We start from the raw sequence: 62,798 nt of genomic DNA, 5'->3' as shown, positions 1-62,798 counted from the left end.
CGTATATGCATATTTGATAATTTTTAAAAGTTTTTGAAAATGAAAATCTAAAAACTTGTAAAGTCATATGAAAACATATTTTAGAAAGTCACATTTTCAAGTTAAAAAATTAACATGGATTTTCAATTCCATTCAATCACAAAAAAATTAAAAAATATATCTTATATTTGAAATGATTATTTGAAACCACTAATCTCTTTTTAAACTTGAGATTGTTGTTATTGATTTAGCTAAGAATTGAATGAGGAAAGAAAATTAGTTTCAGGTTGAATCAATTTAGGGTTTGGAAATAAGGATAAAAAAGGAATTGTAAATTTAGGGGTGAAAGTTATGAAAAATAAAAATAATTTTGTTTAGTTGAAATTTTGAATGTTAAAAAAATTATTTGATATACTGGTAATGAAATTTTTAACTTTACAAACGATATTAAAATGATAACACATATTTTATTTTTTTAAAATTAGTTTTTTTTGTATTTTTTAAATATATACTAAGGGATATATGTTATTATATTAATTTCGTTCATGAAATTAAAAATATTTCAATATCAATATATCTTATAATTTTTCTAAAAGAAATGAAATATATTTTTGGGTGCAAATAGAACCCATTTCCCTATCAAAAGTCCCACAACTGTTAACCACCTAGTCGTAGTTGCTTTCACATTGGGCTCTTTTACCCCAGACGTGAGCCTAAGTCCAAGAATATATGGGCTACAAATGCTATCCATCACTCAATTTTTAGCAACCCAAAACTCTTAGGCCTACATATTTTGGATTGAATTTTGTTTCAAAGCCCGTATTACTTAACTCTTAAATTTCTTTTTATTATCTTATTGAATTAAATTAACACTCTTTATAAGAATAATTAGGACAAAATATTTGTAAAAAGATTTTATACAAGAATTTTTTTTATTTAGATAAACCTTTTTTTTTCACCAAAATAAATTCTTAATCTTTAATTTATATTTAAATAACCATTAATTTTTAATTTTTACCAAGATAAGTCTTTAATGTAACTCAATCTTTTATTTGAAATAAAAATTTATTTAAATAAAATAAAATAAATTATTTAAATACTATAAAAGCTTATTTTAAAAAATAATTCAAAAGTTTTTTTAATAATTTAGCACAAAAATATATTATCATATATACCCAAATACCTGATCAAAAGGAACCAGTTGAGTATACAAAGGGAACCATATTTGCAGACTTGACTAGTGATAGGATTGGAAAAATTAGAAGGGAATTATGAATACCGTGTTTAATGAATGTGTTTAAGGGCAAAAGACTTAACCAAATTTGTAGAATTGGCCGGTGGTAAATTGGAAAAACGAGAAGGGAATTATGAATAATGCATTTAATAAATGTGTTCAAGAGCAGAAGAATTCACCAAAATTTTAAACTTGACTAGTGGTGTTTTTGCATCAATTAAGTCCCGTCAAATTTGATCAGTTTTTTAAAGTTTGATTCGACTTGGCGTTTTGGACTTAATGGGTTAGAAATTTTCAAAAAATATACATTAAAATATTAAAAATTATAAAATATCAATACTTTAATATTTTTAAATATATATTTGAATTGAAAATAGATTCAAAAATAAAAAAATTAATCATTTAATGTCTTGAATTGGGTCAAACTCGAGCTTAAAAATTTTTGTTCAGGATTCTATCTGAATCATATTAAATTCATAGACCGAACAATTAATTTAACTTTAAAATAAGTGTAAATTAAATTTAAATATATTATTTTATTAATAAAAGTATTTTTAAATTATTAGTCCAAAAAATAATTTTTAGTATGTTAATAAATGTTATGGAAATGCGTGGTTAAGGTGGGGATCAAGCTTGAGTTTATAAAATATAAGCACAATTGTTTTGGTATATACACGAATATTAGAAATTTAACATCGTTGAATGAAAATTAATGTTGTTAATTAGAATGTGTAATTATGTATTATCATCATAAATACTTAAAAACTTTTAAATAAAATGTAATATGTTTTCAATTTTACCATTTTGCATTCCAACGAGCTTAATTTTGTTTGAATTTTATTTTAGTATAATGATTGACTTGCTCTCCGTTATATAGACATACCTAACCAATGATGAAATTTCATAAAATTTGTGAATAGTTAATTTTCTTTGAAATTTTTAAATGAGAGAATTTAAAAAAAAAAATTTTTTGCCAAGGATTGAATAATTTAAGAAAATTGCATAATATAAGGATTTTTCATTTACTTTTAATAATAAATAAAAAGTATAAAAATTGTGGTTATTAAAAAATATTTCAAAGATATTTTATGTAATTTTAAAATGCCAATTTTCTTAAATAGTTGTAAGTAAAGTAATTTATGAGGCCTTGCCACAGTATATATACACACCTAATTTTGTTTGAGCATGTTTAAGTTAATCATGATGCTTAAAAATTTGTCCAAGATTTTTTAGGTTTTACAAATATTTCAAAATGTTTTAGTAAATTGATTTTTAAGTTGATACAAGAAAATTAACAAAAATTAAAAAAAAATAAAAAATAAACTTAAAAGTCAATTTAATCAAATTTATTCAAATTTGATTGATTTTAGTAAAAAATGAGTCAAATTAGGTCATTTTGGGAGAATCAAACCAAATTATTAGATTTTTGAAGATTTTAAATCAAATTTTGAATTTTGAACAAAAATTGACATTTTAACCAAAATATTCCTAATGTGGGTCCGAGTTAAAGTTAGTAAAAATAGATCAAAACTACTTAAATTAAATGTTTAAAAAGAAAATATTTTAAAAAAATTAAAATTTTAATGATTTTAGATATGATTTGTCTTATTCCTAGTTAAGTCGTCACTTACTGAAATATCTATATCAAGTGAGATTATCCGTTTAACTGTAACTTGATTTACTGATAGTTGGAATTGTGGAGCTTTTGTTTTGAAAAACTATGGACTTTGTCTAGTTAATTAATTGGATTGGATTTACATCCAAAATAAACATGCAAAGTTTTAGAATCATTGACAAATGTGATGTATATAATTATTGAGCATAGCCTCAAGGTGCTAATTTAAGCTCATTTGGATGAATCCAATCTCAAATTAACATGATAATTGTTAAAAATAGTTACTCAAATCTCATAACAAATTTATTTAAGATTGGTTAGATATTACTTAATGGATAATAAGATTTGTAAAAGAATAATTCTAAAAAGAAAATAATTCTTGATAGGCAAGTTAGTATGTTTATAAATAGATTAAATCTCTATAAGGTTAGGTATGACAAAAATATGTAAGAGAGTTGTAGAGTTTTATGGAATAAACATTTTATAAGACTATTGAATATTTACATCTTATAAGTGTATATGTTTGAATATTTGTGAGTGGACTAGAGGATATTAAGAGGTTTCATATAGGTATGATACATAGGTGCACATGTATATGTGTATATTTGAGTTGAGAATACTCCATAGGATTATAAGAGATTAAGAGGATCTATGGATATTAATTGTGAGTGCTTGATTTGATTATATGGTTGTAATCTCTACAACTAGTATATCTTCTTTTTTTTCATCTGTGGATGTAGGTTGATTGGACTGAACCATGTTAAATTGTTATCTTTTACGTGATTAATTGATTATTTGATTTTACTTCTACTGATGTGATTGGATTAGGGCTATTTGACCTAATAAGTGGTATCAGAGTTATCGTGATCATAATAAGTGATATTAGAGCTGAAAGTTAAGACATGTGAGAAGCAAGCTCAAAAAAGCTTGATTCAAGAAAAGAGTTTGAGTCCATATTTTGAGATTTGGTTTGCATGAAACTTAAAGACACAAAAGACAAAACGATTGTTATGAGACTTATTATAAGTGGATCGAAGCATATATAGCATAAAACAGATGATTTGATGGAATTTGATTTAAGGTATAGATTGCTGGAAATAGTGACTTAAATCCCATAAGAGATTTGTTTAAGATTGGCTAGATATTACTTTATGGGCAAAAAAATTTGCAGAAGAATTATAAGAGGAAATGAATTCTTGATAGGCAAATATGTATGCTTATAAATAGTTTGAGTCTTTATAGAGTTAGATATAAGAAAAATATATAAGAAAGTTATAAAGTTTTATAGGATAAACACCCACAAAGATTAATGTCTTTATGGTGTGTATGTTATAGTGAACTAGAAGAGACTGAGAGAATCTATAAAAATATGGTGCATGGGTGCACATAGGTATGTATTTGTTTAGGTTAAGAATACTCCATAGAACTAAGGAGATTGAGAAGGTCTATGGGTATTCATTGTTAGTATTTGATATGGATTGTATGTTTGTAATTCTCTATAACTAGTGGATCTTATTTCTCATCCATGGATGTAAGTAGATTGGGTCAAACCACGTTAAATTATTGTTTCATGTGTGATTGATTAATTATTTGATTTTGCTTCTGCTAGTGTGATTAGATTAAGACTATTTGACTTAACAAATGATATTAAAGCTTGGGACAGATACAAGATTTATATTTAGTAGGGAAAAAAGTACATATAATATTGAATATATATAAGTTAACTAAGATGCACAAAAAAATTATTTTAGTATACATAAAAATAACATATTATAATTGTTCTTTACGACTTTTCATATTTTGAAAGCATTGTAAAATCTGTTCATTATCAATATTACAAAATATATCTTTCTTTATATATGTAACAAAATAATCATTCATCTAAAAATCTCCCATTCGATTGCACAAATGGTTCTTCACAATCTTCATAGTAAAAAAAGTTCTTTCAATTGATGCAGTAGAAATTGATAATATCAAAGCTAATTCCACAAGTAAGTATACCAATGGATATACAAAATATTTTTTTATCTCAACAAGTTTCATGGAAAGTTTACTAATACTTTTGAAACTTGTAAACTTATCATGAGATCTTAAATCAACAATGTAAGTTCCAAGTTTATTGTTAATAACTAGTAGCTCAACAACAGAAAATTCAGTCAGATAAAATTGAACAAGACGTATCAACTTTTCCTTATCAAAAGCTACAAAAAAATCACAAAAATTTTAAAAAATCACACAAAAAAATAACTATATATTCACCTCATTAAAACAATTGTTGAGCTCTTAAAGTTGCATATTAATTATTGTATAAAACAACTCAATCCGATAATAACATAAATTTGTCACTGTTAGAGCATTGCATCAAGGTCTTCCACAAGTTACAAACATATCATCAATATTTGGGATGCCAAAATTGTTTTTTTCACAAAATAACGAACTTTTTTATGCAAAGATTCCCATCCAACATCCTCATCGTTTATTGTCATTGCTTCACTACTTTTACTAATGTCATTGCATTTACAATATCTTGCTCTCGCCTTTATAATATCAAGGACAATTCATTTGTAATCCCTAAGATATTTTTCATCAAATATAAGTTGAAAGCAAAGTCAAAAGATTGAGTCAAATCTAATAAGGCAGAAGCTTCACCTTTTTGCTCCGAGCTATTCCATCCTTTATAACAATTTTAAGCACATCAATGATGGAACTAAACAAAAAAATTAAATTTACCAAAGTTCCATAATGTGAACCCTATCGTGTATCCTCAACTCATTTAAGACTTGTTTCTTGGTTTAAACCCCTTTCTATAGAAAGTTCACTAACTCGTAATGCCTTAACAACTTTATCAAGTTGTTTTTCTTGAAAAACATCTCTTTGTTTACATGAAGCCTGACAATATTCACCACATTTGTCACAATGTTGAAAAGTAATACAATTTGAACATGATTCTTTGCCATGATTACAAGTGTCAATTGAAGTTGATGAGCAAAACAATGAACATAATAAGCAGATGCATTATCTTTCATGATCAAAGTTTTTAATCCATTGAATTTACCTTGCATGTTGTTTGCTCCCTCATAACTTTACCCACAAATCCTTGACATACTCAAACTATGCTTAGAGAATAATGCTTCAATAACTGCTTTAAATGATAAAGTAATTGTATCACTAACATGCATTATATTCAGAAAATGTTTAATAACATGCTCTTTAGAATCCATATAGTGTAAAACAATAGCAGCTTGTTTTTTGATTGAAACATCACGAGACTCATCAAGTAAAATAAAAAATAATCCATCTCTAAGATCTGTCATGATAGTATTTGTAGTCTCAATTGTTGCATTACGAACAAGATCTTTTTGAATATCATGTGCTATTATTTTGAATTTTCTAGTGCATTCTCCATGACAATACTATTGATGGTTTTATTATAATTGGTAAGAAATCTAAAAAGCTCAAGAAATATTTCTTGATTATGAGAATTTTCAGTTTTATCTTTACTACGAAATGCCAAATCTTGACATAAAAGAAAATGAATACAATCAAGTGTCGCAGTTAAGCAAACTTGATAATCTTTTTATACTTGATCGGATTATTTTGCAAAAGCAAATTAAATATGTTGCTTTTGATTTAGTAAATCTTGATAACACTTCCAAACTTTGTTATGAGCACTATTAGGATCTCCAACATGAATATCAAATTTTTCTTTCTTTTTCCAATTTGTGAATCCATTTGAAATGAAACAATCACTACCTACTTGCTCTCCAATACTGTTCTATAAAGATAACAACACAAACAAAAAGTAGCATCCTTCTCTATTCTATTTTTCAACTAATTAACATAATTTTTAAACCACGTAGGAATAAAATGACGTAATGTCTTTTCAATTTTTCTTTAGGAAAAATCATGTTCATAAGGTTAACATAGGCCTTTTTGCAAATAAACTATTCAAACCTTGTCTCTATAATTAGCATTATAGTCCAAATTTTTTTTTCATAACCTAGGATCTGAAGAAAGATAGTTTAAATTTAATTCAATATGAACTTGTTTTGTACAATGTTGTATGCCAATATTGATTCCAGATGATTCCTCAAAATTTGACTTCCTTTTAATAAGATATTTCTCCATAACTAATTAAATTAAATAGTTTAGTTTATATAATTTATAAAAAATAAGTACACATATTCAAAATATAATTATGCATATTAATAAAGATCAACTAACTCTATATTGAAATATATGAATAGAAATGCAATTCACATACCATAACTATACTACTATGCAAGAAATTGCATAGAACTTCTAATTAATTTTATAATTTTCATATAAAAATTAATTTTTATCAAACTTAAAGTTATTAGTTTAATGAATAATAATTAAAAAAATAAAGAAAAATTATAAAACATAAAAAATTCAAATATGATAAAAAAATATAACTGCTATCAATAACTTGAATATATGATCAAATTATTTCATCAATATAATAAATTTCAAATAGCAAATAAATACTATATATAAAAATATACTAAAAAAATTGATTGACTAATTATAAAAATATATAAAAAAAATAACTTACTTGAATATCTTGTTGAAAGAAGAAGGTAACTACCAACTTGTGATTTGTTTCTTTAATTTAAAGACTTTCTTTTTTCAATTTTTACTTCTTTAATTTTCTTCTTTTATTCTCCCTGTTTTTGTTTGAAAACTTGAAAGGTGCAAAGGAGAGAAAAATAGTCGAAAATGAAAAATCGATTACTTTTAATTACAATCAATTCTACTTTTTATACTAACATTAAAATATTTTTTTATTTACAAATCGTCACTTCCAATTAATGTAAATTTGACTTTTCCATATATTATATATATATTATATATTTTGAGTAGGGAATTATAAAAAAATTAAACTTTTTAAATATTTTTATAATATATTTTTGAAGAGGTAAAGATTTCAGTGGGCGTAACTGCCCTCAATGGCCCCCACCGTCCATTCATCCTTAATCAATCAGAGTTATCATGATCCTAACAATAATATGATAAAAATTTTTTCATCCATCATTCAAACAAAATATTAATTATAATTCTTTTCACTCAAGGGTAGATAAATGACCTAAGCACTTCCAAAATGCAAAATATCTTTTCAGTCAGGGATATCATTTTAATGTAGTCGTTGAGAAGAATAAATATTCGTAGATCACTAATAATCCGTTGGTAAACTCTTTGATGTATGTACCCGTAAAACTTACATTGGATTGGACGTGTTCAAATTGTTTGATCTGTCTGTCTGGATCCACCAGCTCTAATTTTCCAAATGAGGAGCTGGTGGTCAAAGCAGTAGAACCAAAAAAGAACGTACAAACACCAAAAGCAGCCACATAAACAATTCATGGTTTGGCCTAAAAAGAAATCTATTGTGAATACGTAAATCTGATGAATTGTTTAAGTGACTATGAAAGTCGCAGGCTTTCGCCCTAAAAAGAAATTAAAAAAAAAAAGGCAACAAGAAAATCAAAGCTTGAATGATTCAAGTCAAAAATGGGGGGATAACAGAAATCAAAGAAAATAAAAGCACGACAAACTGGAAATATTTCCAAGATAATAGCAAGCCATAAACTGATAATAGCCTTAAGTTAATTAGCTATTAATATTCACGATAACCCGCTTTAGGAAACTTAAATTCAAAATTTTATCAGCCACAGCAATCACTTGTCCTAAATTCTAAGCATTCCCAAGGGACAGTTCAATCAGAATTGCAATCAACTAGATGATGGCGGAATAAAACCACACCGAAATTACAGGAAGAAACCACACCCGCCTCCATATCTCAAGGAAAATAAAAACTAAAAAAGTACTCAAAAGTCTAAAATATCACCAGAAATACTACTACAAAAGAAACATATCAGGTTTGTGTTTGTTCAACCTGACCTGACCATTGCCAGAATAGAAATGCATCAAATAGCAGGCAAAGGTGATATAGTGAGCCAGTGAAGGGACTGGTGTCCAACCAAAATGTCTGTTTCTCAATTGATGGGCATTCTCAAGGATGGCATCATTATACTATGCTACAGCCAAGCAACATAGCTAGTTCGATGTATGTCATAACTCCTATTTTCTCAGACATCATCCAAAAACATAAACATCCAAGGAACCCCTTAAAAAGGTAAAAAGCTTTAACAAGAAAAATATTTTAAAATAGTAATAGCTTCTTCCTATTTTTCAGAGAAAGGCATCCCAAAAATATACATACATGTAAAGCACTCCAGTGCATTGGCAGCAATTTAAACTAGTGGATAGGAAACTAAACTTTAGTCTTTTTACAGCATCAGCCATCCACACATATAGAAAGACAAACGCGCAGAAATCCAAGTAAACATGGTGGATGAACATAGGCATACAAAGTCCAAAGATGTAAAAAGGTGGACTTAGTCTAGCAGACGAAGTTAGGTAAGATCCCAGAGAACTAAAGAGTTGCTCTCATCTGGAAAACAAAAAGTAGCTTGACATATCTCAGGAAAACACTGGTAAATACTAAAATTCGGGTAATCACAATAAAGGAGCATATGTCCAAGATATTATTTACTTTTTCTTCTTTCACAATACCATGGTTCAAGCCCATAAGAATTTTTAAAAAAAAATCTCTAAAATATAGGATTCCTTTGTATACAGTTAAATCCCACTGAATCTATATGAGTGTACTCTTCTTCTACCATCGAAAGAATATTCACCATTTCACTTCCCTCTGTAAATAAACAGAAATAGAGCATCTAGTGGTCCTTTCGATAAGCTCTAGGGTATAACATTCTCCCCTACCATTCCAAGTATTATGTTGTAGCCTGAAGCATCAAAACAACCCATAGAATGTAAAGTACTTGAGAAATCTTTTCCTCTGAACCTTAAATTTCAATGCAGCTTCACAGAGAGATGGGTTCTTTTAGTCTCCAAATTCCTAAAAGAGAGCTATTCTAATGTGAATTTGTTAAATTCAGGCTTTGGAAGAAGGTAGTTAATCATTGGCATCTCTTGGGGGCTTCTTAATCCTAGTCTCTACTTTTCGGTACCCGTATCTTGATGATATTCTCAATGAATATTTAATTGCATGGATCTTTAATTTCTCCTTTTCTTCTTTCTTGCAATGTCTTAATTTCCTACAGCTTGTATTAAACTCCCTCCCAATAATCTCGAAAGTTGAAACACTAAAGTGGCACATAATTTCCCATCAAATCCATCACCATAACTACCTAAATTCTTCTTGTTTATCAAATGATCCATAATGCAAACCAGGCTTTAGATTTCTATAAGGTAACATAATTATAAACAAACCAAGTAACATATGCTTGAGAAGTTGCCCCAAAGCACAACATCAGTTAGCAAAAACGAAAGAATGTTATGATAAAGAAGAAATACAAATCTCTAGGTATGCCAGCAATGTAAATATAAGTAACACAGAGAGAATAAAGCATAACAATGGGAACGTACTCAGTACTGCAATTCAACAGGCACAAAGTCTCTTAACTAGTCGTAACATATGCAGTGCTCAAAATATCAATCATAAGCTAAATGCTGACCAAAACAGTATGACTTAATTAAAGATGAAGGGGCTTATAATACATATGGCTAGCAAAGATTGCAAGGCAATGTTACAGGTAAAACAAAAGCCTAATAGTACAGCTAGAAGTAAAACCTCAAGTCAAACTGATTCAAAATAAAACCACATATCTTTTAAGCAATCAGAAATCCACAAGCACCGAGACCCTACAAGTGATACAACTCACAAAACGTAATTTAAAAAGGGCATAATCAATACAATTTAAAGGATAATAATAAATAAACTAATAGTAGTAAAATTAATTTCCCACAAAGTATAAATTATCCTACACAAAAATACCTGAGCTCAACTATACACATCCACTACCAGAAAAGAAAAACCTTAAAATCACTTGGAGACCAAAAGGATTTCTGGCTTCTTAGCCTTGCTAGGTGTGTTGGCATTCGATGATGCGTTAGCAGCAGCCGTAGCAGCTGCCTTTGCTGATGCTCTTGCACTGTTATCCAACCTAATCAGACTCTGCAACGCCAAGATGGCTTGCGGAGCCAAATCATGAGACGCCCTCGCGTATAAACACCTAATCGCAACAGAGGCGGCGTCCTTTACATCTTGGGAATTCGAAGGACCAAACAAACAATGCCCTAAAATTGTCACCACCGGCCTTAAAAGTTCCCAAGGTAACGGAATCCTCACTCCCTTTTTCTCCAAATTCTCCGCATCTTCTTTGCTAATCCCCAAATTGTCCGTCTCCACCACCACCTCCTTAATCACATCATCCTCGTAGTCCACGTCTTCATTGGAGCGGCTTCTCCTTCCGTTACTAAACCCCGAATCCTCCCTAAAAAAGCGGTTATGACCATTATTATTTCCATTACCATTTTCCTGGTGCTGATGATCATCGCTGTCAAATTTTGTTCTGCAAGGACAATCTTGCCCCGCCCAAGCGGCGGCGAATTTGCAAAACTCCAGCTTAGACCAAGCCGGCATTTGAGAAACTTGCTTGTAATAGCAATCAAGCGCGGTCCCAACGATGATAGCTCGCTTAGTTGACTTAACGGCTAAATGTGGCTCGAGCGGAGGTGATAAAACGCCGACGGATTGCCTAGATCTGTCATGAACGGGCTTGTTACGAGGAGTGTGGTAAAGAGAGGGTTGGGAGAGGTCGGGAATTTGGACGAGGACAGCTTTTCCGGAACGGGATTTGGCTTCGGAAGAGTAAACGGCGAGGAGAACAGCTTCGAAGCCGGCGAGGGAGGGGAAGGAAGAAGAATCCGAGGAGTGGATCCGGGAAAGATAGATGCCGGAAAGGAGAGGGAGGAAAGAGAGGACGAGGAGGCGGAGATGAGGGTCGGGGGATTGGAAAGTTTCGTACAGCCATTGGCAGAGAGGGTCAGAGCCGGAGCCAGAGGTAGGAGAGGAAAGGGCAGAGGAAATTAGGGAGTATGCCGAGAGAGATGAGAGGAGAGAGAGGGCGGGACGGTCGGAATCGGCCAAGGAGGAAAGGGTGATTCCATCGGATGGGAGGAGAGAAGAGAGGGAAAGGATGCGGGAACGTTGTTTGGAGACGGATTCCCACCAGGAGTGCATTGGATCATTGTCGGTGGCGGTGGAGGGAGGAGGTTGGTGGGCAGTGGAGGAGGAGGTGGAGGATGAGGAAGAGGGAGAGTTTGTGGAATGGTTATGGGGGAAGTCCATGGCGGAGATGGAGGAGGTTTGAGTTGAGAGAGATTTTGGGCGATTAGCTAGATGTGGGGATTTGGGAACCCGGTAAAGTCGGGTCAGTGCTGGGGTTGGCGGCTAGCCTGCAGAGTTTAGTGAAGCTTGACTTTATTTTCTACGGTTTTTTCTCCACTTACTCTTTAAACGAAAAATATCCATTTAACTAAAAATTAAATTAATAAAGCTTTGTCGATATTTCCGCACAATTTTAAAAAAGATTTTTCAAAATCTTTTCCTTAAGTTCCCTTGCTAATAAAAAGAACGTCGACAATATAACAATGGCGCAGACGAGAATAATGAACATAATAAAATAATTCATCATTTATAAAATTGGATTGCAATTTGCAAAGAAAGAATAATCATTATTTTTGTATAAGATAACATAACCTCCTGCAAGATAATCAAATGATTACTTTTCCATATAAATCCAAAACGCTACTTTTTATCTTTTACTAGAATTTCTCCACCACTATGCTGGGATTGAATGTTTCTCTTTCTCAATATTTTTATTTTAATATATTTATCATTTTAATTTTTAACATAAAAATAACCGTCAGCGAAGTAGCAGTGTTTTTTTTTTTTTTTAAAATTTTATTACTACTAACCTTACCATAAAAAATCAAACTTTTCACCAGTTTGGCAACTGATATTCAAGCAACACGGGGGCAAGCTTTGGTGAGTACTTTCTTCTCAGACTTTATTATTTTGCCGTATCTTTTTGCTTTGCTTTAAGATTCACCGGACCACGCCATGTCGGAGCTCTAATCTGCGAATATTCATTCTATCCTTAACTAAATTTACTGTATATTTTTGTTTTATTTATATATATATATATATGTGAGAGGAATGCACTTTGAATTCTTAAAATCAAAAGTAAACCAATGAAAGGACAAAATATTATCCCCTCCAGCATCTTGATGTTTCTCTTCCCTTGCTAAATTACACAAATTTTGTCAAATGGCAACTAATTGCTAACTAAACTGAGCTTCAATTGAATGCTTATCAATAAAAGCAGCAAATGCTGCACAGCGACTGTCATGACTTCATTTTAATCTGATGTACATTGATCTTTTGCTTCTTTTCTTTTTCATTTTCTTGCTTCCCTATCCCTTTCACCACCACCGTCGGCTAGCTTTCAGGCGACACCGCTCTCCAATCGAAAAGGGGTCAGATTGGAGCTCTTAGTGGCTTAGTGCCATCTAGTAGCTCCGATTCTCATGGGGCATTACTGATTATCAAGGGTAGATCCGACCCTCCTCGATTGGTGCAGAAAACAAAAAAAAAAAAAAAAAAAAACGAAAGGAAAAGAAAAAATAAGAGAGAAAATATTTATTTTTGGAAAAATATATTTAGTTATTAACCATAAAATTTTCACTAAATATGAATTATATTTAAAATAAAAAATTATAAATTTTTAAATCATATTCAATTAAAAGTGGTAATTTTGATTGATAAAAATAATTCCATCTTGTGATCAATTTTGTAGGCATCAAACCTAGTATATGATAAAAATAACAGGTAAAATAATATAAATGTTTTTAAAATTTATCACTCTATTTAGATAAATTTTTATACTTTTATTATCTTTAATTAAATCATTGATTTTTATATTACATCCAAATAAACTCTTTAAACTTTAATTTATATTCAAATAAATTCTTAGCCTTTAATTTATATCTAAATAAATTTTTAACATAAATTATTTTTATTTGAAATAAGGGCTTAATTATTTGGATACCAAAAGAAAATTTTTTAGATACAATAAAAATATAAAAATTTATTTACATAAAATGATAACATCCAAAACTTTTATGATAGATCTTGCTTTTAATCCTTACAGACACCAATTGTCCATATATAAAATAAAATGATATTATCTAATCTAATTATTATTTTATTTTATTTTATCTTATCGCATTAAATTTAAAGATGATAACTAACTAACATGCTTAAGTCAAATTGGCATCCTACTAAGATAATCCTAATTGTTTAAGCCTACACTTAAATCATATTTGGTAACTATTCATTCAAACAAATCATACCCTAAAACTGAATAAATCACTTTTCTTTTTTAATTTTTTTTATAGTTATTACTTGTGAGAATTTGTTTTGAAGTCTACTTTTCGATTTGATGTACACTGTTAAATTTTGAAGAGCTTAATTCAGTTTTAAACTAAATCTATTTTCTGATTAAAATAAATTGTTTCTATAATCTGTGCTAGTAAGGCCATAGGAACTGGTAGCTGTTGCTCACTCACTCCCTCCCCTTCCCCCTTCTGAACTGGAATGTGGAAGGGTGGCATTGTGGCGGTTCATAACTTCATATCCCTTGGTTTAACTCAAGTACCATAGGCAGAATGATGGTTTGGCTTTCAGTTTATCATGGAGAATTAAGTTGGATGAATGGATATCATTAGGAACAGAATTTAAAGTGCTTTATCTGCTTGAGTTTTTATCATCTATCTGATTCAATCGTTGCTGTGGATAAAAATTAACTATCCTGCTATTCAAGTCTTCTTGATGATTTCTTAGTGGTTCAACTGCTAGTAAAAATCTGCAAATACAATCTTGGATTTGGCATTTTCAGGAGAATTTAACCATCCTCCATTTTCCATGAATATTACCAGATGGTTTCTTCTGGTGCTTTAGTTTTTATTCAAATTTTCCTTTATTATATATTTGAGAAATTCCATGGAATGAACTACCATGCAGAATTTGAAACTCGTGGCTGCAGAAGCCATTAACTACTGAAAATACATCAGTCGAATCCGTGTATAATCAATGACTAGTAATATGTATTAGCATACACAATCCACAAGAATGAATTTTGATCTATTGGGGGAACTCATCAGCTCAACGAAAAATATAACATTTCCAGTTTTCCTGCGACTACCCTTCCTCTATAACATTAACTCAGTTATCTACATCAATCAACTTGTCACTCATTTCTTTACAAGCCAAGAGCACCGAGGGGTGTCTTTCCTTGGCCAGCCTCAAAGTAGAAAATCAACATGGCCAACATGGCAATTCTGGCATGCTTAATCTCAGCAAGCTTAAGTCTCTCGAGCTTGTCATAATCAGGGATGTAGACACCATTCTGGATGGTTCCCGAAAGGCCTAATGGGTCAAAGAACTTGCCTCCTGGATAACCCTGCTCCCCTGTTGAATTGGCGAAGTTCTCAGCCGTCCTGGACCATGGAGTGGCCCATTTCACAGATTGAGACTATCTGTTGAAGAAGTCTACCCAGCTCTTGCTTTCGACCCAACCCATAAGGATGAGTTGGGTACCCAAGAGTGAGCCGAAGGTGAATGGGGCTATTGCACCTGGGTCAGCTCCGGCCTCGAACCCTAAATAAAAGATAATATCCTATCATTTCCAGAAATAAATCCCACCACTTTTTGCAAGTGAAAATTTGTTGTTTGGCTATTTGCGTTTTAACCCCTAAAACATAGAAGTTCTCAAAGAAAAATCGATTCCCATTGCTTTATACATGTCCTAATTATGTCCAAAGTGTTATGCATGTACTAAAATAAAAGAAGCCAAATTTTTTCAATAATTTCTTTGGTATGCCGGGTCCCCTTAAACATCTGCCAGCATCAGGAATCATATCTTCTGGTTGGCTAGCAGTTGCCATGAATGCCACAGCCCATAAGGAGAAAGAGAAAGGTCTGTTTCATTATACCTTGCACCAACAAAACATATATCATTGCTACAAGTGGAAAAGAATCTGTTTAGATTGAGGTAAAGTGGAATGATTTTTTTCTTTTTTTTTTTTTTTTTGTAGTTGCATCACAATACGATCAAAACTGATAAAAATCCAGGTAACAAACGATCAAAACACTCAAAAACGAAAAAAAAAAAAATATATATATATATATATATATATATATATATAAGATTAAGAGAACACCAATAATGTACATGCCAAATAAATATCCAATTTGTTAGAGCACAAAAAAAAATCATTATAAAAATCCGAGATTACAATGATTATAACAATTCACTTACAACTAATTTTTCTAATCATTCGTCCTGGATTTTTATGTGTTTTTCACTCTTTTACGGTGGTCACGCATCCAAACCTACAACACAAGCTTTTTACACTTTAATAAATCTTAAAACTATTATTAGTTTAAACATAAAAGAGCTTAAGAATCAAGACACAAACCCAACACATTTCATTTGGTGTGAATATATAGACTCAAGTCATCTTTTTAATAGTAAATGGAAGAAGGATTTATGCTAGATCATCATTTTAGAAGTAAATCTATATATCCATATTAAACCCTATCATGCAGGATAAAAATTGCATAAAATTTTTTCAGTGAAATTTATGAAATTTTTTACTAAAAATGATTTAATAAAAAATTTAAATTGATAAATTGATAGAATTCAATGTAAAGATCAATAATATATACAAAATTATTAAAAATATTATTTATAATTTAAATTTAATCGATATTTATTTAATGATAAAAATTTTATTAGTATTTTTAGTAAAAATATCTATTTAAAATATATATAATAAAATTTATTAGTTTTTTTATAAAATTTTATACACTTGATCTCAATAACGAAAATTTTCAATCTATTATTTTTTAAATTTAATTTAATTATTTTTAATAAAAAATTTCACAAATTTCACTTAAAAATTTTCATTTAAGTCTTTTTCCTATCATGCATGTTTTCCTTTTCGGAATTAATTTGAAACTTTTGACTTAATTTTAACCGCTAAAGTTTAATTTTACAAAAATGATATTTATGGCGTTATACAAAGGGAATGAATTCGATGAAATTAAACCAATGCTTTACAAGCACATCGAACATGACGAGAAATAAAAATTATAGGAGATCACAAGGCAAACACATAGTCCTATAACAAAAATAAGAATTTATATGACCTATTTAATACTTTTTAAGAATTCAAAGTGTACCTCATTTAATATTATAAGATTGAGATTTGAATTTTAATATTTATAATATTTTTATTTTCGTGTTACATATTTATTTTAAAGTAAAAATATATTTAAAATATTATTTATAAAATATGTGTACTTAATGTATTATTTTTACTAAATTTAAGGAAAAACAATTAGTTCATTAATTATATTTTTATTAAACATCACTATGATCACTATCGTTAAATACTGATTAATAAATTTAAAAAATAAAATAATAATTAAATTTATATTTAATGAAAAAATTATTATTATTATTATGGGATCACAATGCTATAAAGTTTTGAAACATTTAATATAAAAAATGACATGGCAAGTTACTGTAATGGTGTAGGCGTAGGGCACAGCTCATTGACCTTTTAGGGTTGCAGATGACAACACTGCCCTATTTGTAGTACCAAATAGTAAATGAAAAATGTCGAAGAAAATTTTAAAATTTGGATTTGCAGATGGCAAGACTGCCCTATGCAATTAGCCACTTCTAACTCTCATGCAAACCATAGAATTCCTACAACAAATATGCAACACGCTTTTGTAGAAATCATAGTACCCAAACATTGCTGCATGTGATGTGAGTATTTTTGCTTTTATCTTCATTTTCTTTCCTTCTATATTTTCTTTTCTATTCCATGTCTAAGCAATTTAGGCTCCATCTATTTTGTAAAAAATAATTTTAAAAAATAATTTTTTTAAAATTATTTATATTTTTTTGAATTAAAAGATAGTTTTTTGTTTGAATGAATTAATGAAAATATTTTTTGAAAAAATATTTAAAAAATATTAATATAATTATTAAAATATATTGAAATTACTTGTTATTAAAATTATTGAAATTAAAAAATAATTATATTTTAATAATAATATTTAATATTAAAATATTATGTTAATACAAAAAATACTTAAAATAAAACTATTTATTATTCTTTATATTATTTATTAATATATTATAATAATATTTATTAAATAATATAATAGTATAATAATATATATTTATTAATATAATATTATTTGTAAGTAAAATTATGCTTAAAAGTATTACTAAATAGTTATATTCATAAACAGTTATTTTTTGAAAAATATCTTTTTCTTTTTAAATTCATAAGATAATTTCTAAAAAAGTGATCTTATTTTTGCGTTGATCAGTTAGTTTTCTACCAAATAAACACCTAAAAATGATAAAATCATTTTTTTGAAAGTAATTTTTCGCGAAACAAACGGAGTTTTAAAAAATTTTATTTTTTGCAAAAACTTCACAAATAAAAAATATTATTTTATTCATGAGTTTATATTTAATGCACTGTTAATGTATAAATTATATACACTATCAGCGAATCACGTGATAACAACTTATTAATTAGGTGAATCAGATTATATAATACCTTGTTAATGAATAAATTTTTTAAAAAATTTTAGTTTTTGTATATTTATTTTAAAAATTGATATTTACTTACTAATAAAATATTATTATTTGATTTATTAATAGTGTGTAAAATATATATACTAACAATATACCAAATATAAACTCTTTATTCATTAATCTAAATACATACTAAGAACAGACACTAAAATTCAAAAACTCCTATTTCCTTTTGCTATTTATTTCTTATTAACATTCCTTGACAAGTTAAGACTTTCTTTAAAAAATTTTTTTTTCTTCAACAAGACTAAAATATAATATTTAAATTTAATTTAATAATTTTACATATGATATGATGATATAATAATATGATATAAAATAATATAAAAATATAAAAATAATATAATTTAAAACTTTTTACAAAATTATATATAAATTTGATAAAAATTAAAAAATATTTTTATTTAATATATAAATATAAATGATAACATAATAATTTTTATATTTTATGTATTTGATATGAAATTTACACTATACAAATATATGAATTATTGAATCTAAATTAAATTTATTTTTTAAAATTTTCTCATAAGTATGAAATAAAAAAATTTATTTATTTTCAAATTCACCAACTTACCTTACAAAAAAAACCTAATCACTCGATATTACTATCTAGTTTTTTAACAAATACACAACTCTTATTACCATAAATAATTATAACAAATAACCAAAAAATTATTTCTATCCTTATCGCTTTAAAAATGTTACTGATAAAAAAAAAAAAGGAAAATTTCAAATTTCGTTTTTTCTGTGTTAAGAAAGAAACTTGGATGATAGGATCCTTTTTCAAAACCCAACTTTTTTCTCTTTCTCCCTCCCTCTCTCCCCAATAAATCAACCCTCCACTCCCACACCTGAATCCTACCATTTTCCTCTCCGTCCCAAAACAACCAAAATCCACTTTTTTTTTTTTTTTTTGCCTCTGCTATTTCCTCTCCCAACAATGGCAGCATCAAAATTCTCTCTTGCTTTGATCCTTGTCATTCTCTCAGTGTGGGCCGTTAATGCTGCCCATCACCAAGCGGCGGCGGCGCCATCCCCTTCTTCTGCCTCCGTGGATTGCTCGTCTCTGATCTTGAACATGGCGGATTGTTTGTCATTTGTGTCAAGTGGAAGTGAGGTGTCGAAGCCGGAAGGGACATGTTGCAATGGCTTGAAAACTGTGCTGAAGGCAGACCCCGAGTGTTTGTGTGAGGCTTTTGAGAGCAGTGCTTCTTTAGGTGTTACTCTGAATATCACCAAGGCCTTGACTTTGCCTGCTGTTTGCAAAGTCTCTGCTCCTTCTGCCACCAATTGCTCAAGTGAGTGACTTGCTTTTCTTTCTCTTTTTTCGCAGCCCATTTTGTAGTGGAAAATGTGGTTTAATTTTTGTTCAAGATTTTGTTTGAGAAGGGAGTTTTCAATTGCATGGGTGTTTAAAGGGGTGGGTTTTGCTGCTTGTTTATGACATAAATTGGGGAATCTTTACCAAAGTTGTAACCCTTTTGAGTGTCTTGATGGCAGTAAATTTCGCTCCTGCGCCAGTCATTTTTGTTGTATATTTTCCTCCGGTGCCTTTTCAATTTTCATGCATTAATTCATTAAATTAATTAACAAGGAAAAAAGAGAAAGAGAAAATGAACAGGATTTTGGGTTTAGAACTGATGACTAATAGTGTGGGTCCTTCTTTGGCAGTATCTCTCTCTCCTGCTGCAGCTCCAGGTACGTTCTGGTCTTTATCTTGACAGAGATACGCGGCTGTTGTTTCTCACTTTGTTTGACTTTCAATGCCCTTTTTCAAAAATATTCTCCAGCGAATGCCAAATCCAACTTTAATCTTAATTTTAAAATAAATCTCTTGTATAACATCATAATCCTTTCAGAACTAAAACAGTCAAACCTTTAATTGGAGTTCTCTTGCCCTTTTTTATGACCGTTCTTTCACCCTAGCATTCACAACCTTGACTTTCAATTCCCTGCCAAATTTGTAGGTGTCCAACCATCAACAACAGCAGCTGCCCCCACAGCATTATCAGGAGCAAATGAGGTAGCACCGGCACCAGCTCCCGCTATCTCAGGCTGTCCAGTGCTTTCTGTTTCAATCGGATCTCTTTTCCTAGGCCTCATTATTATGTTAGTCTCTGGGTACTAGGTTAACTGTCAGTAATATTTTGATTGGAGGGCGAGGTATTCATATGAGAGAACATTTTGATATTTAGTTTGTTCGTGGGGGTTATCCTGATTATCATCTTAATTTTAGTTTCCCTTTTGTTTCGTCGTGTGGCTCGAGTAGATAGCATTCATTTTGTGGGTCACTGGAAACTCTGTTTTGGGCTTTTTAACCATCCTTTCTGATGATATTTAGTGGTATTCTCAATTCTGTTTTTGTCTCCTCATTTTTATTTCTAATTTTCTATGCTTAGTTGAGAGAGTTGTTGATTCGGAAAGGCACTCCCCCATATGCTTCTGTTCTGTCATCAGAACATCATTTGGTGTTTAGACGGCACTGCAACATCAGGATGTCACCTTCCATATGGGATTTTCCTGTTGCTTCAGGTTTTGCCCGCTTGTCTCGTCTTTCTCTTATGGTATGCTTGAACCTTCCTTTTTGCAAAGAGATTTGTTGGTTTTGATCCGTCGTGAAAAAATTGACATATCTCAACCTTTTGGCCTAAAGTCAAAGATTGTGAGAAGTTTACAGCCTAAAAAAACCCGTTTTACATTGAGAGCGTCTATGGATTGTTCAATGTTTAGGATTTCTTTTTTCTCGTGTGAAGGTACTCTTTAGACTTTGCACTGACATTGCACAAAGCCTTCGATGGGCTGGCTGTGAATGTGATGGGGTATTAGACTATTAGTTGTGTCAAACAGAAAAGGAAAAGAGGAATATGCATTTAATTCGACGAGAAAATACTTAATTGTGCACATGGTAGAATAACCAACGTGGAAGGCCTCTCTGCCTTCGCAATTGTTTGCATCCTCGTGATCTCATCTACCTCGGACTGGTAGTTGAATTCTCATAAAGGATCTCACAGCAAAGCCATCCATTATCATAATCAAATATTCGGATAACCTGCTAAACTGCCTTTCGCTATTGGGGCAACTCTCACATTCTTTATTTATTTATTTATTTATTGACTAGAGTGAGGTTACCAACTTTCTTTCTTTGGTGTATATGGCCAGTATATGTCCAAAATCACTAAATATAAATTGCGTGCCGTTTTTCCTTATTTTGGTTTGGGTTTGGAATGCTTTTAATGGATTTTGGGTTTGCTTTGAAGCTTTTCAGTTAACGTTGTGAGATTGAGTTTTTTCTTTAAATAGTAAAATTTACAAAGAAAATTCTGATTTCTTTTCAAGGGGTTAGCATATAAGACAACTCAGTTGTACGTGTGTGATAGAAAACATCAACAAGCTTCACTACCTCGATTGACTAAAACTCAGAATGAGAATAACGTGGAAAAAGATAACACCAACGCTCCATGAAGGAAAACTGGATAATGATAAAGAAATTTACACTTCAGCAAACTTGCTGAATCACCCCACCTGTTCACTGTTCACCCCCAAGCTTATTTCCCTTTTTCATATGAGCTCTCCTTCAAACCTTGGTTCATGTAAGCTTTGTTATCGAGCCATATTGAATATCACCAACTTTGAATTAGTTTGACAAGTACATGAACACATTACTTTTATGGTTCTAATTCCATCTTTGGAGAACATGTTAGCACTGCATCTGCCACAGTGAGGAAGATCCTATCCTCCCCTATCATCTCAGGAAACTTTGAGGCATGGAGCTTGTCAACCACAACTGGCCCTGGATTTGCTAAAACAAGCTGCAGAAAGAAGAATGCAGAAAACCTGAGATAATAATCCATGATGCATAAGCATAATACTAATATATTGTTATATGCCTTTCATTAATGTCCTAAATTTCTTCAATAAATATAATTTTGCCTTTCAAAAAGAAAAAAAAAACTCACAGAATGGAAGTTAAATAAAACCAAAATTTATTCCATCCTTGAGTTCAAAGTTGAGGTGATTTTACGGTAGGTTACCTTAACATCCCTCTTCTCAAGACTTCTGAACAACTCTTCCAGCGCATGGATGCCACTAGTGTCAATGTCAGTCACAGCTGTAAGAATATAAGTCATAAGAAAGAATTCTTTTGGCAAGCTTGATGACCCCAAAAAGAAAAAAAAAATGAATGAGGAAAATTGAACATAGCTTACGTGACATTTCAACAATCAAATACTGAATTCTGGGTTGGGAATTTTCTTTCAGTTGTTCTTCTTCGTCAGCCAGCCATCTCAAAATCCTGCAAGAAATTTAGACTTGGACATTTAGAATGATTTATCTGAACTTCTTTTGGGGTTTTAGGTTCATATAACAAGCTTCTAATCCTATTGATATACTGCAATTTCACTCAGCATACGACTTATATTTCTCTGACCTTAACCCCAAATATATATATATATATATATATATATATATATGTTGATGCCTGAACCATGTTTACTTTCTTTTAGTACTTAGGATAACCAAGAGGGAGATTCTAATGTGGACAAACTGGTCATACCTTTCTTTTACATAGTTGGAGTTGGAAAAGTAAATTGCAGAATCAACTCTAACAATGAGGATGCCAGGAACTTTTGTTGCATCTGGATATTGGAGGATGTTCCTGTAAACAGTAGTCCTTGGAAGGTTTCCAAGAATTGCTGTGCGAGGTCTTGTAACTTGTAAGAGGATTTTCGCAAACGATATTGAAACCTTTTAACAACAAGAAAATAGATATTTAGTGGATATATGTGGCAAATCAAAACTTAAAAATATGTCAAGAATCTCCTTAAATTCTCACCGCAATTAGAAGGCCTATCTCAACAGAAGAGAAAACTACCCCAAAGAAGGCTCCCATACAGGCAACAAAATCAAATTTATCGATCTTCCATATTAGAGTTACTGCTTCAATGTCGATTAAGCCAATCACAGCCGATATAATAATAGAAGCAAGTATTGCATTTGGAGTGTACTTGAACAGAGGAGTGATGAGTTCCAGAGTTAGTAGCACAACACAGGACATTACTATATTAGACACAGCTGTATGGCATCCGGCCATGTAATTTACTGCTGAGCGAGAGAAAGACCCTGCATGAGCATTTAGATGATAAATATTAGAATGATTTATTTTGTATATAAATAGAAATGAGGTAATGAATCACACTGGATGCGCCTTTCAGTTTTCACACCTGTAGCCACATAACAAGATGTCATCGAACCAACAATATTCATTGTTCCTAATGCTACCATTTCTTTGTTTCCATCCAAGTGGTAGTCCTTCATGGAAGCAAATGTTCTTCCAATTGCTACAGCTTCCTAAAGAGAGAATATTTGGCTTTAGATAAAAGATATAATGACTAGAATCATTTTCTGAGAAATCAAGAAATAAGGTGCTGAATATGCATACCGTCAATGCTATAATACCCGCTACTACCCCTATCCTGAAACCTTTGGCAAGATATTCTCCAGAGAAAAATATTTCATCCACAGACGGTGGGTTGATGCCCTTTCTGATATGTTTTACCTAAATATAACATTGTGAATATGAATCTTCATTTCTTTTCCTTTATATAAGATGAAGTTTGGAAACAATCATACAGAAAAAGGAGATGCATACAATCTGAACACCATGTTTGTCAGCACGTGTGATGTACACAAAAAAGGTGGAGAGGACAACAGAGATCAATGGAGCAATTGCTGGCACCCAGAATAGTTTCTTCTTCTTTTTTCCCTGCTCCATTTTATACAGTATCATTAGATTACATGAAAAACTTTCTACATATAGGCGATGAAAGGAAAAAATTCGATCTTACAATGTATTTTGCAACCAAGAGGAAGGTCAGGAAGGACACTCCTATTAGTATAGTTTGCCAATTCCACTGTAAAACAGATTAGACCATAAGATTAGCCAAATTCAAACATGTTTCATGCCACAAAACTAAGGAATCTCAAAAGTAAGATAGCAATCACTTACATCATGATGTACTGAACTCCACACTGAGCGCATGACAGAGACAATATCAGTATTCTTTGTGAACTTTTTTATTCCAAGTAGACCTTTAAGTTGTTGAAGGGCAATGGTGATAGCAGCACCAGCCATAAAGCCAACTATGGCAGCATGGGATAGGAAGTCTATCAAGAACCCCAACCTGTAAGCAATCACACCAACCATAAGCATGATATATATACCCAGAAATTCCACTGAATGATGATAAATTCAAAGGATAGAGTAAATGAGATATTTGATAAGTCAGTTGAGATGAAAGAAGGAAATTGATTATCTTTCATAAGACGTTGGCCATATACCTGAAAAGTCCAAGTGTGACCTGAGTGATGCCAGCAAAGAATGTAGCAGTGAATGCAAGGCGTCGGTAGTCAACTGGATTATTAGATGAGTCAATCTCGTTCTGCAGGAGACTGCCAAGCAAGAGAGACACCACAGCTACTGGTCCAATAGCAATATCCCGCGAGCTTCCCATGAATGCATAAACAAGAGGTGGAACGAAGCTACTATCTGTGATGCAATTGAAATTAAGTTCCTCAAATCAGTAAGTATGATTCCCACCCACCCCACCTCTCCCCCCCACCCCCCCCCCCCCCCAAAAAAAAAAAAAAAAAAAAAAAAGGCAATCTTGATAAATGGATAGAGGCTTACATAACCCATATTGGGGTTCCAGATTGGCAAGCTTTGCATACCCAATATCCTGATTTAAAATTGAAAAATATTAGAAACACAAAGCAAAAAATGAAAATTTCAACTAAATTATCTCACAGATCACGAATACCTGTGGAATGCAAAGACTTGCAATAGTAAGTCCAGCAATCAAGTCTCCTTTGAATTTAGAAAGACTATAGTGCCTTCCCCATTCAAAAATAGGAAAAACCGCTTGGAAGCCTAGTACAAACTTTCTAGACCTTGGTTGGTCCTTAAAATGGCGTAAAGGATCATCTGCAAAGAAAGTTTCCTTCACAGTGCCTGCAATTTCTTTCAGCAGGTTTTGCTTAGGAGGTACTCCCACCTTGTGAACGTATGGCAAATTCTCTGAATTAAGATGCGATGAAGAAACGCTAACAATATCCATCTCCTTGTAGCCAAGCTCATCAGTGACACGGTGACTCATTCTGTCTAAAGAATAGTTTATAACCTACACAATTTTAAGTAGATATCATAAGAAGAAGTGTAAAGAAAAACACTAGTTGCCTGGAACAAAACAGATCAAAAGTCAGCTGAAATAGTTGAAAGATAATTATAACATGTTTCTCTTTCTGAGAAGTATCATAGTGAACTCAAAGGGACAAATGCATGTGAAATCAGAGACTAAAGAAAAGACACTACCTTAAAAGTCAGTGTTGATCAACGAAGCTAATTGATGACCATAACAGTGAAAGACAAAAGAGCCAAACGAGATCTAAAGTATGTCTGCATTGGAAAGAAAAAAGGGGACAGTTCCCATTTATATGAGTGCAAGGAGCAATATTTGTCAACTATTTCATGTCAAAAGGAGGCTTCTTATCAGTTATAAAAAATGTATCTAGCTCTCATCTATTCTACACACATAAGTCCTCACAAGTTGATTATATGAATTAGGTTAAATTCCTTAAACAAATGACACTTAAGAATTGTTTTTGTATTGTTTGAACTTTGAAATTAATGATACATGTTGAATCATTAATTTCATTATCATCATAAACTATACTTTGATTAAGTGTTGACATTGGGAATTGGCGTCCATTTGTTGAGGCCAAAAGTCATATATAGCCAACTTATCCCATATTTCCCTCTGCTACAAACCTTAAACATTACTTTAAAGTAGTTAATGTATTCAATTTGTGAATTCTTTACAGGATAGTTGTGTATATTTAATTTCTGATTTGAACAAGCAAAAAAGATTAGATGCAATTTCCATTCTCAGCGCTCAACCATCCTAAGTGCATTCGCCTTTTTCAGAAATTCATTCTGTTGTGAAGCGTATCTACTAGAAAAATATCTGCACAGCAACTTGGCCAATTTTCGTTTTCCAGAAAAGCAAGGTTAATTATTCCAGTAAAACAGATGATCAATTAAATTAATATTGTCCTACGCAACAGACTGGTGAAAAAACACAAGAAACAGACAGCTCCCTTGACTGCAATTTACTCAAACAGGGAAAAAAGTGAAAGTGGGGTTTAGAGTTTGCTTTGCAAAAGGCAATCATAAAAGGAATAATATGAACTCTGGAGCCTGGAGTTGGACACAACTACAACCCCACATTCTCAAAAAAGTAAAAAGCACCCATATTAAAAAAAAAAAAAAAAAGGCTTTTAGGATTTGGTCTTTTCAGTTCTGTTTCGGAACCAACAATAAAAAGTATTCCAGAAGATGGTTCATCTCATTCAACTTGGACTTCAAAAAAAAAAAAAAAAAGCACTTATCATGACCACCATCCATAGTGAAATCATCTTACAAAAAAAAACCCATTAATGATAAAAAAAAAATGAATGGCAAAGTCAAACGATTGTGGCTTGCAAAGGAGTTTACTTACAATTTACAAAGGTTGCGTTTACGCGGTGGCAATGCGGCTTCACGTTATCATCATCATCAACATCATGTGCAGCCTTTTGTTGGGATTCCGCTTTATATATATTATTGTGTCAATGGAGAGATAATGAGGAATAGCAATAGAGGTTGAAGATTAAAGGATGTCTAGATTCGTTGAATCTCTGGGAGGGAGACTTGAATTGTTATTTCCTTTTTCTTTTATTTTTTTCTCTGTTTTTTTCTTTTTTATTTTCCTTCTTGTTCGGAAGCTAAGAGATGTTTGTTTTTTTGTGAATATATAACTCCTGGGAACGGAAAGAAAACACGAACGACCTTTCCATTTATTAAGAAATTATTAAAAAAAAAACAATTGAATAATTAGAATATACTTATTTCAAATTGAGAATGCACGGCCAAATATTACGTGATTGGTTAGTATAATGTTGATCCTTAATTGTAATTATTAAAATTTAAATTTTGATAATTTTAAATATAAAAAAATTTGTAAGTACCTGAATTTTAATTTATATATTGAAAAAAAGAGTTGAGAAGAATATATAAAAATATTTTTTTTTCTTGATTACAATTCTTTTATCATATTATTTAAAAACTTATAGGTGATCAGCTTGAAATTAATAGAATTGAAGCATATTTCGGAAGATTATGTTATTGGAAATCTTTGTATAGCTTTAGACTTGAGTGATTATTTTTTATTTATAATTCTTTATATGATTCTTTGTATACTAATCACATTGGCTTACATAATCTTGATGTAGTAGTATTTTCGCATTTTCTTGATTAATGAAATCTTTTTATTTATATAAAAATTAGTCCATAATGAGGAAGAAAAGAAGAATTAAAATACAAATTGGAAAGAAAAATTAGAGATGCAGGCAATGAAAAACGGAGTTGTTTAAAAGTTTTTTAAATAAAGGTTAAAATTGATTAAAAGAAAATTTTAATTTGTGATTATATATATGAAATTTGTAAGTATTGATATTTAAATTTAAGATATATTAGATGATATTTTTTAAATATAATTATACGAATCAAATGAAATATGTTTCTAATTAAAATATACATGATCTTTATTATAATTCCAAAATTAAACCACTATTTTATCATCAAAATTATTGAATTTTGATCAAGAACTAAAAGAAATTTAATACATTAGAAAAATATCTAGGATATATACAAACTTCAAAATCAAAATTTGAATAGATAAAGTGATCTTTATCAAATTTTATATAAAAATATTGCATTAAAATTAAACCATGATATTAAACTAATTCTTAATAGATTATTACTGAATGCATTATCTCATTGGCTTTTTTTTTTTGTTTTTTATAATGTCAAATTACAAACGTAAGAGATTGATTTGTTAATAATAATATTGTTTGATCGTAAAATATTAAATTTTTAATTTTTAAAAATTACAAATATTTAAAAGAATTGACATATTTATCTTTTGTCAATTCTCACACGAAACAACCTTGACCTGAACATAGCATGAAATCTTGGCCAAATTCCATGCATATAATCACAAGTTAAAATATATTAAAAAAAAATCAAAATCAAATTAAATGCGGTTTCTTCTCTGGTCTTCGAGTTCTAATCTTCCATTGATTTAATCGATCAATGTACATACTTGTCGTAATAATTTTGAGATTGTCAGACGTAAAAAAATTTTAAAATCAAAATAAATAAAAGAATCATTATCAATTTTTGTTAAGATGTGATTGATTACCTAAAAGCTTATATTTTTAATAAAACTATAAAAACGAATTTAAAATTTATCAAAATGATAAATTTTGATCTACAAAAGATTAGGTTGAGTCTGAGAGTCGGTTACGTGTGGAGAATGATTAGTACCCCCACAACACTCATAAATTGGTATCATTTAATTATGCGCTATTTTTTATGTTAGATAAAAATGATTTCAATTTAAAATTTAACACTAATTCCCTTCATTTGGAAAAACAAAAATTTGCTAAAGCTTTTTATTTAAAAATATTGAGAAAATCTTAAAGTTAAAGAATTATTTTAAAATTCTTCAACATCTAGGTAGAATTTAAAATAACTCTTTTCACTTAAGATTTAATATGATAAACCTTAAAATGAAATAACAGTCTTTATAGAATATAATTGTTAGTGACTCTCCATCATCTACGCAGAGTACTAAGAATTATTTCCTTCAGAATGTTATTTTTATTTTATTTTATAATAGGACAATTTTTTTTAAATGTATTATTCTTTTTTTATTATAAAATATTTTATCATTAAATAGTAAATAAAAATTAAAGAGAGAATAATGATAACACGCTAACGTATGTAAGCTAATGAATGTTATGTAAAAAGAAATGTAATTTAAAAGTTGAGTTCTTAAGTATAATGAGACCACCCTGACTCTCCAATATCTAGGCAGAGCTTAGATGTGACTGTTTATATTTAAAAATCCAATTTACTATTATACTTTTTATTTATTAATCTTATTATTAATGCGAATTAAGAACTTGTGTGAAAAAACTTAACGAAGTAAAGTTTCCTAAACAACCCATTATTTAGGCGGTATTTGGGAACAAATTACTTCAAATGAGATTTTCACATGTGTCCTTAGGATTTTCAAAATGTTTTGAGTAAGGGCTTGAGTAGAGGTTTTAAAGGTTAGGGTTTCAAGATTTTGAAGATTCAGATTTTAAGATTTTGGGTTGAGTTTTGAGGGTTTTAGGGTTTGGTTTTAAGCTTTAGAGGGTTTTAAGGCTTGGATTTTAAGGTATGGAAGGTTTAGGATTTTGATTTTAGAGTTTGGAGATTTTAGGGTTTTGGTTTTAAAAATTGATGTTTGGGGTTTTGATTTAAGAATTTGGATTTTAGGGATTTGGATTTAAGGGGTTTGGATTTAAGAATTAATGTTTAAGGTTTCGTTTTTAAGAAAATGCAAACATCTCTAAAAATCATCAACATCTAGGTGGATTTTCGAAGCAAGTTCGATTCTAGCGATTTTTTAAAATTAATCAAAAATTTTTTATATATTTTTTTAATGAAAATTTATTAATAATAATTTTTCAACATCTAGCGAAATTATTTTTAGAATTATTTTTAGGAATATGTTTTATTCCTTCGAACATCTAGGTACGAAAAATAAGAAAATTTATTATTATTATTATTATTATTATTATTATTAAGCATTTTTAATATATATTTTTAATTATTATCTTACTTGATTTCATTTTTATTATTATTAAAATAATTAAATATTTATCCTAACAAATTTAAAAATTTATCATGCATAAATATAAAAAATACTTAAAATAACAAAAAAAATAATATATAAAAAAATAAATTTTTTTTACCTGAACCGGACCAGTCAACGGTCCGATCCACGACAGTTCGGTTGGATCGAAAAGGGTTTAGTTCGACGTGCGGTTCGGTTGAGCCGATTGAGGAGTGGTTTGGGTCGGTTTAAGGAGTGGTTCGGTCCAGTCTGGTCAAACCGATTCAGATTTGCTGAGGAGTCGGGTTGTCGGGTCAGTTGCGTGGACCCCGGGTCGGGTCCGAGTCCACTCGCGGATCCTCCCCTACCGAAACGATGTCGTTTTGAGCTGTTTAATTTTCTATATAAACCTCAAAAAAAATTTTTGTTCATTTCTTTTTCTACTCGAAAAAAAAAATCTCCCCGGTCTGAAAATGCTCTTTGGCTCCGATTGGAGTCCGGTGTTGTGCCGCTTCGCCAACCGTCGTTGGGTCATCGCCGGTGATCAAAAAATTTTTAGAATTCACCAAAATGCCCTTATTAACCCCCTGAGCTCGGATCTGCTATCTTTTTCATGAAAAAAAAGCCTCAATCGACGTAGATCGAGGTTTGAAGATTTTTGTTTCTTCTCTTTTTTCTTTTCTTTCTTTTTTTTTTTTTTGTAAACTGAAGACTGATATGATTTTTTTGTTCTTGCAGAGAGCTTCGATGCTGAGGTTCCTCATTGCGGGGAGGACTGTGTTTGTCTTTTTGTTTTTGTTTTTCTATTTTTTTTGTTGATGTGGGTTCTATTTGGGGTTGTTGAAGGAAAATGTTTGGCTTGGTGTTTGGGCTCGAAATGAGAGGGTGCTGAGGGTAGTATGTCTGGAGGTTTCAAAGATCTGTTCGAAGGTTTTCGAGAGGGGGTGTCCGGGAGAGGCTGAAAAGAGAAACGTTGGGAGCTTTATAGGGCTGAAAATGGTGGTAGCCAATGGAGCACACGTTTGGCGAGGTATGAGTGTGATAGTAGGGTAAGGTTGATGGTTTTAAACAGTTGGGGCAAGTGAAGTGCAGGGGCTCCGATGGGATTGGGGATGGTGGTGACAGGGTGAATGGCAGTGGTGGCGTGTAAGGCACCACTGCCATCCTGATTTTTCTCTTTTTTTTTTATCAGTTTCACTTTTATTTTTATTTTTTTATATTAATTAAATCAATATTATTATTATTATTATTAAATTAAAGATTGGAAATGATAGATCCGGATAAAATTTAGTGTCTACAGCTGCCCCTTTTTGTACGTTTACTGAGAATCAATAATAGGACAAAGATAAAGATAACGATTTTGTCCAAAGCTAGCTAAATGACTTTTCTAATTAATTTAAAAGATTGAACCATGAATTAAGGGGAAAAGAACAATTGAGATGATATCGCGAATTAAAAAATGATAGAGATAAAATGATTGGGATTAAAAATGTGAGTCAAAAAATAAGGACGACTGGGATTAAACCGCAAGTGAGAAAAATAAAAGTGACTAGGATTAAACTACAAGTCAGGAAAATAAAAGCGACTGAGATTAAATCACAAGATAGAAAACTATAGAAATGACCAGGACTAAATCACAAGTCAGAGATTAACGATAACCGGGGTTGAATCACAAGTCAGAAAGAATAAAAGTGACTGGAATTAAATCACGAGTCAGAGAGCTATAGGAATGACTGGGACTAAACTGTAAGTGAGAGATTAACGATGACCGAGACTGAACCGCAAGTTAGAAAAAATAGGAATGATCGGGACTAAACCGTAAGTCAGGTAACTAATAGAAATGATTGGGATTGAACCACGAGTCAAAGATTATCGATGACGAGGATTGAACTATAAGTTAGAAAAATAAAAGTGACTGGGATTAAATCGCAAGTCGAAAAGCTATAAGAATGACCGGGTTTAAACCACGAGTCAGAGATTAACAATGATTGGAATTGAATCACAAATAAAAAATATATGAATGATCGAGATTAAACCACGAGTCAAAGATTAACGATGACTGGGATTGAATGCAAGTTAAAAAAATAAAAGTGACTGGGATTAAACCTCAAGTCAGGTAACTAATAGAAATGATCGGGATTGAACCACGAGTCAAAGATTAACGATGACTAGGAATGAATCGCAAGTCAAAAAAATAAAAATGACTAGGATTAAACTGCAAGTCAGGTAACTAACAGAAATGACTGAGATTAAACCACAAGTTAAAGATTAATGATGACTGGGAATGAACCGCAAGTCAAAAAAATAAAAGTGACTGGGATTAAATCGTAAGTCGAAAAGCTATATGAATGATTGGGTTTAAACCACAAGTCAGAGATTAACAATGATTGGGATTGAACCGCAAGTCAAAAATAAATAAAAGTGACTAGGATTAAACTATAAGTCAAAAACATAGGAATGACTGGATTAAACCACGAGTCAAAGATTAATGACGACTGGGATTGAATCGTAGTTAGAAAAATAAAAGTGACTGGGATTAATCCGCAAGTCGAGTAACTAATAGAAATGACCGGGATTGAACCACAAATCGAGAGAATAAATATAACCAAGACTAAACTATGAGTTGAAAAATAAAGGATTGAGCACTCTATAGATTGACAGCTTCGATTTTAAGAATCATGCCACAGATAACACATCATCTTTTAAGCCATCATCTTTATTTTGAAAAGAAAAATGCTGATTTTTCCTGATGTCTCATAAAGAAATCTTTTATCAACTTATCAATAGGTTTATGACATACACAATGATTATGATGAATGAAAAGACAAAGATGCAATCAACGTATTATATCATGTGTTTTCATCCAAATTAATTCAACTTTTTGGTTCAATTCTTTCAAGCTTTAAAAGTCGTTTCCAGTAGTCTCATCTTTCTAAATCTTTCGATTCTTGATCAGAAATCTCTATCTTATGATGGACACATTTGGCTTTTGGTCGTTTTAAAATCTTTTTTGAATCCTTTCTTTATCTATTCTCTTTTGTTTTCAGTGATCAATCGATTTCATTTCATTCTTTTTGCCCTCATATTACTATTTCTATCATTCTTATATTGCATTCTCTTTTTGAACGATGCATTGGTCTATTATGAACTTTATCAATCATTCTCTTAATTTTAAATTACAAATGCAATGATTTCTGGTTCAAAGTTGAGTGTGAAACATGGTCATTAATGGGGTATGTCGGGTTTAGAAAGATAAGCCTTTTGAGACATGAACAGTTTACTCAAAAGAATTTCAAGAATCAAATAGCAATTCTCTAAATAATGAACATTTGGATGACCTCGGCCTACTCAGACCAGGTCTTTTTCAAAAACTCGTTACATTTGTGATCTTGTCACCTGTGATTTCATATGGCCAATTCTTGCCCCCACATCTGTGACTAATGAGAGCTTACCCCCTAAAAGTCATCTCTTTTAATTTTGGTGACAATTCATCTGTTTGGTGTCACTTTTTCATTCTTTGAAAGATTTTCTTCGAGCTCCACTTTTATTCAAACTGTCTTTTCAAGTTTTCAGCTCAAATGACCCATTTTGATTCAAACCGTCCTTTTCGAGTTTTTAATATGAATCACTTCTTTTATTTTTTTTTTGTATTTTTTTACATTTTTTATATATTTTTGTATATATATTTTTTATTTTTTTAAGCAAAATATTTCTTGACAGTATCTGAATTTATAGGATTCGGTAATTCATCTCCGTCTATTTTTGCAAGGATCAGAGGTCCACTAGAAAAAACCTTTTTTTAGCACATATGGACCTTCCCAATTGGGCATCCATTTTTCTCTATTGTCATGCTGATATGGCAAAATCCTTTTCAAAACCAATTCACCCTCGTGAAAGCATTGGGGTCGTATCCTTTTGTCATGTGTTCGCGTGATTCTTCTTTGATACATTTGTCCATAACTGAGTGTTGAGAGCTTTTTCTCTTTAATAAGATTCAGTTACTCGAAACGATGCTGAGCCTATTCTGCCTCATCCAATTTTGTCTCCATCAACACCCTTAAAGAAGAAATTTTCACTTTAATTGGCAATACAGCTTCTATCCCATACACTAGTGAAAATGGGGTGCCTCCTGTGGAGGTTCAGATTGATGTTCTATAGGTAAGCAAAGTAAAAGGTAACTTTTCATGCTAATCCTTATATGTGTCAGTCATTTTTCTCAATATTCTCTTGATATTTTTATTCGCAGCTTCCACTGCACCATTCATTTTTGGGCGATATGGTGCTGAATGATGATGCTTGATCTTAAATTGTGCACACAATTCTTTCATCATTTTATTGTTCAAATTACTAGCATTATCTGAGATGATCTTTTTTGGAAACCCATACCGGTATATTATCTCTTTTTTTATAAATCTACACACCACTGATCATGTAATACTAGCATACGAAGCTGTTTCTACCCATTTTGTAAAGTAATCAATTATTACAAAGATAAATTGATGCCCATTTGAAGCTTTTGAGGTTATGGGTCCGATCACATCCATTCTCCACATGGAGAAAGGTCATGATGGTGCCAAGATGTGTAGTGGGATTGGAAGGGAATGAATTTTATCTGCATAAATTTAATATTTATGACACTTCTTAGCATAACTGATGCAATCATTTTTTATTGTAGACCAATAGTAACCAACTCTCATAATCTGTTTGGATATCATATGCCCGTTAGTATGTGTTCCATAAATTCTTTTGTGTACTTCTTCAAGTATCTTTTTTGCTTCCATAGCATCGACACACCTTAGCAAAATTTGATCTCAATTTTTTTATACAAGATTTCTCTATTAAGCATAAAACTTGCTATTAATCTTCGAATGATCCTCTTATCATTTTTTAAGCCTACTAGTGGGCTAGTGAAAATTTCATTTATACTCTAATGGCTGAATTCTCATACTATTATTTAACCTGAACATTTTGCCAAAGTAGCCAAGACGTCAGCAATCTAGTTTTTTTCTCGGGGAACATACTGAAATTAGATCTCTTTAAAATGTTTCATCAAACCAGTTATGTTCTTTTGACATAACACTAGTTTTGGGTCCTTGGTCTCCCATTCACCTTTTAGTCGATAAATCACCAAGGTTGAATCCCCATATACTTCTAGTGTTTCAATTTTTTTTCAATGGCCATCTGTAACCCCATGACACATGCTTCATATTCAGCAATATTGTTTGTGTAGTTGAAATCTAACTTTGCGATACAAGGGTAGTAATTCTCTTCTAGGGATATTAGCACTGCCCCAATGTCATGCCCCATTATATTGGATGCCCCGTTAAAAAACATTTTTCATACTTCTCTTACAGGTTTTTCATCTTCATCCTGCAAGATTGCCATCAAATCTTCATCTAAAAACTCAAACTTTATAAGTTCATAATCTTCTGTAGTTCGATCGATAAGAAAATCAATAATTACACTCCCTTTTATGGATTTTTGTGTCACATACACAATATCATATTCTGATAGCATGACTTGCCATCTCGCTAGCCTGTCTGATAAAGATGGTTTTTCAAAAATGTACTTAAGGGGATCTAATTTTGATATTAGCCACATTGTATGGTAGAGCATATATTGCCTGAGTCTACGAGTAATCCAACCTAGGGCATAATATATTTTTTCTGGTTAGGGGTACTGGGCCTCATACTCTGTAAATTTTTTACTCAAATAGTATATAGCATGCTATTTCTTACCAGTTTCATCTCTTTGCCCTAATACACATCCCATTAATTTTTCTTGAACCATTAGATATAAAATCAATGGTCTTCCTACAACTGGTGGTATTAACATCGGTGGGCTTATCAAATACTCTTTAATCTTTTGAAATGCATTTTGGCATTCTTCATCCTATTCACCAAGATTATTTTTATGAAGCAACCTGAAGATTAGATCGTATTTCAAGGTAAGTTGAGACATGAAATGAGAAATATAATTCAATCATCCTAAAAAACCTTTCACCTCCCTTTGCATGCGTGGTATTGACAATTCTCGAATGGCTCAAATTTTATCACGGTCTACTTCTATACTTTTTTCACTGACTATAAATCCTAACAATTTTTTAGATTTAACAGCAAAGGTGCATTTGGTTGGATTCAGCTTGAGTTGGTATCTCCGTAATTTTTCAAAAAACTTTTTAAGATTAACAACATGATCTTCACCTTCTTGAGATTTAGCTATCATGTCATCAACATATACTTCTATCTCCTTATGCATCATGTCATAAAAGAGAGTGACCATCGCCCTTTGATATGTGGCACTAACATTCTTTAGCCCAAAAGGCATAACTTTATAATAAAACGTGCCCTACATTTTCATAAATGTAGTTTTCTCCATATCTTCATGAGCCATTTTGATCTGATTATAGCTGGAGAACCCGTCCATAAATGAAAAAATGGAGTGCTTAGCAGTGTTATCCACAAGGGTATCAATATGTGCCAATGAAAAATTATCCTTTAGGCTAGCCCTATTTAAATCTCGATAGTCCACACACATTCTAACTTTTCCATCTTTCTTGAGAACTGGGACTATATTGGCTACCCATTCAGGATACTTGGCTACTTCTAAGAAACCAGCATCAAATTATTTTTTTACTTTTTCTTTTATCTTCAGTAACATTTCTGGCTTAATGTGTCTCAACTTCTGCTGTATTGGTCGACATTCTGGTTTTAAAGACAACCTATGCTCAACCACCTCTACGCTAAGTCCACGCATATCCTAGTAAGACCATGTAAATACATCCACGTACTATTGTAGTAGACTCACTAGGTTTTACTTCTCGATCGGTGATAATGAAGTGTCGATCCTAACTTTTTTCTTATTCTCACCATCTTTTAAATTTAACTGGTCAGTTGATTCCTGATGGGGTTTTATAGTTTTTTCCTCTTGTTTCATCCATTTCAATAGATTATGAGGTAAATCATAGTTTTTTGAATCAACATCATTATCAAGCTCGCTAATGTGAATCGAATTTTCAAAATCAAAACTGGTGTTATTGCCTTAGTCATCCATAATATTCAATATTAAAAAATTTGAAAATGGGTATAATTACAAAGAAATATATATTGATCTTGGCAAAGGCAAAAAGAATGGTAATGAAAGAAAAGAAAAATAAAAACTAGAGAACATGATATAAGTGAAATGCATTGCATTCATCATTTTATTAAGACAATGAACATAGGCCCATACACTTAACCTCCGTATGCTCTTGGGCAGAAGTAATTAAAATTTTTGAGTTAAAGGGTTCAAGGATAACAAAAATGGTACACCATTCTTCAAGTCTCCTAAAAAAGAAAAAAGATCTCTTCATCTTGCATGACTCCTTCATCTGCTTCCACTTGAATCATGAGAAAGTTTCCTCTAATCTCATTACCAATTCCCCTTGTTCAACTTCTGTCGACCCAGGATAGACATGCTCGATTGAACGAAAGGTTTCATACAAATAAAGGAATACCATTTTTCTATCAATCAAATTTTACCCTTTGAGGCGTGCCATTCTCTTTTTTTTTTTTTTTCAACATTACGTTCTTTTTATCAACAGCTGTAGGCTTATAGCCTAACCTCCATCTTTTTTTGTTTTCAACTGAGCATGGTGCTTTTGTAATTCATTGTAGAGCTTTTCCTAAGCCTTATCCGACTCATAAACCCTTACCAACAGTCTGCTTGATCACCATATTTGTAGCTTTTGACAATTGAAAGATCGGTATCCTTAACCCTTCTCTGACGTAAGTAACATTTGCTACTTCAAAAGCTCTGAATGAACATTCGATGCTTCTTCTACTGCCTCAATGTAGGGAGTAGTTAAAGTCTTTGTTACCAATAAATCCTTCTCACCATCCACACAGACTTATTTTCTTTTCATGATGAATTTTACCTTCTGATATAAAAATAAAGGTATAACTCTAGTCGTGTGAATCTAAAGTCTTCCCAATAAACAACTATATGCAGGAGTTATGTCCATTACTTGAAATATGACATTGAAGATATAAGGATCGACCTGTAATGGGATCTCTATATCATCAATTACCTCTCTTTGTGCCCCATCAAACGCTCTTACAATCATATGACTATTTCACATGTGAGAAGGATCCACTGAAAGCTTTGACAATGTCATCGGAGGCATAATATTAATAGACGATCCATTGTCAATTAGTACTTTGGCCATAGTGTGGAACTTACACTTGATAGTAACATGTAAAGCTTTAACATTATCACGTCCTTCCAGAGGTATTTCATCATTATTGAAGGTGATAAAATTTGAGGCTATAATATTCTTAGTCATGTGATCTACCTTTTCAACAAAAATGTTATGCTCGACATAAGCTTGGTTGAGCACTTTCAGTAAAGCGTACCTATACGGCTCAGAATTCAATAGTAGCGACAATAAGAAAATACGAGCTGATAATTTATTTAGTTAGTTAAGCACACTGTACTCATTATGTTTAATGATATTTAGAAACTCACAAACTTCTTTTCTGATATCAGTTTGTTAACTTATACTTTCGAGCTTACCACCGGTTGAAAATCTTGGCTTTCCTTTGCGTCTTCTTCTCTTATCTTATCTTTTCTTTTTCTGGCCCTTTCTGATGTTTCAAAAGTTTAAATTCAACCACTTCGGGTCATTCTTCCTATTCCTGCTATGTTGGCAGTATTTTTCATACTTGAATTATTTGAGGTCGTATCAGGCCCTCGCATCACCACATCATAATCATATCTCCATGGGACTGCTTTATCGGTCTGATAAGGGAATGGACTAAAGATATAAATGGTCATCGATGTCTTGGAAGAAGAGATGGTTTTTTCAGTTAAGGGCTTCGATTTCTCATTATAGTAGACAGTGAGAGGTTTGGGGATAAAAGACTTGCCAGGATGCTCATCACCCACTGTATTCACACCATTTCCATCAAATTCATCATAGAATTCAATAATGTCCTCATCCATCAAGCTCACAATGTTTGTTTAAAAACCTCACAACTTTGGATCGAATGTCCAATTATTTTCTTATTGTATTTACAAAAATGGTTAGGGTCTTCATGATTTCTTTTATCACCCAAAAATAATGGTTGAATCATGCTCGTCTTATGTAAAGAGTCGTATACCCGTTCAAAAGGGGTCTTCACTTCATCCGTGCATCTTTTAATCTTCACATTTTTTTTTTTACCCACCATATTGATTTTCCTTTTGGTGTGATCCGACAAAGGGTTTCCACTGACACTTGGCTTGAATTTGGTATCAAAAGATAAAAGCCCATCATTTATTAAACCTTGTACCTTGTGTTTAAGTACCGTGTAATTTTCAGTAGAGTGTCTTATAACTCCGTAATGATAATTACACTTGACGTTAGGGTCATACCAACTTGGGTAAGGTGATTTTAATTATTTTACATAAGAAGGAGCGATAAGGTGGTCTTTCACTAACTGAGGGTACAAATCGGTGTAAGACATAAGAATTGGGTCAAAATGAGGTCTTTCTCGATTATTATTATTCTGTGAGTTTTTTTTATTGCTGTTTGGGTAGGTTGATTGGGTAAATGATCGAGTTTAGGGTGCAGAGGTGTAGTTGGATGGTTGAGGGTGAAAACTTGGTCTGGGTAGTGGTTGTTGAGGTGCTCGATAATGATATGGTTGTTGAGAAATTTGGTTTATGGTAGGGTAGTAAGGGGGGTATAGATTATATGGGACAAAAAGAGATGCAAGGAATTTCTGTGAGTAACAACATGTGTCTCATACTCTTTCTTCTTTAAAGTTATTGTCTTCTTTTCGAGCCCTTTAATTTTGTCACTTTTGATAGCGTTCTCTATCATCTCTCATGAGATTACCATGTCAGAAAAGTTTTTTGTGGCATTCTCTACCAACTTGTCATAGTACGAGGCTTTCAGTGTGTTGACAAATAGCACAATTATCTCTTTTTCAGTCAGTGGTGATTGGACCTAGGCCGCTGCATCTCTCTACTGATGTGTATATTCCTTAAAGGTTTTTGTTGATTTTTTCTTCATATTTTGTAATGACAGCCTATAAGGGACTGTGTCTAAGACATGTTTATACTGAGCAAGAAAAATTTTGGCTAAGTCTTTTCAAGAACGGATCTTACTTCGATCTAACTGTACGTATCATTTTACTGCTGAACCAATCAAACTATCTTAGAAATAATATATCAATAGTTTGTCATTATAAGTATAACCCGTCATCTTTCTGTAGAACATGATAATATAAGCGGAAGGACACTTTGTTCTATCATATTTCTTAAAATCTGGGGTCTTGAATTTTGGTAGGATAACCAAGTCAGGCACTAGGCTCAACTCATTAGCGTCAACAATCCCATAAATGTCATTACCTTCAACCGTTTTGAGCCTCTCCTCAAGTTGATCATACTTGTTTCAAAATTTTGAATTTATAACAGGTTTTAACATTTCGCGATACTTTTTTGTTTAACAGGGTCATCAAAATTTGGTACCATGATAGAATCAATTGGGATAGGTCATGATTTAGTATTCAAGTAGGTCGGTTGTTAACTTGCAGGATGATTGAAATAAGAGTATGGCTGTGCACTTGGTGGTTGTATGTGTATACCCCGAGGAACTTGAACTTGAACTTGAGCCTGAGGTGGAGTGAATTCTGGAGGGTATAATGGGTTTTTCATATTAACCTCATCCCTTGTCCTTGAGCACCAGCGACTCTTTTTCCTTTCATCGAATCAGATAACAGTTGTTTTAATTCATCTATTTGTGCTTCGATACTTTATTGTATTTTCATCACTCTTTCTCGTATCTCTTCTTATGCCCTTTTGACCCTTTCAAATCTAGCTGTATTCTTTTCTTCCATAGCTTGAGTTTGAAAATGAGTATTATATCTATGCAAAATTGATTGATTTTAATTCCTCGACTTTGTTATCCTTGAACCTTAGTTTATTAACCATGAATTAGATCTCATGATATAATATCGTTGATATTATTGTTAGTATTTACACTTATTAAAATGCATGTATGAAATGAATGAAATGTAAATTGAGGTACTGTCTTGGATTGATCGAAACAAAAAGAAACTTTGATTAACCATGGGAGTCTTTATACATCATCCGATCATTCTTGCATTAAAATCATAAAAACATTTGATTTGAGCATATTGCTCCCTAGCTTCATACAAAAAGTTCAATAATCTCTGACAGTGGCCTTGGGTTGGTATAATCTCTCGTTCCAATGCCTTCATCTTTTCAATCATGTTGCTTGCTTTTCAAACAGCCTTGTAGATTTGAGCAGTCAAATGTTCGATGTATTGTTGTCTCTCTAAACTTTTCACTCTCCATATCTTTCGAGCATCTACCTCCATATTGCAAGTGTGAGCTCAATAATCCTCTCTTTCTTACCATTAAACCAAAATCTTATCTATGTGACTTTGATTGCTTATCTGTTGAAGCTCTAAACTCATTAATTCATGCTCTAGAGCTTTTTTCTCACTTTACAAATTAGAGTTCTTATTTTGTTCCTTCCTTAGTTCAGCTTTTAGCTTCTCACTTTCTCTTTGGTACCTTACTACCTTTTCAGAAACTCTTGAAAGTTTTTCTTTCCATTCATACTATTCTTTGGTGAGTGTATAGATCATTTCTTTGTTCTCTCGAGCTCTATTCTTTCAATACTCTACCATATCTCGTAATTCTTATACATCATTCTTGGAACCCTTCAAAGGTCTATTGTCTAACCTTAATTTTTTATTTTTTTGATGCAGATTTTGTAAATCCTCTTTCAATACTTTTCATTCTTTAGTCAACTTTTGTATTGCATCATTTTTCATCATTAAATCATATCTTAGTTGGTTAAACTGATCCATTATAGCCATTTTTTCTTTCTTTAACATTTTTTTTTCAATTTCAAACTCTCTTTGGGCGATCTCAAAAGTTGACAATATCGATACTGAAATAGGAACTGGCAATTTTATTGAAACATCGGTTGGTAGAGGTCTAATTTTGTTAACCCTTTTCATCCTTCACATAAGGTAACCTTTTGCAACATTATCTGCGAATCTAGCTAGGCTCATTTGGTTGACTTGCTTCCATGCTTTGATGATTTCACAAACTTTTTTCACATAACTAGGTGTTTCATAATCAAACTCGAGTGAACTGAGCCTATGAGTCATAGGGATGAACTGTCATAAGTCATATTGTTTTTAAACCATAAAAGGCACATAACTCATTGCCCCTCATATTCCTAACAAAGGTACCTATGACCTATCTCCATAACTATACAAGATGGCCATCGGAAGCATCCATGGTGCCCTCCATATTACATCATCACTAGTGAACTTCAGAAAGAATGCCAACCACTAACTTTTTGTCCAATCTTTCCTCCATTCTTTAGCAACAAACTCTTTGATAAGGATGAAATGAATGGAGAATGGCCGAAATGATGTTTTTTCTTTTCCTCAAAATGGCTTCTGAGCTAGATAAAAATTAATTGCACATACCCTATAAATCATTATTCACTTTTTTTTTGACAAAAATTAAGTGATCTAATAGTCTCTGTCAAAATAGTTGGTGAGGGGTTTATACCTTTATCTAATTGCTCAAAGAAATCAATCACTGATGCTTTTATATGTCCTAACACCTTAGGAAATATCATCAATCCATACACGGCCAAAGCAAACACATCCAACCCCTGATCAATATCAATATACTTTTTTATGTACTTGAGCAGAAAAGCTGATGGGATGGTCTTAACCTCATTTTTTTCCTTCTTGTGCTTGTCTATCTCTTCAACCCCTACTTGTATGATCTTAGCTAACTTCTTTTTATATCCGATAGTTTTATGCTCCTTTCAATAGATCTTATCTTGATTGGTAGACTCTATTCGAAGTAAAGAAGAATATTTTTCAATCGTGAGGGCTAAGTCTTCTTGGTTGAATACAAAGCATCGATAAGATGGATCTCAAAATTATATTACGGCTCTCATTAACTGTTCATCAATCTTTACTGACATAAGCAATGCCACATCCCCGTATTTCTTAAAATTTTTTTTTCTCTCTGTTCCTCACTGTTTCCAAATAGCTTTCAATTTTGATATATCATTCTGACTGAGATCCATATGCACTGACTGTGGCAGCATCGATATGTGACCATCTACTAAGCAATCTCCTTCTTTCCCCCGAGTATTTTTTGATTGGCTCTTGACCTCTAGGTAGCTCTTACACACGGATGACATCTTTTAGGTATTTTGAAAGTTTTTGTTACTGAAGATTGATCTAAAACAATATCCTCTAAGAAATATGGCACCTATATGATGCATGTAACAAAATTGAAGAAAACAAAAGAATTAAACAAATTAATAATGTAAATAAAACAAATAAATAAAAAATGAGTAAATGAATGAGCAAGTATAATATACGTCATAATAGAATATACATAGTGCCCTAGTTTAGGTAATTTTCTTGTAACAGGGACAACATGGCTCTTTCTTAAGGTTGGACCTTACGGCTTACTATATGTCGAGTTAAAATTTACGTGTCTAAAGGTTCCCAAACTATTCCTCACATCATCTTCCGTTATAAACTAGTAAGGCTCATCGATCCTCACCCATTATAGGCTACTAACGGAATGGGTTCAATCTGAGTGAAAGTGTTTCACTAGCAAACACAGAGGTTATCACCTCACTAGAGTGTAGCTACTTCACTTTCTCCTAAAAAAGATAGAGCCCGGGTCTAGAGCTCATGCATGAATATGCAAAGTGTGTGTAAAATAATGTATTAATCGAAATACCATAAACACGCAAATAAAATCACGACTAACATACAATTTATCTTATTCGTTAACATATATATTTTTGAAAAATCAAAATAAAGAGATTAAATGAAACGTCAAATAAAACCAATTAAATCTAACAATTCTTAATAGTGCATAATTAAAAGTTTTGGCTTGACTTTCGAATTAAGGTCCTAGTAGAGTCGTCAAGCTGTCGTAACGATTTTGGGATCGCCAAACGTAAAAGACTTTTAAAATCGAAATAAATGAGAGAGTCACCACCAATCTTTGTTAATGTGTGATTGGCCACCGAAAAGTTTATCTTTTTAATGAAACTATAAAAATGAGTTTAAAGTTTATAAAAAAGATAAATTTTGATTTACAAAAAATCAGGTTGGGTCCGGGAGTCAATTATATGTGAGGAAGGATTAGCACCCCCAAAATGCCCATAAATTGGTACCATTTAATTATGCCCTATTTTCAATGTTGGATAAAAATGGTTTCAATTTGAAATTTAACACTAATTCCCTTCATTTGAAAAAATAAAATTTTGTTAAAGCTCTTTATTTAGGAATATTGAGAAAATCTTAAAGTTAAAAAATTATTTTAAAATTCTCCAACATCTAGACAAAATTTAAAATAACTCTTTTCGCTTAAGATTTAATACGATAATCCTTAAAATAAAATAACAGTCTTTATAGAAGATAATTGTTAGTGACCTTCCATCATCTAGGCAGAGTACCAAGAATTATTTCCTTCGAAATGTTATTTTTATTTTATTTTATAATATCACAAATTTTTTTTTAAATGTATTATTCTTTTTTTATTATAAAATATTTTATCATCAAATAGTAAATAAAAATTAAAGAGAGAATAATGATAACACGTTAATGTATGTATGCTAATGAATGTCATGTAAAAAGAAATGCAATTTAAAAGTTGGGTTCTTAAGTATAATGAGACCACCCCGACTCTCCAATATCTAGGCAGAACTTAGGTGCGACTGTTTATATTTAAGAATCCAATTTACTATTATACTTTTTACTTATTAATCTTATTATTAATGCGAATTAAGAACTTGTGTGAAAAAACTTAACGAAGTAAAGTTTCCTAAACACCGCATCATCTAGGCGGCATTTGGGAACAAATTACTTCAAATGAGATTTTCACATGTGTCTTTAAGATTTTCAGAATGTTTTGAGTAAGGGCTTGAGTAGAGGTTTTAAAGGCTAGGGTTTTAAGATTTCGAAGATTCAGATTTTAGGATTTTGGGTTGAGTTTTAAGGGTTTTAGGGTTTGGTTTTAAGGTTTAAAAGGTCTTAAGGCTGAATTTTAGGGTATGAAAGGTTTAGGATTTTGATTTTAGAGTTTGGAGATTTTAAGGTTTTGATTTTAAAAATTGAGGTTTGGGGTTTTGATTTAAGGGTTTGGATTTTAGGGATTTGGATTTAAGGGGTTTGGATTTAAGTTTTAGTGTTTAAGGTTTCATTTTTAAGAAAATGCGAACATCTCTAAAAATCTTCAACATCTAGGCGAATTTTGGAGCAAGTCCGATTTTAGCGATTTTTAAAAATTAATAAAAAATTTCTTATGTATTTCTTTTTTATGAAAATTTATTAATAATAATTCTTCAACATCTAGGCGAAATTATTTTTAGGAATATGTTTTATTCCCTCCAACATCCAGGTAAAAAAAATAAGAAAAATTATTATTATTTTATTATTATTATTTTAAAGCATTTTTAATATATATTTTTAATTATTATCTTACTTATTTTATTTTTATTATTATTAAAATAATTAAATATTTATCTTAACAAATTTAAAAGTTCATCATGCATAAATATAAAAAATACTCAAAATAACAAAAGTAATAATATATAAAAAAATCAAAAAATTTTTTTTTTACCTGACTGGTTTAGTCAACGGCAGTTCGGTTGGATCGAAAAGAGTTCAGTTCGACGTGCGGTTCGGTTGAGCGGCTGAGGAGCGATTTGGGCTGATCTAAGGAGCGGTTCGGTTGGTCTGGTCAAATCGGTTCAGATTTACTGAGGAGCCGAGTTATCGGGTTGGTTGCGCAGACCCTGGGTCAGTTTCGGGTCCACGCAGGAATCCTCCCCTGTCGAAACGACATCGTTTTGAGTTGTTTAATTTTCTATATAAACCTCAAAAAAAAAATTTTGCTCATTTCTTCTTCTGCTAGAAAAAAAAATCTCCCCAGTCTGAAAATGCTCTTTGGCTTCGACGAAGTCGAGTGCCGTGCCACTGCGCCAACCGTAGTTGGGTTGCCGTCGGTGATCAAAAAATTTTTAGAATTCACAAAAATGCCCTTTTCAACTCCTTGAGCTCGGATCTACTATCTTTTTCACGAAAAAAAGCCCTGATTGATGTAGATTGAGGTTTGAAGATTTTTGTTTCTTCTCTTTTTTCTTTTCTTTCTTTTTTTTTGTAAACCGAAGACTGATTTGATTTTTTTGTTCTTGCCGAGAGCTTCGATGCTGAGGTTTCTCCCTGCAAGGAAGACTGTGTTTCTCTTTTTGTTTCTGTATTTTTTGTTTTTTTTTTTTTTTCTGTTTTTGGTTGGTGTGGGTTTTGTTTGGGGTTGTTGAAGGGAGAGGTTTCGCTTGGTGTTTGGGCTCAAAACGAAAAGGTGCTGAGGGTAGTATGTCTGGAGGTTTCGAAGATCTGTCCAAAGATTTTCGAGAGGAGGTGTCCGAGAGAGGCTGAAAGGGGAAACATTGGGGGCTTTATAGGGTTGAAAATGGTGGTAGCCAATGGAGCACTCGTCTGGCGAGGTATGGGTGTGATGGTAGGGTAAGATTGATGGTTTTGAGCAGTTGAGGCAAGTGAGGTGCAGGGGCTCTGATGAGATTGGGGATGGTGGTGACAGGGTGAATGACAGTGGTTGGTGGCAGTGGTGGCGTGTAAGGCCCATTGCCATCCTGATTTTTCTCTTCTTTTTTTTTTTATTAGTTATCACTTTTATTTTTATTTTTTTATATTAATTAAATTAATATTATTATTATTATTATTAAACCAAAGATTGGAAATAATAGATTCGAACAAAATTTGATGTCTACAATACCTGGTTCAATAGATACCAGCGATGGAAGTGAAATCTTAAAATGGAGTAAAGTGAAAATGCGCAAATTGACTACGGAATTCGGGAAACATTCTTCTCCCTTTCATCATCTGATCTCTGAATGTGTGTCGTTTTTCTTTCGAAGGTTGCCCGTCGAATAAACCATTGCTTTCTTGCTAGGTGGGTTGGTTTGGTTAGGTTCCATCGACAACCATTTTTCAACGAGTTTCATTTTTTACGACTTCTCTTGTCTTGTCTTCACACATTAATGCCAGTCCCGCACTTCATATGTCAAATTCAAACATCAAGTTTTTGCTTTGCTTTTTTGAAACTATGTTGGTTTTATTCAAAAACATATATCCTTAAATACAATTAACACGCTAACAATGGATATATTATTTGAATTATTTATACTACGAGTTGTTATCTTTTACCTTTGTGCATATCTAAAATATTACTATATTCACTACATCTTTTTGTTAATTAAAAGTAAATTTTACCTTAATTGCTAGTGAAAAGTCATTTATGTTTGAGTTTTATCTTATGGGAAATCTAAAATTTTATTTAAACGTTTTCTCGCTACCCCAAGTCGTATTTATAACATATGGTTTACGGAATGGAAAATTCTTGGTTTTTAGTTTTATAATTTTCTCATCAACTTTAGGCTTCGAGGAGATCAATTAATAAAATATTTTTTACACAAAACAAGCCACAAACTAAGGAAAGATTACAATGCTCTTAACTTATTAGATATTATCTTTTAAAAATAATTATATAAATTAATTAAATTAAATTTTAAATTCAAGATTTAAAAAATAAAAGAGATTTAATTACAATGTTATTGTGAAATTTTAAATAATTATTATAAATTAATAAACAAAAGAAAAAAAAGAAAGAAAGTAGTTATAATTAATAAAGCAATAAAATTCGTCAAATAAGCATGATTTGTATCCAATTAAATCAATACTATATTTGCTTTAGGGAAAAAAAAAAGAAAACATAAATATTTGACCCATAATAATAGATGATGATGATGATGATGATGATTGTCAAACCATGGAACTTCCCTGTCAACACCACTCCACTTCACAATTCCAAATGCTCCAAAATCCATACCTACTCGACTATCCCTCTTTTATTTCGAACGAGGAGTGAGGACCACTAAAATTAAAGATTTACCCAATTCTAAGCTAAAGCCAACAACTGAGGTTTCTCTTTGCAACTTTGGCACATTGTCACTGCTTTTCCCATTTTCCCTATTCAACAAGGCCAGAACTCTGCCTTTTTTACCTTTGAAATGCTCTCCAGCACTCCCACTGGCGATACGTGCCCCATCACCGTCACTCTCTTGCTCTCAAGATCTATACTGAACGATGTAACCCCTGGTTTTTCAAAAAAAAAAAAAAAATTGAACTTCGCATTAGCCAAATTTGGTCAAGTCCTGAGGCAAGAAAAAAGACTTGCATTTATTGTTTCCTATCTAAAGCAAATAAATACTTGTTGACCAAATTAAGGTGACTGATCATGTGATGGCTTAATCCATGTGGAAACAATTGCTAGTTTACTACACTTTACAACTGGTTGGCTCAACCTCAGCTTGAAGGTGTGGCTTTTGCACCAAATGTGGACATTCAATGCCCCCCCTTTGCTTTGGTTGGTGCAACTTGAAACAAGCAAAAAGGCAGAAAGGTCGGTCCTTGACTCTTTTATGCTAAAACTAAAGGGCCCATGCAGTTTGGTTTCTTTAAAAAAAAAAAAAACTTGACCTCCCAATTGGGTAAAAAAAAGTTCTTTTTTTTTTTTTTTTTATCAAGTTTTAGGTAATATTTGGTATCTTTTGTAAGATTATTATAATAATGTAATTATCGAAGTGATTTTATTATTAAGATGATCTTATTACTTGTGATTTAAAATCATTTTATTTAGTTAATAATAATAAATTCTTAAGAATTAAAAATTATTGTATTTAGTATTACAAAAATAAAATATTAAAATAATTATGCATATTATAATAGTTACACAAATTGATAATTTTAATATTGTTTAAAGATAATAATTTGTAAAATATTAAGAATATTTTATTTATTTTATAATAAAATATAATAAAATTATTAAATTAATAAATATATTTATTGATAGGTAAATTAATTTTTATAATATAAATTATGTAAAAAAATTTTGAATTAAAAAATAAATCTAATATATTAAATTCATAATAAAAGAAAAACAAAAAACTTAAATTATGCATAAAATGTTAAAACATAAAAAAAAACATATAAATTACTTTTGAACTTGTTATAATAAATAATAGTTTGGAAGTATAAAAATTAAAATACAAAATAATTACAATTTTAAAAAGAAAAAAATTTTTAATTTACATATTAAATGAATAATATTAACTATTCACTTTGGTAATAAAAGTTTTTCACTCTTTTGTATGGGAACTAGATCATCCTTCAAGATAGTGATATAATCACTCTCAGTGATCCAAAATTACTGTCACATAAAATCACCAAATGTTTATCAAACATAGTGATCTAATTACCATATGTAGATCATCATAATTTTTAAAGTGCTCACCCCATACTAAACACTACCTTAAAAGCAACACAAGTTTTCACATAGTTAAGTTCATTACTTGTATGATGCTATGATTTAACTGAAATTACTTGAGGAAATATAAGTAAGCATTGATTCGCACATCGATTTGATATTAATATGATACCTTCCATTTTGGATAAATGTTTCTTCACTTTACCAGCACAACCTTGACAATGAAGAGAGACCCTCATGACAACCACCTGCAATTACTCATTTACAAGAGAAAAGGACTGTCACAAATAGAAGTAGTTGTCGGATAATGGCTTAGCTCTTGCAGACATGCCTACGTTTCTTCTAATCCTTGCTTGAGTAGAATTTTCATATTACTATACGCTATACAAAACAGGCCAGTTGATTTTCTGAGTAAAATCATTTTCTTGTAACTAATTCAAATGCTGTTGCTTCAATATATGATTGTCATTGACAGAATTAAATGCTCCTTGAAAGACAGGTGAGAGTATGCTAAATTATGTCGGAGAACCAAACCGACAAGGAACGCAAATCTCAGTTATATGTCAAAAATAGAAGGGACTGTCAATAAGTATGTATATTCTGTATAATGGAGTTTATGTATGGATTTTCTTTTTATACTAAGGTAATGAAGGATAGTGGTGGCATAGTCAAAGACTGACCTGGAAAACATGCTCGGATGAAGCTAGTTGAACAGATTTCTGGAGGGGCTTTGGCTTCTGTTCTTGATTTTGTTCCCTTCTGACAAAGGGAGTGACAATTGGTCTCTTGTCAGCTCCAACAAATCGTCGAGACTCAAAAAGCCTAGAGTACCTGGCATTGTTGATTAATCTGGTATCGTCTATAAGGAGTCTGTCTAGCCTTCTTGGCGCCACAGCCGAGAGAGGATCAGCTGCCATGCACGATGCATTTACTGCTGTGGACTGGCACATGAAACCTCTCATCTTACCATTCTTCATCTTTCAAACAACAGGAGGAGAGGACTGTGGAGGAACAAGTTGTCAAGATAAGGAGAATGGAAACCTAAGGAGAGAGCTATTGGGCAGATGGAATTGAATGTAGGCTGTGATCTGGTGAGTAAAAATGTGAGAAGTATAAATAAAAAGGAAAGAAATTATATGCATGCTACATTTATGACTTAGCTAACGAGGTCTTGGAGGGCAGTGACAGTTTTTTTTTTTAATTATTATTATAAAAAGGCCGCAAAAAGGATTACAAATATTAAGATTTGAACTCCCCACTTTTTAAAGATGACTGCATGAACCAAGCTTCAATGACAGTTTTATTTGCATTGTTATAATATACCCTACTATGTTAATGTTTTCACCTTCCTATCTTTGTCTCTGCTTAATGTTGAAAAGCGACTGATTTCTGGCATAAAATTACCCCAGGATGACTGAAATATCCTTGCTAATTCTTTGGTATACCATATATGGAAATGCAAATAAAATTTTATTATGATTGAAAGAAGAAAATCCTGAGAATTATTGGCAGAATTACATCATCAATAGGAATAAATATTATTCCCATTGTTGAAGAAGTGTAATAGTTTGTCTCCCCAAAAGTTAAAGAACAAAAATTTGATGTTTAAGTAAGTTATTGTCGAGAATATTATTGCGTGGGAGCCAAAAATATCTCGCCAGCATGTTCTGTTTCTAACTATCCATTATAACATGTTGAGAAACAAGGATAAAGTTATGTCTTGAAAAGATTTGTGAGTGATAAACATAGTTTTGAAGGGTTAAATGTGTTGAGGACAAAAGATCCAAATTGTTGGAAAATAAAGAATGGTGGCAAAACAAGAACAGAGGAATAAGAGGGAAATTTCAGTTAAAAGTAGCGGAAGGGGTACAATAAATGAGTTTACCAAGGTTAGACTGCCAAACACAGAGCTGGTGACAACTAACATTTCAGTCTTTCTGATGCTGCTGCCCTGTCCATCTGTCTTGTGTGTGTCTCATATGAGCATGGTTTTAAATTATTGAAATTGACCTGCCAATTGCCATAGTGCCAATGCCATTATTTCTCAAAGCAAAAACTTGAGTAAATGTCCCAATCTACCAGGATGAAGTAGAAAAGGCAATATCTATATATATATATATATATATTATGTCTCCATGTTACAGCAAAATGAATTTGGTTTGTTTGAACCATTATAATTGCTACTGCTGCTATTTTTTTATATTCAATTTGAATTAGGTAGCTAAATGAACTAGCTGATCAGTAATCAAAGAGGAAGTGTTGTGCTAATCCAGTCTATACCAGACAAAAAGCAGATTCTTACGATCTCCAAAATGTTTTACTACAATTTCTAATGGCACCATCCTCTACCCTGGAGTGGTGCCGCAGTTGGCTACCTCTTAGGGCTTGTAGCTTCTTGAGTGATCCAGTGGTCGAGAGTTCAGGCCTCCCACTCCCCATAAGTCTATTTATTTAAAAACTAAAACTAAAAGTCTAATCCAAATCAAAGAAACGTGACTTTACAACTCAATCATTGGGGATTTTGAGTTGAAAAATTACCATTAGAAAAACAAAAACCTAAAAATATATTTGTTTGAATTTAAAACTTTTAAAAATTAATATATAATAAATTTAAAATTTAAAATTTAAAATTTAAATTTCAATACATATTACTTTTTTTTTTTTTCATTTTTTGTCATAACGTATAGATTCGTAGACCTACTGTTAGATGTGGATTAAAAGAGTCGTCACCAATTTTTTTTTATTTAAGTGTGATTGACTACCTGATAGAATTTGTCCTATTTAAATAGAAGTCCTAATATTGACTTAGATATATTTAAATAGTAAATTTTAATCCATGAAATCATATTTCAAAATTGAGAGTACGGTTACATATAAGAAAGGTTATCGCACCTTCACTGTGCTCATCCAAAGGATGATACCAATTTTGATTTCAAATTATCCAAGCCTTAACCATATTTATAATTTATCAAAATATTTAATATTGAAAATTAATCTTAAAATTACTAGTTTGGTACTAATTTAAAATAATTCTCTCACCTCAAGAGTATTCATAGAAACTAATGTCTCACCCTGAAAAAGCTTCATCCTCGTATTCATTTAAATTTTAATTAAAGAAATAATCAATAAAATCTTTCAATAGTTTGACAAGATTTACTTTGATGCAAATCTCCTAATAGTTTGGTGAGATTTCTTTGTAAATTTATTTTTAGAAAATGTATTAAAATTTATTAATCCTTCAAAACGGTGCACTTCAATTACATCTCTTCAATTTTTTTTTCAGACATCTTTCTTTCTCTTTCTGCAAATCTTTTGCTTCCATTTTTCTCATTTTATATTCTAGATTCTTTTTCTTCCCATCACCTGTTTTCCAGTGCTGGTCCATCATTTGGCCATCGTCAACCTCTACCAACATGGGTCACGGCTACCTCTTCTAGTCTCTATTTCTTCAAAGCATCGATCACCAGATACCTTAAACTTAAAAGTTGATGGAATGCCCCATTCCTTCACTATGTACTATTGACTAGTTGTGGTTGATCTACGTTGGGGTTTTTTTTTTTTTCTTTTTGCTTATGAATTTGGTTTTTCAGGGTTTGAGTACTAGGTTCTTACTTGCTTTGATTTTTTTTTAGGCTAATCGTTTCTTGAAATTGGGTTGGTTTTGAGCTTGATTCTAGGGCGGGTATGGTTTTTTTTTTGTTTGTTTTAGTTTATGGTAGTACGTTTAAGGTTGTGTGTGATGGAAAACAACTTTGAATGCAATTCTTTGTTGCCATTGGAAACTACTACTAGAAAATGAAACCTTATTGCTTATTGTGATAGGAACTACTTGGTTTTTGCCGAATCAAAAACTATATGCTTATTGGTTATGATTCTTGATTGCTAATGGTTGCTTGGGGATGGGAAAAGAGATAGAGAAAGCTTGATGGTGCCTTTGAGACTAGATTGTGGGGATAAAAGAGATGGTATTGGTTCGACCATAAAGGCTTTGTGAGGGCTTGGTTGGTTAATAGGCACTTAGGATTATTGTGAATGATATTTCCCCTTGCTTTGATAATAAACATATAAAGAAATTCATGCTAAATTAATTCTCTTTAAATCTATTATTTTATTTGATTTAATTTTAATGTAAATTGATTCTGGAATTAAATCATAAAAATCTTTCAACATCATTTTCACCATATTTCATTAAAACTTTTCCTTTTTTTGACTTTTTTTATACAAAAGTAAAATTAAACCAAAAATTAAGTTAGAAATAGATTTTTTCAGTTGGGCCCAATTTATGGTTGAAGCCTATTTCACTTTTGAAAAAATTTTCGAACAAAATGAGGTATTTATAGTTGCCCCTCTTTGTGCATTTTTTGTGGAACAGGAATTGCACAAAAACAAAAAACATCCATTTTGTTCAAGTTTGAAAGTCGAGATTTAAAAAGTGATCGAAGTATACCAAAATAAAAAAATGATTGAGACTGAATTGCGAAACAAGAAACAATATAATCCGGACTGAGTCGAGATCAAAATAGGTGATTGAGATTAAATCGCGAGTTAAAAAAATAAAATGATTTGGACTAAACTGAGATCAAAACAGGTGACTGAGATTGAACTGCAAGTCAGAAAAATAAAATGATCTAAACTGAGCTAAGATCAAAATAAGTGACCCTGAATCGTTAGTCAGAAAAATAAAATAATCTAGAATGAGTAGATATCAAAACAGATGACTAGGCTTAAATCACAAGTTAGAAAAATAAATGATCTGTACTGAGTCAAGATAAAAATAGATGATTGAGATTAAACTGCAAGTTAGAAAAATAAAATGATCTGGATCAAACCAAAATCAAAACAAATAACTAGGACTGAACTGCGTCAGAAAAATAAAATGATCTGCACCTAGCCGAAAGCAAAATAGGTGATTAGGATTGAATTGCAAGTCAAAAAAATAAATGATTTGTACTGAGTCGAGATCAAAATAGGTTATCGAAATTAAAACACAAGTTAGAAAAATAAAATTATCTGGACTGAGCCGAAATCAAAACAAATGATTAGGATTGAACCATAAGTTAGAAAAATAAAATGATTTGGATTAAGCTGAGATCAAAATAGGTGATCGAGATTGAATTGCAGGTTAAAAAAATAAAATGATATGGACTATGCTGAGATCAAAACAAGTGACTAGGAATGAATTGCAAGTCAAAAAAACAAAATGAGCTGATTGAGCCGAGATAAAAAAAATAAGCGAACGAAATTGAGTCGTAGGTCAAAAAAAATAAATTCAAAATTTTTAGCTTGAAATCCAAAGATTCACAATTTAAAAATTCAAAGATTTGCAAGGTTTCTTAACAGAAGTTGAAATATCCCAATATTCCAAGTTTCGTCAAAAAAATTTATAAAGATGTCAAAATTCACAAAAGGTCAAGATTCGTAAAAGTTTACAAGAATTTCAATTTTTGCAAGAGTTTCAGATTTGTAAGAATTTCATATTTACAAAAATTTTCAAGTTTGTAAAGATTCACAAATTGTATTTGAAAAATTCACATTCAAAAGATTTAAAGTTTCATATAAACAAGTTCATGGATTCATAACAAAAGTTTTAAGGCTCACCTCCAAAATTCAAAGACTCAAAAATTTTAAAGATTTATAGTTAATAGTCAAAGATTTTTATTTGAAAAATTTAGAGATTTCCATCAAAAATTTCAAAATTCACCTATAAAAACTTTAACATTTCATAGCAAAAAATTTCAAATATTCTCATCCGAAAAATTTTGGGATTCAGATTCAAAAAGTTCCTTTAAACCAAGGCTATATAAATTTAAAAAGTTTTCCTTGTCCAAAAATGAATGATCTTCCTCATTCGAGGAATCAAAAGTCAAATATTTTCTCCCAACAAAAATAAAATGTTATGAAATGGTTTCTAAAAACAACAAATGCCATAATCCAAATTCTCACTAAATGCTATAAATGCCAATGTCCTATAAATTCAAATGTTCTTTACATGACGAAAATATCTACCTTAACAATAATGCAGTTATCACAATGTATGTAATGCAAATGTCACTAAATCAATGTCATAAAATTCTAATCATGGTAACAAGGTTCTCAAAACTACACCATTCTTTCTTAACTTTTTAGTACTAACAATCCCAGAACAAATTCTATCAACTAATCCATGTCATTCTCCTCATTTTGTCACAACTTACAGGTCACGTCAATTAATCTGTCACTAGATTCATTACTTGGTCACCTTGTTTGTCCCTTTTTAATTCATTTTCTTAAGCTTCTTTTAGTTCTCTCATATTAGATTTCTTTCAAAAGAATGAAAAATCTTTATGAACATTGTCATTCATTTATTTATTATCATTCAAATTCATGATAGACATGATACATTTCTTCAATTTATTTAGGGGATGTATACAAGGTAAAGAATAAGAAAAATGGTTTTCATTATTGAAAAAAAGTAAGGTTAAGAACAACTCAAAGATGAATGAAAGTAAAATGCCGTGATTGTGTAAATAAGATATCAACATCCAGAATAATGACTATTCAGATAATTTTGAATTCCAACTTAGAATCCTCTTTCAAAACACATTCGATTGATATTCTCAATCTTTTAGCTAATCATCATCCTTATTCTTAGGATCCTTACATGAATTTATTTTTTCAAGTTTTCATTTTTACTTAAACTGTCTTTTCGGGTTTTCAGTTTAAGTCTTCCTTTTTCTCTTTTTTCTTTTTATTTTTTTTTCATTTTTTTGCACACCCTTTTCTCATATTTTCTTTTCATATCTCTTTCCCTTTTGATTAATTAATGATACTTTGATCAAAACTTCAAGCAATCTAATGACAAATCTACCTTAATTCAATTCATAATTCTCCAATTCGAATACTCATATTCAATCAAAATGGACTTTTAAGAGGCATAACATAAACTAGGGTGAGGGGTTATAAAAGAAATGGATAAAATAGGCTTAAATTGTATTTAAAGGGTTATCAAACCAATGATCATTTTTTTATGTAGAGCACTTTGACATGTTGCTCCATCAATTTCTTCTTCTTTTCCTTTCTTTTTCTTTTTTTCTTTTCATCATTTTTCAAGAAAAATTTAGGCACAAAAGAGCTTTGTCCTTGAAATTATTAAGAATAAACAACTTTTTTTGTGAATGATAGAAGAAAGATGACCATTTGTCATCTCAAACATGAATACTCTCAATAAAAAATATTTATTGATCAAGAACAAACTTATGAATGAATAATTACAAAGATCATGTGTTGCATCACTTTCAAAACTCTTCACCATATTTATCTTCTTTTTATTCAGTAGTCCCAATGAATCAACAATCTCTATCTATCAATCAAATCATTATGAATGATGTTTTCAAAATTGAATTTTGAATTATCATTATGATTGTCTAAATATTCATTATTTAGAACCAAAGAATGGATATGAAAAAAGGTATGAGAAGGTAAAAGTAAACAAAGGTGATTCACACAAAAGAGAAAATGCAATGAAAATGCATCAAATCTATCATTTTTATTAAAATGATGAGAAATGAGATGAAATCCAAATACATAAAAGAGATCCATTTTCTTAAAAAAATCTTAAAATGATAAGCAGTTTCAATTAGTCTTCCTAAAATCATGTCCTTGGATGATTAGGCAAAGAGTCTTTATTGACATTCAGTTTTCATGATTTGTTAAAGCTCATAGAGCTTGTTCAGATCAAACTTTGCATTTTGTGCTTGAAAGTAGAGTATGTTTCTATAGAGTGACTTACATTCCCATTATAGTAGTCACATGTGGCATTAACATTATATCATTTGGGATATGATGGTTTCAATAGCTCTAAAAGGACTAGAGATACTGTCTCATTATTGACCAACTCTAAAAATAGTTCAGTATAGGTTATAAAGATAGGGTCAATATGAACTCTCTCTTGGTTGCCCCTAGATCTGCTCAAACAACTACCTCTTCTAGTCTTTATTTCTTCATAGCATCGATCACTAGATACCTTAAACTTAAAAGCCGATGGAATGCCCTATTCCTTCAATGTGCACTATTGACTAGTTGTGGTTGATCTATGTTAGGTTTTTTTTTTTTCTTTGCTTATAGATTTGGTTTTTCTGGGTTTAAGCATTAGGTTCTTGGTTGCTTTGATTTTTTTTTAGGCTAATTGCTTTTTGAAATTGGGCTGGTTTTGAGCTTGATTTTAGGGCGGGTATGGTTTTTTTTTTTTTTTTTTTTTTGTTTCAGTTTATGGTTGTATGTATAAGGCTGTGATGGAAAATAACTTTGAATGCAATTCTTTGTTGTCGCTAGAAACTGCTTTTGGAAAATGAAACCTTATTGGTTACTACGATAGAGGCTACTTGGTTTTTGCTGAATAAAAAACTATATGCATATTGCCCGTGATTCTTGATTGCTAATGGTTGCTTAGGGATGGGAAAAAAGACAAATGAAGCTTGACAGTGCCTTCCGGGACTGGATTGTGGGGATAAAGGAGATGGTTTTGGGTTCAACCATAGGGGCTTGGTGAGGGCTTGGCTAGTTAGTGGGCACTTGGGATTTTTGTGAATGATCTTTCCCTTTGCTTTGATCATAGATTTATAAAGAAATACATGCTAAATTAATTCTTCTTAAATCTATAGTTTTATTTGATTTAATTTAAATGCGAATTGATTCTGAAATTAAATTTCAAAAGTCTCTCAACATCATTTTCATCAGATTCATTAAAACTTTTCCTTTTTTTTTCTAGACAAAAGTAAAATTAAACCAAAAATTAAATTAAAAATAAATTTTTTAAGTTGAGCCCAATTTACAGTTAAAGCTTATTTTCAATTCTAAAAAAATTTTTAAACAAAATGTCTGCATTCTCAAATTGTTATCTACTTCAAATATATATATATATATATATATAATTTATATCCTTGTCTTGTTTAACTTTTTTAGGCATTCACTAATTAATAAACTTCACCTTTTTAAAAGGAGATGACTCAAACTTGACTCCATGCACGCACGTTTACCGCTCTAAAACTCTCAAAATTGCAAAGAAAAGAAAGGCATCCTCTGTCTATATCATATATCACAATTCTTTTGCTTGAGTCATCACTATTTTGTTTTTGAAGTACTTCTTCTGTCTCATAGTTATTGTTCATTATTAATTTTTTATCAAACTGACTCACCTTTAATTATTATTTTTATTAAATTATAAAATTAAAAAAAATTTAAGAATAGGATTTGCAAAATTTGAATATTAAAATTTTCAAAACATATTTTTAATTTAATACAATATTTTAAAAAATTGAGGTTCAATTTGAGTTGATTTGATAAAAAAAAAATATTTTGGAATGAAAGGAGCATATTTTACATTCTGATTATGAACTTGTTAATGTAAAGGTTCACAATGAAATCATCATGCCATAATCTCTAAACCCACTATTAATTCGCTTTTTTTTTCGATCAAACCATCATTGTGTCATCGTGAGCTCATCGTGTCATCGGTGAGAGAATACTACACTCGACTTCACGATTGAATGCATTTTTTTCCAAAATTAGAGTTGAATCTCTTATTTGGAAAAAAAAAAAAAAAACAGTGACAGAATGTAGATAGATAAAATACAACATGCATTATTAAATTATTCCCGAACAAACAAATGGGTAGATAAAAATGGGTCCATGTTTGTCAAATGATGAGCGCATCAGTATTTAGTTTAACCACTTTATCGCCATAACCAGAGCAGTACTTGGAAGGCCAAATGAAATGGTGTGTCCCTCGCTTGCTCGCTCTCTCGCTCTCTTTGCCCATGCTTCCTTAGGATGACCCCCAAAATTGTCAGAAACGAGGACCCCCCTAGCTATCCCTTTGAATCTGGGGCCTGCCCTTCACCCTTTTTATCACTCAGCCAACCCCATTTCTGTGCAAAATACGGTTAGCTTATTGGGTTACTCTGTCCCCATGAGCCATTGAGAAAGTGAAATAACTGCTAAAGTGAAAAAACATCATAATTATCTTCACATATGCATGTGAACTTGTACCTTGCGAAAATTCTTAAAATCAGAGAAGCATAATCATGGAACCATAGGTTGAAATTATTTTTTCAAACATAAGAGGTCAAAACTAAGAAAAATTATAAAAAAAAAAAAAAGAAAAATTGTCATTATGAGATCGAACTTCAGCTTTATTGAAAATTATATTTTTTAGAGAATGTGAATAAATCATTTGAGTTAAGTTATAAATTCATAGGTTGAAATTATTTTTAAACTTTATTATCATTTGAAAAGATATAATATAAGTATGATGGAAGAATCTAAAATTCCGTCTAAAGTATAATTTTATTTTTTATTTTTTTAGATGAATAGCATAAAATAAAAATAAAATGTCTATCAAACAGAATTTTAAAAAATTTGATTTCTTTTTTTTTATATAAAAGTGATTGCAATTTAATGATTTCGAAAAATCGTAGCGAGTATTTGAGTCTCAACACTTATTAATTTATAAATATGTGAGGATGAAAGAAAATAAAAGAATTTGGGCAAAACATTTCTAACAAGCTTTTTTAAGAACAAATAGTTTTCCTATTATGTGCAAATAGTTACAAGAAACATTGTTCCTAGAATACAATGCCCAAAAAAGAAGAAATTGATTTTACTTCAACTCTTTTTTGAACTTACTTGAACCAAAACCAGAAAATAGAGTTTAAGGAGAGAAATTCTAAATTTTAGTTTGAAAGAATGTAAGTATAGATGTGTTGGAATAAGTGTTTAGGAAAATATTTATAAACCTAAGAAGGTATCTTAGATGCCATTCCATGAATGGACACATCTGAATGAATTAACATTCATTTTTTAAATTTCCAGAACGAATAGTTGATTACCTTAACTTGAAAAAATTGCAAGCTGGGAAAGAGCAATCAGCTACTCTCAATGGTAGTTGATTGCTTTTTCAAATAGAATGTAAAAGTTCTGTTGAATTCCTTAGGTAATTGATTTCTTAAAGGCAAAAATAGTATAAGTAGTTGGTTGCCTTTTAAGGCAGTCGGCTGCTTTACTCAAACAGAATGCAAGCATTCGGATGCCATCTCTACGAAAGTTGAATGCTCACTTTTCTGGGTAGGGCAGTCAACTGCTCTTCTCAAACAAAAAGTTCTTGAAATGTTTTATTCATGAGCAGTTGTTAGGACAGTCAGCTACTTAGCGGCAGTTGTTAGGGCAGTCAGTTATTCCCTTACAACTTCATTTCAAAGTTTAATTTATACTTCCAAAACACTTTTTCTTAACACACATGTATTCTAAATGATTGTAAAATAATGTTTTCATTTTAGAAAAACATTTCTTTGGTAATATATATAAAATAATGGGGTTGTATAACATTTTAAATATATTTTTAAAATTAAATATATTTGCATTTTAAGATTTTAAAATATCATTATGTGTCATTGTATAACATTTATATACTAATATTGTAACAATTATAAACTAAAAAAATATATAAGTTGTTCATGCATAACACACAAAGCTCTATCTTGTGAATTACGAATGGATAGCGTGAAAACCTTAAATGGATCGTCTGCTTTGTCTCCTCTTCTTTTTGCAAAGATTAAGGTTTTTTTTTTCTTTCTCTCTTTACTCTCTTTACTCTCTTTCAATTTCTTTTTTCCTTTTTTTTTTTGAGAAGAATTTGCTCTTTTGCAACTTGGTATATTTCTCATTCTTCATGTGTTTAGTATGCTGATTTTCAATCCATCGGTCAATCGCCATTACAAGTGTCTTTCTCCATGCCATATAGGTAACAAGACCTTTTAATTTCTTACTTAAATAAAATTTTGTTTGTAGGAGTTGAATTGATTGTATTGCCGCTCTTGCACGCTTTATTATAAATAATTATGTAAACGTCTATACTTATTAGTTTGGGTTTCACGTAAAATTTTGATAAATCTCATATAATTTTAAATTTTAATTGAGTAATTTTACTATAATTATTATTGTAGATGAAATGCTTCCATTATTTTTAGGATAATTTTTTTATTTAATGGCAAGAGCTCATGGACTTTGCCCATACATCCCTTCTTCGAATTAGTTCAAGTAGCTTATATCAAATCTAGTGATTTTAAGGGAAATCATTTTCCCACGACCTCTCAACCGATTTGAACCTAAATAACATAAGAAAGGAACACTTTTTTTATTACTTGAACTAACTATTCGTTAGTATTAAAATGGTAATTTTAAGGGGGCACTGGTTTTAAGGAAAAGTTAGATTACTGACTGGAATCTTGGTTTTTATAATTTGATTTATTAGTTTGGTTCTTGAAATTTGATTCATGAGGTATTTTAAGATTCATAATAGTGTCAAAAAAAGAGGTTGATAGCTCAGAATAAAAAACTTGCCTTTTCTTGAGGTTTTTTAAGATTATTGGAGGAAAATAAATTTTGTCTCACTTTTAACCTCAATAATAATTTATTATGATCTATTTTATCTTTGAAAATTTGTGTAATTGTTAGATAAATCGAGACTTATTTGGAAATGAAAAACTGCATTCCTAGCCATATGATTGGACAAAATTGCATTTTTAATCATACGATTGGGCACTTGGCAACAGTTGGACACATAGTAGATTAATTATAATAAAAACAACATTTTTAAAAGAAAAAATGTAGTAGATTTTTTCAATTTTAGGATTTTAAATTTTTTTATTTTCAAAAACATTACACTTTTTACATTTGAAGCATAGTTGATCGTTTAAAATAATAACAAAATAAATTTGATATTTTCAATATCAACGATGTTTCTTAGTATGAAAACGTAGTAATAGATAAAATATTTATTATAGAATATTTTTAATATTTTTAATTACGTCTTTTATGTCAAAAACATAGTATTTGATAAAAATAAAAATTTTCCTATATCAATAACTATGTTTCTTCTTATGAAAATATAGTTATTGATAAATTGTAGTAATTGATCATTTGGAAATATAGTAACTGACAATGATCATGTTTTATAGTTTTAGAAACACTACGTTTTTAACATATAAATGTTTTTGATCTTTTAAAATAATAACAAAATAAATTTGATAGTTTCAATATCAAGGACATTTCTTAATATGCAAACATAATAATAGATAAAATATAACATTTTTTATATAAATGTAGTTATTGTTGGTTTTATCAGTATACTA

The 62,798-nt window shown here is 31.1% G+C and overlaps 4 protein-coding genes and 1 pseudogene across 5 annotated transcripts; 1 reads left to right on the top strand and 4 right to left on the bottom strand.

Moving 5' to 3' along the window:
- Positions 1 to 10,584: 10,584 nt before the first annotated feature.
- On the bottom strand, positions 10,585 to 12,208 carry LOC111298645 (uncharacterized). Its single transcript, XM_022893370.2, has one exon. The coding sequence runs from the start codon at positions 12,064 to 12,066 to the stop codon at positions 10,759 to 10,761; it is 1,308 nt and encodes a 435-aa protein (XP_022749105.1). The 5' UTR covers positions 12,067 to 12,208; the 3' UTR covers positions 10,585 to 10,758.
- Positions 12,209 to 14,951: 2,743 nt separating this feature from the next.
- On the bottom strand, positions 14,952 to 15,725 carry LOC149514421 (chlorophyll a-b binding protein CP24, chloroplastic pseudogene; annotated as a pseudogene).
- Positions 15,726 to 19,260: 3,535 nt separating this feature from the next.
- LOC111298644 (non-specific lipid transfer protein GPI-anchored 31-like) lies at positions 19,261 to 20,822 on the top strand. Its single transcript, XM_022893369.2, has 3 exons — positions 19,261 to 19,767; positions 20,141 to 20,167; positions 20,437 to 20,822. Exons 1-3 carry the CDS (start codon positions 19,410 to 19,412, stop codon positions 20,595 to 20,597), a joined length of 546 nt encoding a protein of 181 aa, XP_022749104.2. The 5' UTR covers positions 19,261 to 19,409; the 3' UTR covers positions 20,598 to 20,822.
- Positions 20,823 to 21,912: 1,090 nt separating this feature from the next.
- On the bottom strand, positions 21,913 to 27,091 carry LOC111295092 (sulfate transporter 1.2-like). Of its 2 annotated transcripts, XM_022888461.2 has the most exons (15): positions 27,022 to 27,091; positions 25,836 to 25,919; positions 25,285 to 25,644; positions 25,155 to 25,203; positions 24,806 to 25,013; positions 24,474 to 24,648; positions 24,313 to 24,378; positions 24,117 to 24,230; positions 23,907 to 24,023; positions 23,689 to 23,815; positions 23,301 to 23,587; positions 23,022 to 23,212; positions 22,675 to 22,760; positions 22,501 to 22,577; positions 21,913 to 22,278 (listed from the first exon to the last, which is right to left on the bottom strand). In XM_022888461.2, the coding sequence occupies exons 3-15, from the start codon at positions 25,618 to 25,620 to the stop codon at positions 22,135 to 22,137; spliced, it is 1,977 nt and encodes a 658-aa protein (XP_022744196.2). In that variant the 5' UTR covers positions 25,621 to 25,644; positions 25,836 to 25,919; positions 27,022 to 27,091; the 3' UTR covers positions 21,913 to 22,134. The 2 variants fall into 2 exon arrangements, with proteins under 2 accessions (XP_022744196.2, XP_022744212.2); XM_022888477.2 differs by lacking the exon at positions 25,836 to 25,919.
- A 20,876-nt stretch (positions 27,092 to 47,967) lies between these two features.
- LOC149514420 (uncharacterized) lies at positions 47,968 to 50,757 on the bottom strand. The gene is made up of 3 exons (XM_089745013.1): positions 50,313 to 50,757; positions 49,805 to 49,880; positions 47,968 to 48,461 (listed from the first exon to the last, which is right to left on the bottom strand). Exons 1-3 carry the CDS (start codon positions 50,607 to 50,609, stop codon positions 48,340 to 48,342), a joined length of 495 nt encoding a protein of 164 aa, XP_089601139.1. The 5' UTR covers positions 50,610 to 50,757; the 3' UTR covers positions 47,968 to 48,339.
- Between the last annotated feature and the right edge of the window lie 12,041 nt (positions 50,758 to 62,798).

The sequence above is a fragment of the Durio zibethinus genome, chromosome 16, assembly GCF_047325235.1.
Source record: "Durio zibethinus cultivar Kanyao isolate XHJ-2024 chromosome 16, ASM4732523v1, whole genome shotgun sequence".
In the NCBI taxonomy this organism is placed as follows: Eukaryota; Viridiplantae; Streptophyta; class Magnoliopsida; order Malvales; family Malvaceae; genus Durio; species Durio zibethinus.
This window is presented reverse-complemented; position numbering and strand designations above follow the sequence as displayed.

Coding starts and splice junctions, on each gene's coding strand:
- LOC111298645 (XM_022893370.2), bottom strand. CDS start 12,066: ATGGACTTCCCCCATAACCATTCCACAAACTCTCCCTCTTCCTCATCC.
- LOC111298644 (XM_022893369.2), top strand. CDS start 19,410: ATGGCAGCATCAAAATTCTCTCTTGCTTTGATCCTTGTCATTCTCTCA. Junction 19,768..20,140: donor TTCTGCCACCAATTGCTCAA/GTGAGTGACTTG, acceptor CTTCTTTGGCAG/TATCTCTCTCTCCTGCTGCA. Junction 20,168..20,436: donor CTCTCCTGCTGCAGCTCCAG/GTACGTTCTGGT, acceptor CCAAATTTGTAG/GTGTCCAACCATCAACAACA.
- LOC111295092 (XM_022888461.2), bottom strand. CDS start 25,620: ATGAGTCACCGTGTCACTGATGAGCTTGGCTACAAGGAGATGGATATT. Junction 25,204..25,284: donor CAAGTCTTTGCATTCCACAG/GTATTCGTGATC, acceptor ATTTTAAATCAG/GATATTGGGTATGCAAAGCT. Junction 24,649..24,805: donor GTCACACTTGGACTTTTCAG/GTATATGGCCAA, acceptor GATTGCTTACAG/GTTGGGGTTCTTGATAGACT.
- LOC149514420 (XM_089745013.1), bottom strand. CDS start 50,609: ATGAAGAATGGTAAGATGAGAGGTTTCATGTGCCAGTCCACAGCAGTA. Junction 49,881..50,312: donor CATCCGAGCATGTTTTCCAG/GTCAGTCTTTGA, acceptor GAGTAATTGCAG/GTGGTTGTCATGAGGGTCTC. Junction 48,462..49,804: donor ACATTTATCCAAAATGGAAG/GTATCATATTAA, acceptor TTGAAAAACCAG/GGGTTACATCGTTCAGTATA.